The 71,525-nt window shown below is 36.9% G+C and overlaps 5 protein-coding genes and 1 non-coding gene across 9 annotated transcripts; 3 read left to right on the top strand and 3 right to left on the bottom strand.

Annotated features, from left to right (window-relative positions):
* The first annotated feature begins 2,230 nt into the window (after positions 1 to 2,230).
* On the top strand, positions 2,231 to 2,336 carry LOC133874413 (small nucleolar RNA R71). The gene has a single exon (XR_009901275.1). It is a non-coding gene; the product is annotated as a small nucleolar RNA R71 (small nucleolar RNA).
* A 14,997-nt stretch (positions 2,337 to 17,333) lies between these two features.
* LOC133873150 (PWWP domain-containing protein 5-like) lies at positions 17,334 to 20,839 on the top strand. Its single transcript, XM_062310879.1, has 2 exons — positions 17,334 to 17,551; positions 17,693 to 20,839. Exon 2 carries the CDS (start codon positions 17,702 to 17,704, stop codon positions 20,582 to 20,584), a length of 2,883 nt encoding a protein of 960 aa, XP_062166863.1. The 5' UTR covers positions 17,334 to 17,551; positions 17,693 to 17,701; the 3' UTR covers positions 20,585 to 20,839.
* A 3,803-nt stretch (positions 20,840 to 24,642) lies between these two features.
* LOC133872246 (uncharacterized) lies at positions 24,643 to 29,974 on the top strand. 2 transcript variants are annotated; one of them, XM_062309707.1, is made up of 9 exons: positions 24,643 to 24,894; positions 25,315 to 25,518; positions 25,599 to 25,865; positions 26,483 to 26,517; positions 26,601 to 26,696; positions 27,222 to 27,375; positions 27,476 to 28,149; positions 28,378 to 29,466; positions 29,724 to 29,974. In XM_062309707.1, exons 1-8 carry the CDS (start codon positions 24,780 to 24,782, stop codon positions 29,428 to 29,430), a joined length of 2,598 nt encoding a protein of 865 aa, XP_062165691.1. In that variant the 5' UTR covers positions 24,643 to 24,779; the 3' UTR covers positions 29,431 to 29,466; positions 29,724 to 29,974. The 2 variants fall into 2 exon arrangements, with proteins under 2 accessions (XP_062165691.1, XP_062165690.1); XM_062309706.1 differs by having other exon boundaries at positions 27,216 to 27,375.
* A 1,955-nt stretch (positions 29,975 to 31,929) lies between these two features.
* On the bottom strand, positions 31,930 to 34,168 carry LOC133874301 (small ribosomal subunit protein uS12). Its single transcript, XM_062312190.1, has 4 exons — positions 34,014 to 34,168; positions 32,784 to 32,939; positions 32,575 to 32,701; positions 31,930 to 32,204 (listed from the first exon to the last, which is right to left on the bottom strand). The coding sequence occupies exons 1-4, from the start codon at positions 34,016 to 34,018 to the stop codon at positions 32,064 to 32,066; spliced, it is 429 nt and encodes a 142-aa protein (XP_062168174.1). The 5' UTR covers positions 34,019 to 34,168; the 3' UTR covers positions 31,930 to 32,063.
* A 1,529-nt stretch (positions 34,169 to 35,697) lies between these two features.
* LOC133873503 (interactor of constitutive active ROPs 2, chloroplastic) lies at positions 35,698 to 41,693 on the bottom strand. Of its 3 annotated transcripts, XM_062311208.1 has the most exons (5): positions 41,436 to 41,693; positions 39,993 to 40,094; positions 38,047 to 38,230; positions 36,115 to 37,792; positions 35,698 to 36,032 (listed from the first exon to the last, which is right to left on the bottom strand). In XM_062311208.1, the coding sequence occupies exons 2-4, from the start codon at positions 40,010 to 40,012 to the stop codon at positions 36,134 to 36,136; spliced, it is 1,863 nt and encodes a 620-aa protein (XP_062167192.1). In that variant the 5' UTR covers positions 40,013 to 40,094; positions 41,436 to 41,693; the 3' UTR covers positions 35,698 to 36,032; positions 36,115 to 36,133. The 3 variants fall into 3 exon arrangements, with proteins under 3 accessions (XP_062167192.1, XP_062167191.1, XP_062167193.1); XM_062311207.1 differs by having other exon boundaries at positions 35,698 to 37,792; XM_062311209.1 differs by lacking the exon at positions 41,436 to 41,693 and adding an exon at positions 40,196 to 40,321 and having other exon boundaries at positions 35,698 to 37,792.
* Positions 41,694 to 58,780: 17,087 nt separating this feature from the next.
* Positions 58,781 to 60,914, bottom strand: LOC133873329 (uncharacterized). Its single transcript, XM_062311049.1, has 3 exons — positions 60,791 to 60,914; positions 59,010 to 59,711; positions 58,781 to 58,815 (listed from the first exon to the last, which is right to left on the bottom strand). The coding sequence occupies exons 1-3, from the start codon at positions 60,912 to 60,914 to the stop codon at positions 58,781 to 58,783; spliced, it is 861 nt and encodes a 286-aa protein (XP_062167033.1).
* Positions 60,915 to 71,525: the final 10,611 nt, after the last annotated feature.

Below are 71,525 nucleotides of genomic sequence, written 5' to 3'. Positions count from 1 at the left end.
CTAAATGACCTATGTACCAAGTGTTAGGCCAGTGACTCCCAAACCAGATGGCTTTAGGGCACTAGATGTAAAACATTCCTAAGGGCTTAATAACTCAAGTCAAAAAGAACTACGAAGTCAAACTAACCATTTTTTTATTTACTTGCATCTTTTGACATGAACACTCAATGCTTAATGAGGCAAGAGGTCCGGTTACTCAATGAAGTTTTTTTTTTTTTTTTTTTTTTTTTTTTTTTTTTTTTTTTTTTTTTTTTTTAATAACTATGCCCACGTCATCCATCTAACAAGTAATATTGGTTTTCCAAGACACTAAAAACCATATGCAAGGTATTAACTTAAGTACATACCCCACAAACAATATGCTAATGTATGTCATGATTTTTCAAATTTTTACATGTGAATCTCATAGCCAAAAGTAATTAAGCAAACTTAGACTCTCTAATTATGTGATCATGTGTTCAAAATTTTAAAATTGTCAATGAAAAGCAAACCACAATTATAAATCAACTAATCTCTACAAAACAACATAGATATTCACAAAGAAATTTGAAAATTTTTGTACAAAATTCAGACTAAGTGTAAAAGTGTACTTCTATACCCCCAAACTTAAAATAACACATTGTCCCTAATGTGCACAAAACGAAAGCATGGTTAAGGGATAAAGAAAACCTGAATGGGGAGGTATAGCATACCCCCAAACTTAGAGGTAGAAACACTTAACCTAAAAAACAAAACTAAAAACAAGAGTAATATACAAATAATATACAATAAAAAAAAACTTCACATTCCCAACGGCAGTATGAAAACAAAAATTCTGTCCGTTACATCAAAATGGCATGTTAAGAGTACATTGAGGAAAACAGAAAATAACCAAAAGAAAACACAATGTCTATCAAAGTACATGCTCAAAACAAAAGAGAGGAAATGTGAGGACATGAGGCACACATGTGTTTTAAAACTAGTCATGTGGCCTACTGGGTGATGTCGATCGATCGAAACAAAAATCGATCGATCTAATGTCGATCGATCGAAATAAAAATAGATCGATCGAAACCCCTTTAAGTATAAAAATAACAGCAAATCAATAAAAAACATAAAAATGAAATATAAACAATCAACAAAATGAATGGGGTGCCTCCCAGGAGCGCTAAGTTTAATGTCTTCAGCCAGACCCGTCAAAACTCACTGCTAATGAATGGATTTGTGTCTGGCAGTGGTTGGGCAAAATTTATCGTTTCGTGCCCATATGGATCCTTGAGACTTAGAGGATAAGGCACTTCAGGTTTAAAATGTGCCTCAAGGAATTGTGTGTTGGAGTGTGGTGTTTCGGTAAACACTCTTTTACCCTTGGAAAGTTTGGTCTTTTCTAATTGCCCTATTGGTTCAGTCTTTGTCTCTCCTACCTTTGGATTAATGACTACCCCTCCACTCCTAGGATTAATAATTGGTGGACTAGAACACTTCCCTATTTCTCTCTCGCTAAATGACTTAGCTAGTTGTCCAAGTTGGACTTCTAGCTTTGCTATAGACTGAGAATGGGAATTCAGAATTTGAGTTTGAGACTCAAATTTACTAAGACTAGTCAACACCTTTTCCTCAAATGTAGAATTTCTAGGAGGTGGAAGGGCTGATTGCTATTGTGGGTTGGGAGGATGACTATTAGGTGGCGACTGATAAAATTGATTGTTGGACTGCTGATATGCTTGGTTTTGCAGTCCATTGTACTGTGGAACATTCGGCCGCCACATACTACTATTGTTTCTCAAGACCGGGTTATAAGAATTATTAAACTGATCACTAACCGGTCTAGAGTAAACTGCGTTCATCTGCTCAAAAGGAGGCTCAGAAGACTGTCCAACATTATGACAATTTCCGGCCTGATGTGATGGATCGGAACAAAATGAACATGCATCATGTGGTGTGTGTATATGAGATGCAGTCGCATGAACAAAACCAGATGCTAACAATTGATCTAATTTTCTAGATAAGGCATCCACTTTGGCATTCAAGTCCAAAGGTTGGGATACCTCATAAAGAGTTTGGTTCCTAGTGTTTGTCCTACGCCCGGATGATGAATGGTGTAAAGAGTTTTCTGATAAATTTTCAAAAAAGTGTCCATGCATCATCCTCACTTTTCAACATAAAAGTACCCCCACATGAGGCATCTACCATCTGTCTATGTGGCTCAGTCAAGCCATCATAGACGCACTGTACAAGCTGCCACTTGGAAACAGCATGATGTGGACACTTTCGTAAAAGGTCCTTCATCCTCTCCCAAGTCTCATGAAATGGTTCTCCCTCTATCTGCGAAAAACCAGTTATGGCCTTTCGTATTTGGTTTGTTTTCCCTATGGTAAAGTACTTCTTAAGGAACTCGTGTTGCATCTGAGCCCAAGAAGTAATAGAGTTGGTCTCTAAGGAAGTCAACCAATACTTAGCTTTTTCTTTTAAGGAGAACGGAAACAAACGCATCCTTAAAGCATCCTCTGTAAAATTCTGCAACCTAATGGTGGAGCAGATTTCTATGAATTCATCTAAATGCTTATAAGGATCCTCAGTATTAAGTCCGTAAAATAATGGAAGCATTTGAATGAATCCGGACTTAATTTCAAAATGAGCTGCCGTAATGTTCGGCAACTGAAGGGTAGAAGTAGGTGTGTATGTCGAGGGAACATAGTGGTCCCTCAGTAGCATAGGCTTTGGTTCTTCAGCCATTGGTGAATCAGAATGGGCTCTTAGACGTGAGTTCCGTTTGGATCTACTTCGTCTAGAAATCCGCTCTAAGTTTGGGTCATATGGAAAAATAGGCAATGACAACGAACGACGACCAAACATCCACCAACAAAATTTAATCTATATATACAAGGTACAGAAAAGAAACAAAATGAAAAAGGAAGAAAACTAACCGATTCTGCAGTGAGGCAGTGCAGTAGCAGCTAGAGTGCTACTGTAGGAAAATTCGATCGATCCAATATTATGTCGATCGATCGAAATTATAGGTCAGAAAGTCGATCGATCGATTTTTCTGCAGAAACATAATTCTGCAGAAAACAGACAGAACCAACCTAAACACCCAAAATACTAAAAACAGTTTTTATACAGAACCAAAAACAGCTTATGGACAGAATTTACAATATGTACTAAATCAAACTAAATACAATCCTAAATATCCCATAAACAACCGTTAATCCCTGGCAACGGCGCCAAAAATTGGTAGTGCGCCAAGCGGCTACGTGGATTTTAAATTTATAAGTTTACCACTCGCAATAGTATGTATTGATTGTACTATAGTAAGGGTGATCGAACCACAGAGATTATTGGTTGTCTTGCGTAACAGGATATTTAAAGGAACGTATCTAACTTAACTTAAAGATGAAAATAAAAGCAAGAGTCGTAGAATTGAAGCTACAACAAGTAAGGCAAAGGAAAGCGGAAATTGAAAACAAACTAAGAGAAAACTTAGGGTGTTGATCTTATCCAATCTTCAACCAATGAAATGCTTAAAGTCTATATGGATCTTCCTAACATGCTTGATATGAGCGTGTAATGGGCGTCAACCATTACGACGACCTCGACACGAAAATACTTTCGTTAAGACGTAGTTATAAAGCACCTAGTTCTACATTAATCTACTCCACGTAAAGATTAAACTATAATTGAAAAACATTTACTCTACCAAAGGTGTGGAGTGACTAATGCTCCCTAGTTTACTACTCTAAAACACATCCCAATAAGCATACAAGATATACGAAAACCCTAACTAGGCCACAATGATAAGGTATCTAGTTTCACACCAATCTATTCCATGTAAAGATTAAACTACAATGAAAAGACATTCTATACTACCAAATGTATGAAATGATCGGTGTTCCCTAGCATAATCTATAAAGTGACTCTAATAGGTAGTCCTACATCAAGTCATATAGAACCATTGCAAAAGACATCATTCTTATTTCTAAGAATGTTGGTTTTACTCAAGAAATCTAAGAAAACTCATAGACAAGTTTAACTCTTTTTCATGAATAAATAGATTGGAATCTTGATACCAAAACCTTTTAGCATGGGTTTTGATATCCTCTAGCCCTTAACAATCATCAAACATCTAAAGAAAATCCTAAGAACCTCAAGAACACTACATAGGTTTTTGGATTGGATTTTTATCAAACCCTAATAACTAATTTAGCTAGACATGAATTGAATCTAATCTAAGCATGAATTTAAAGGAAAGTAGTAAAGAAACAAGAAAGAAATGAATCAAAAACAACTATATTAAAACTATGAAATTCGGATTACAAAAAGGGGGAAAAACCTAAGCTAGAACATGAAGAACAAAGAGGAAGAAGAAGAAATTGCTCTCTGGAATTAAGCCCAGAAAACGTGCATCAAAGTAAACTAAAACATGAGAAATTAAAGGGATACACCTGAGGAAATCCGAACAAACCCCAAAAGATGCATGTTTTAACCTAAATCCCTAATCTCATATATATAGAGAATTGGATTTACAAAAGACCATCAAGAGTTAATTCTAGCCGCACAAACAGAGCTGGTCGGCTTCCATTTCTGTCCACAAAATCCAACTTATGATTTGAATTGCATAAAGAATGCAAAGATCTGGAAATATCTAATTTTCTGGAAGACGGAGAATTCGATCGATCGACTTTTATTTCGATCGATCTAACTTTCGATCGATCCAATTTTATTTCGATCGATCGAACTGCCTTGGTCAATTCTTCAACTTGCAGGAAAATGACTAAAGTACTCTTGATGTATTTTCAGGTCTAATTCAAGTATTTTGAATTAGATTTCAACTAAGACCTGAAAATAAGACATAAAACAAACTACAACAAAACGTTATTTATACAATACGAACTAGGTCTAACAAATGCAATTTAAGAGGTCTTGAATCGAATAATTCAAGGCTTATCACTACCTTAGCCGCGGTGTAAGGGTGAGAAAGGGCTGTAAAGTGGCTATACTTAGACAACCGGTCCACCACTACCAGAACCACGAAGTGCCCTAGTGAGAGAGGAAGGCCTTCAACAAAGTCCATAGAGATGTCAGTCCAGACTCTGGTTGGGATGGGAAGGGGCTGAAGAAGCCCTGCCGGCCGAGTATTTTCATGCTTGTTTTGCTGGCAAATGTCACATTCCCTAATGAACCTCTTGATTTCCTTTCGCATGCCCTTCCAGTAGAAATCCCGCTTAGCCCTTTGAATGGTTTTGTCATACCCTGAATGCCCCGACATTGGATCACTGTGGACAAACTTGAGCACTTGGGCCTTGATCTCAGGGGACTGCGCTAAGACAATTTTCTGTTTATATAGTAAAATCCCATCTCGGGTTGAGTATTTCTTAATGTCCAGCTCATTTCTCAACCATTTTTCCCATAGTGGTTGTAGGTCTTTATCACTCTGATACTGCTGCTTGAGTTCCTCAATCCATTCTGCCGTGGGGATAGACAGCAAGAAAAGGGTTCCATCTTCTTCCCAACCCTCCTTCCTTGATAGGGCATCGGCCACCCTATTTTCCACTCCTTTCTTGTACTCTACTACAAAGTCGTACCCGAGCAGTTTGGTGATCCATTTCTGCTGAAATGGCGTGCCAACTTTCTGTTCTAGTAGGAATTTTAGACTCTGTTGGTCAGTTTTTACCACAAAGGGCTTGCCCAATAAGTATGGTCTCCACTTTTGGATTGTTGTCACCAAAGCGAACAGTTCCTTCTCATAGACTGACATGTATAGGGCCTTGCCCTTAAGAGCCTTACTCAAAAAAGCTATCGGCCGATTACTCTGCATTAACACTGCTCCTATGCCCACCCCGCTAGCATCACATTCAATTAGGAATGGCTGGGAGAAATTCGGGAGGGCTAGAACAGGGGTTTGTGAAACTGCGTTCTTAAGGGCTTGAAAGGCTTCTCGGCCCAAATCAGTCCAAGTAAAAGAATTGTGGCGCAACATGGCTGTTAAGGGTGCAGCTATGGATCCGTAGCCTTTTATAAACTTCCGGTAGTAACCGATAAGCCCTAGGAAACCCCTAAGTGCTTTGGTAGTTTTTGGGAGAGGCCAATCAATCATAGCTTGGATCTTTCCTGGATCAGCACAAACCCCCCCCCCCAGCCGAGATGATGTGGCCCAGATATTCCACCTCCGAACATCCGAACCTACACTTGGAGAGCTTGGCAAAAAGCTGGTGCTGTTTCAGCAAGGTCAAGGCCTTTGTGAGGTGTTCTAGGTGGGTGTCCATATCCTTACTGTAAATTAGGATATCATCAAAAAAACTAGCACAAATTTCCGTAGGAAGGGCTGAAAAATGTGATTCATTAGACTTTGGAATGTGGACGGTGCATTGGTTAGCCCGAAGGGCATAACCAGAAACTCATAGTGCCCGGAATGGGTTCTAAAGGCTGTTTTAGGTATATCGGATTCCACCACCCGAATTTGATGGTAGCCGGATCGAAGATCCAACTTAGAAAAAACCTTAGAGCCCCATAATTCGTCTAATAACTCATCAACCAAGGGAATTGGGAACTTATCTTTCACTGTCACCTTGTTGAGAGCCCGGTAGTCCATGCACATCCTCCATGTGCCGTCGGCCTTTCGCACAAGCAAGACCGATGATGAAAAGGGGCTGTGACTCGTCCGGATCACCCTGGAGTCCAACAGCTCCTGGACTATGCGCTCTATTTCCTCTTTCTGGAAATAAGGGTATCGATAGGGCCGAACCGAGACGGGCTGGGCTCCTGCCTCTAGCATAATGGAATGGTCATGGGCTCTCGAGGGAGGAAGTCACTTGGGCTCCTGAAAGATCCAAGCAAACTGTTCCAACACAATTGTTATTGGGCCCGGTATAGGTGGCTGCTTGTCTGGCCTTAAACTTAATGATTGACCTTGTATCTCTCGGGTTTCCTGGCTGCCCGTTACTGAGTGGCCCACTAGATGTAGCTGCAGCCCTTTTTTCTCCAGCCTAGGGAGCTTAAAAGAATCTCCACCTTCGAGGTTAACCCTAGGCCCCTGCCGTAGGCCTTGTAGGGTGCATGGTACTCCTCTCAAGGTGAACTGCATAGTGAGGGCTGAAAAACCCCAGAGAATGGGCCCTAGGGTTCGGAGCCACTGTATGCCTAAAATTGCGTCACACCCGGCCAGTGGTAGGATGAACAAATCTATCCGGAAAGTAACCCCTTGTAATTTAACCTCCACCTCCCTACTACACTCGGGACTAGCCACTTCTTGACCGTTAGCTATTTGGACAGTAATTCCGTCCTTGGGTTGATGCTGGATTCCCAACGAGGCTGCCAATTTTGCATCCACGAAATTGTGGGTACTCCCCGAGTCAATGAGGACAATAACCCTATGGAAGCGGATGACTCCGACGATCCGCATGGTTTTTGGGCTTGGGGTTCCGGTAATGGCACTCAGCGAGATCTCCAGAAATTCCTCTAAGAAAAATTCCCCGGGGTCCTCCTCGGTTGGGATAACCGGGTTACCTTCTTCCTCCTCATCCTTTGGCATGCCCTCGATGAGGAACAGCTTGGGTACGGTGCATACATGGCCGCGAGTCTATTTGGAGTCACACGAGTAACACAAGCCACGACTGCATCTCTCCTCCATTTGTGCATGGGTGATTTTCTACACCGGAACCAATGCCTGGTTCGGTTGTGGACCCCTATTCGGATTGAACCCGTGTCTCACAGGGGCTTGTGAATTAGGCTTGGGTTGCCCCATTGAGGTAGCCCGAGGAAACATCCCCTTACCATTACCTAGAGGAAGCTCCGAGCTCATGCTCCATGGGGAGTGGTTAAATGGGGTTGACCTCCACGGGGGTCTGACGCCACGTACCAGGCTAGACAGACACTCCTCCTGGATGCGAGCCAGGGAGTAAGCGTCTACTAAGGATTTTGGGTTGAACATCCAGACGGGTAGCCGGATTTCATCTTTTAACCCACTAAGAAAACAGCTGAGCTTATGCTCATCAGGTAGCCGGTGTACCTTAAGAGCAAGAATATCAAACTGGTTCTTGTAATCCTCTAAGGAACCCTCCTGGCTCAGCTTGGAAAGGGTTTCCATGGGATCGTCGTAGGGACCCTGGCCGAACCTGATCTGAATTGCCCGGGTGAAATCCGTCCAAGAGGAGATCGCATTGTTGGCTTTGAGCTCCTGGAACCACACCAGGGCTTTTCCATCCATGTGGAAGGCGTAAATAGAGAGACGTTGAGTGTTTGGTGTGCAATACATTTCAAAGAATTGCTCAGCCCGGCAACACCAAGTCTCAGGATCTTCCCCGTCGAACTGTGGGAATTCCAGCCTAACAGTCTTGGGTTTAAGACCTTCCCCGGAATAAGAACTTTCCGGGAAGGAATGGGACTCACCGCCCAAGTTGGTGGGGGGTGGGTTAGGAATATGTGGGTGGGTATGGTTGTTCGGGTCAGGATGGTGGTGGATATGGTTGTTTGGGGAGTCAGTGTCTGAGTGGGTTTCAGTGTTTAGGATGGGTTGTTTTTCTGGGTTTCTGGGACGGTCATCCATAAGGAGCTGTACCATCTGTGTTAGGCGGTCTACAGCCTCACGGGTGCTCTGAATTTCCACCCGGGTGGCCATCTCAGCCTGAAGACTAGTAACTTGTCCTTGAAGCTGAGCCAACTGTTGAGAATCTTCAGCCATTGCAGTAGAACGGGTTTTCATAGGTTGGGATCGGGGGCTCTGATACCAAATTGGAACAGAGTAGATATAATGCTGGAGTAATGGGGGAAAATTAATGAAGGAATGCTGGTAGTAGTAGTTGTATTAATGGTAGTAGAGCAAACAGTAATGGCAGAATTTGAGGTGCCACCCTTCATGAGACAAAAGCAGTAAATGCCAATAGAGATAACCCTAATAACCTAGAGGCCTTATATTTATAGCCCCTTACAATTAAGCCCATTAATTCCTAGACAAAATAACCCACCTAAGGCCCAACACACTGGTCCTTATTTACTAAGATCGGTGGCCCAGGTCTGCTGCCCAAAACGCACCGTTTGGACCCACTCCAACTGGAACGCAACTCAGCTACTGATAACCTTCTGAGCCACGTGTCCCCACCGCAACTCCATTTCTTCCCCGAACTTCTCCCAGTCTCTTCACTTCTCCAAGACTCCATCTTTACCCTTCTTCTTCTCTCAGCACTGTGACACACATGCATGCACACATGGGATTTCAATCATTTGCCAAACCCTACAGCCACATGTTCTTCTCCTCATGTCCACCACAAATTGTTTGCCAGTTGGACCACTCACTTCAAACATGTCATCACCAACATATAGGGCAACATAGTCCATTGATTCATACACTAATGCCTCTAACTTCTTTGCAATTTTAGGAGTTATCTTTTCAATCAGCTTTTGAATGCCCTCCCTCTTAGCTTGATATCTCTGCATCAAATTTCTCCTTATCATCTCTAGCATGGTCAAGATAGGCTTATCACGAGCCTTTAAAATGTAAGAGTTAAAACACTCACAAATGTTGTTCTGCAAAAGGTCAGACTTTGTATCCTCAGTGAACCATGCTCTGGGCCATGCACTTGGGTCAATTTTGTGCAAGTACTCAAAGGCATCGCTATTCATATTCTTCAGCTCATCCATTACACTTATAAAATCCCTTCAGTGTATGCAGAAGCTGCAGCCCATAACTTCTCCTTCAAGGCCACTCCTCGATGCCCCCCGATGTCCCTGAAGTTGGCATACAAGTGCCTGACACAAATCCTATGGTCTAAATTTGGAATGACCTCCTCAAATGCTGACATTAGCCCCTACAAAAATTATAACAATATATTACATTAAGATTGTACAACATTGTAAATAAAAAATGAATGAAGTGTAATCATGTACCATAACTTACCTTCTGTCGATCTGAAATAAATGTTGGCCTGCTATGCCGCTCATGGTGTCCAAGATCGGACACTAAGGTTTCCAGAAACCATATCCAGCTGTCCTTGGTCTCAGCTTTGACTACAACATAGGCAATTGGATACATATTATCATTGCCATCTCGTCCAACCGCAGCTAGGAGTTGCCCCTTAAATGGTCCTTTAAGGAAGCACCCATCCACCCCTATAACAGGTCTACATCCTTCCAGAAAGCCTTTCTTCATGGCAGCCAGGGAACAATACATTCTTAGAAACTTTGGATTGACTTTAGGCACTGGCTTATCCACTTTCATCATAACACAACTTCCCGGGTTGGTTGATCTCAATGTCTCACAATAGTCCCACAACTTCACTTATTGAAACTCATGCTTTCCAAAAATCTTTCTATTAGCCTTTGTTCTTGCCCTATACATCATGCTTGGATTTACATCCACCTTTCACCTTTCTTTCACTTCATTCTGAATTGCACCCAAAGGCATGTTGGGCTGAACTCTAAACTTGTCTATGAGCTTGTTAGCAATTCAGGTGGATGTCACAATTGAGTTCTTAAATTGCTTGCAACACAGATGTTCACTTTGCATAGACTTTACTTGAAATGTCTCTTCATCAAGCATCTTTCTAGCATATACTCCATAATTACAATTTGGTTCCTTACACACAACGATACATTTTCGTCTCTCATTCCTTTTAAATGTGATGTCCTTCCCCTTTTTAAGATTGAACATCCTAACAACCTCCCTGAATGTTCGTATATCTGAGAATTTCATCTCTAGTTCCAAAACTGGATCTCCCATGTCAACTGAATGGAATTCAGGCTCTGGAGTAGAGGTTATTTCACATTCTTCATCACTAGGTACTGGTGATACAAGAATGTCACTTCTACCCATATCAGAGTTATAGTCATCATCAACATCTTCATATGTCATTTGGCCAGCTTCAGTGTGGTCCCCATCATCTTCACTATCATTACTATCATTATCACTACCCTCTTTACTACTCTCTTCACTACTCTCAACCCTAGGATTAACAGGTTGTACAGTAGAGGGTCCAGCACCTGCACCAACATCAACATCAAATAAGTCTTCATCATCACTTAGCTTATCTGTCCACCAAGGATCATCAGAATTAACCCTCCCTCCTTATTCATCATCCTCTTCACTATCCTTTTCATCACCCCCTTCATTCCCAAAAGACACAATGTATAATTCCAACATTACATGCCCAGTATGACAAGCAGACAGTGAAAGCACATCATGATCTGAAGTAATTAAATACAAGCAATCAATAAGACTCTTCCTAGGATCTTTAAAATACATTAAATCCCTTGACCTATACTCGTATTTCTTACATATACCTTCAATTTCAAAATATGATAATTTATCAAGGTCAACCTTCTCGTGATGCACTTCAACTTCACCACTTACATACACATAACCAAACCTCCAGTCGAACCTACCCCCATAATGAACTTCAACCACCAGTTTACTGCTTCCCATCCTATGAGGTTAATGATATAAAACACAATAAATCACATATATAGTGGAATTAAATAAAAGGGAAGAGTCTTGATAACATCAATCAATATATATATGCATATCAAATCCTTTGGGGACCACCTACAGTTTTTATACCCACATGTTACCAATCAACAAAACACAAAGCATCATATTTTGAAGCAGCCAAAACAAAAGTCTAAAACATGAGTCTTGATAACATCAACCAATATATATATATATGCATATCAAATCATTTGGGGACCACCTACAGTTTTTACACCCACATGTCACCAACCAACAAAACACAAAGCACTTTAATTTTGAAGCAGCCAAAACAAAATTCTAAAACAGGAGCCTTGATAACATCAACCAATATATATGCATATAAAATCCTATGGGGACCACCTACGGTTTTTACACCCACATGTAACCAACCAAAGCAAAACACAAAGAAGTAGTGCATGTCTAACAAAAACCAAACACACAGACTCAGTAAAGGCAAAGCACATGGACCCAAAACCACAGAAATTAGTAATTGTATAAACCCTAAACAAAACACACGGACCCAATAAGTGAAACCAACTTTCGAGCTTGAAAAAGACACACCCAATCATTGAAAGCAAAATCTGTAGCTAAAAGAAAGGCATAATAAACTAACTTCAAAAGGAATTTGATATCCCATAACAAAATACAACGGAATCTCAAATTGCACAAAACCCTAATTTGAAAAGAGGAGTCTTTTAAAAAAACACCACTTCGATTTAATCACGAACTTTCACCAACAGTGTCGATTTTCGTTTTGCTAGTTGAAGAAAACCCACACAGGAAGGCGAAATCACGAAGGCTGAAAGGAACACGGATAGGGTGTGTATAAACCCTAAAGAAGACGATGAACGGGTCTGTGCTTTTCGGCTCTAACTTTTAAAAATGATGGTTTTTGTTCATCTTTTTTCATACAAGTGTAAAAGACACACGTGCACGGCTTTTCTTCATCAGTTGAGAAGTAAGGGCATTCTCGTCCGTTTACATCACTAACAGGCACATGAGGCAAATTTCGTTAATTCAGACGATCGATTTGGACAAATTCCCTAAATTGAAATTTTTTGAAACTTAATGGGGTGATATTAACAAAATTGAAACATTGGTGGTGGAATTGCAAATTGGTGACAACTTCATGGTGGTAAATTGAAGTTTTCCCTATATTCTATATAACTAAGTAATTATAATATAAATATAATAGATAACTACTGTTAACCATGTGTGATGTGATATATGTGTGTATATATATATATACTAACTATTAATAACTTAATATGTTAGTTTAACATACTAAATACTATTATCAAAGTATTATAATTAATATATAATACTATATTTACTTAGCTAGAATATTATATGCTTATCTAGCACATATATATATATAGTTAATTATATTTACTAAGTATATGTTAATTAACTAGATAATATGTTATTTATGAACTAACAAGTTAGTATGTTAATTAATACACACACATATAAATATTAAGTAACATATATAACATATATTACTTGATTACTAATATACATGCTTAAATTTATATAACTAATTTTTAGTAATACATATATATATATATGATCGAGTTAACAAGTCGGATTAATGAGATGGGCGAGTGATCTGATCGAACTTTAAAGAAGCTGAGCTCGTGAGCCCTTGTTGATTTTTGGCGAGCACGTCGGGCATGCATCACTTATTAATCTAGTGGGTTTTTATAGTAATGAGTGAGTTCCTATAGTATCGAGCTTGAGTCCCTGGTTCGTGATAAGTCTTGAATTATTCGATTCAAGACCCCTTAATTTGCATTTGTTAGACCTAGTTCTTGTTGTATATATAACGTGTTGTTGTAGTTTTTGTGTTTTGTCTTATTTTCAGGTCTTAATTGAAATCTAATTCAAAACACTTGAATTAGACTTGGAAATACATCAAGAGTATTTTAGTCATTTTCAGAATTTGAGATTGTTCCTAGGAGCTGAAGAATTGGTTAAGGCAATTGGATCGATCGACTTTAAAGTAGATCGATCGAAATAAAAGTAGATCGATCGACTTCGCGTCTTCCAGAAGGTCAAGATATTTCTAAATCTTTGTGCGATCCAAATTGAAAGTTGAGTTTAATGGACAGAAATGGACGCCGACCAGCTCTGTTTGTGCGGCTAGAATTAACTCTTGATGGTCTTTTGTAAATCCAATTCTCTATATATATGAGATGAGGGTTTTAGGTTAGAATATGCATCTTTTGGGGTTTATTCGGATTTGCTCAGGTGTATCACTTCAATTCCTTGTATTTCTAGCTTTCTTTAATACATGTTTTCTGGGCTTAGTTCCAGAGAGCTTGTCTCCTTTCTTTTTCTTCTTTGTTGTTCATGTTCTAGCTTAGGTTTTATTCTCTTTTGTAATCCGAATTTCTTTAAGTTTAATATAGTTGTTTTTAATTCATTTCTCCCTTGTTCCTTTACTGTTTTCATTCATATCCATGCCTAGATTAGTTTAAATTCATGTCTAGCTAATTTAGTTCTTAGGGTTTGATCCAAATCCTATCCAAAACCATGTAGTGTTCTTGATGTTCTTAGGATTTTCTTTAGATGTTTGATGATTGCTAAGGGCTAGAGAATATCAAAACTCATGCTAAAAGGTTTTGGTATCAATATTCCAATCCAATTATTCATGAAAAATAGATTAACTTGTCTATGAGTTTTTCTTGAAGTTTTGAGTAAAACCAACATTCTTGGAAACAAGAATGATGTCTTTTGCAATGATACTATTTGACATGATGTATGATTTCTCATTAGAGTCACCTTATAGGGTATGCTAGGGAACACCAATCATTTCACCCCTTTGGTAGTCTAATTGTTTTTCAATTGTAGTTTAACTTTATGTGGAATGATTTGGTGTAAAACTAGATACCTTATCATTGTGGCCTAGTTAGGGTTTTCGTATATCTTGTATGCTTATTGGGATGTGTTTTAGAGTAGTAAGCTAGGGAGCATTAGTCACTCCACACCTTTGGTAGAGTAAATGTTTTTCAATTATAGTTTAATCTTTACGTGGAGTAGATTAATGTAAAACTAGGTGCTTTATAACTACGTCTTAACGAAAGTATTTTCGTGTCGAGGTCGTCGTAATGGTTGACGCCCATTACGCGCTCATATCAAGCATGTTAGGAAGGTCCATATAGACTTTACGCATTGCATTGGTGGAGGATTGGATAAGATCAACACCCTAAGTTTTCTTTTAAGTTAATTTCATTTCTGCTTTCATTCTTTACTCACTTGTTGTAGCTTCAATTCTACAACCCTTTACTTTTATTTTTATCTTTAAGTTAAGTTAGATACGCTCTTTAGATATTCCATTACGCAAAACAACCAATAATCTCTGTGGTTCGATCACCCTTACTATAGTACAGTCGATACGTACTATTACGAGTGGTAAACTTATAAATTTAAAATCCACGTAGCCGCTTGGCGCGCTACCAGTTGGATAAGGCCGTTTAATGGTTTTCTAAGTTTGGATCTTTCACGTGCCAAGACCCTTCAACCCCCTTCGCTCCACTAGTTGTCGATGTTCTATTTTGTGTTTTTATTTATTGTTCCTTGTCTGCTTCGGGTTGTTAAAGCTATCTCCACCATAGATTTTGTTTTGTCCCTCATCAGTGTCTTTTTTATTATGGTAGTTCATCTTTGGGTGTGCCACTGCAGCTATTTCTTTATTGGGCTACGGATCGGATTATTGAACCTTTCGAGGTTTGTGATCCTTCTTGTACCTCTTGGTTGCATCATTCATGGTGCGCCTTGCCAAATCTCCTTAATTGGTGATCACCTTTATTGATCTTCGTACCAATAAAATATAAGGTTGCGTCATTGATTTGATGTATACCATTTTATTTTTTGTTTACATGCATTGATAAGGTTAATTTGGGGTTCTTTATTATGTTGTCCAGCCTTATATATATTTTTTGATGTAACTTATTTATTGATGTACTTATATATATAAAAAAAAAAAATGGTTTTGAAAAATTGGCAATTTATAACAATAGACGGTCCTACTTGTCTACACTTATTTCCCCATCTTAATATTGACTTTTAAAATCACCATTAGATTAAGATTCAATAAAAATTTAATGATGGTTTTAAAAGTCACCAAAGAGTATAGAAAAATGGGTATGAAAAAGTAAGAGTGTGTGTAGCATTACTTTATAAAATGGTGTTAGTTTTGACATGACTTTGTATTATGTGACAATATAAAAATCAGGGAAAATTCATGAGTCATTCTATGTACCAGAAAAACATCTTATAAATATCTTACAAAGTTGATATGATAGGGTATAATGGTCTTTGGATCAACCTTTATATATATATATATATATATATATATATATATATATATATATATATATATATATATATATATATAAATGACTACTATAATTTGTTATATCAGCTTTGTGTAATATTTGAATGGTATATAGTATTATTCTTATAAGAATCTAGAAATATAAGTAACGAATTGTAATAGACTAATGTAAGAACTAAAGTTATACATGCAGATGCGGTTATTAACATTAATATTATGTGGTTATCACTTTTATGTAATCTCATCCGCATCACGCGGGTACTAATTGCTGTTTGTGCGGTTATTAATCGTTATTTGCATAATCAAGTAACGACCCTTCTTTTGGACCTCAATTATGGCATATTTTAAATTTTGAAAATATTTTGTGCCTAAATTTAGTGTTTTGGGCATATTTTAGTATTTTTTTTTAATTTAATTTTTTTTAAGTCCTAGTATTTTAGATTAAATCCATATATATTATATCTAAGGATATGCAAGCCTAAAAACGTTATTCGCATCCACACATGCGATTAGTGATTTTTGCTAGCCGCAAATGAGAATAGTGGTTAAAAACTGTTAGTTAGCTACGGTTAATAATCGATCGCTTGTACAGTCATAGTCGAATTCACATTTTTATCCTACAATTATCTTACAATATTGATGTAACAATTCCAATCAACCATTGAATTAGTCATTACTAAAAACAAATCAATGGTTAGTTGATACTGTAATATCATCATTGTAAGATAGTAATATAATAAAAATGACAAATATTTCCTCCAAACTGAATTGGGGGAAGTTCGTTCAACCTAATCTATACAAATGATACGTGTCTATTTTTTCAATAGCATATGAGATGCATATGGTTTTCTTAATAAAATTCATTCCAACTTTATCCTTGTTATTAAAGAAGCATATAATTTTCACATGCTCAAATGGCACATATCATTTTTGTAAATGGGGATCGAAGAAATTTCCTTCAACTAAATTTGGAAGAAAGCTATGTCCACAAGGATAATTTTTTTTAAGTGAAATAGTGTTAAAAAATTGTCTATGTTAGGTATATCTAGATAATTAATAAAAGTGATTATGATATAATCAATGAGAAAGAGAGTGAATTCAATAAGACATAAGAGTGAGATATTTCTTTCGTTAAGAGTACCGAATATTTTATTAAGAGATTAATATTAAAATATTGTGAAATTTAATTATTGATACTTGTAGTATTTTTTTTTAATTAATTATTTTGATCATTCTTAATAAATAAACTGCACATCATTTTACCATCCATATTTGTATTGTAGTCCGAATTTCTATCTTGTCGTTGTTTGATCATCTTGTTTGTTATTTATTTATTTAATTTTTTTTTTGTTTTATGGGAAAAAATAAAAAATAACACTTCCACGACCACGAGTGTCGTTTCAAGCCTATCTGATTAGTGAATATCACTCGTCAGATTGGTTCCAGAATATTACCGCTTTAAAATCAAACGGCCGTTCTGCACCACGTGGCCACTCGAATTCCCGCTTTAAAATCAAACGGCCCGATCTGCACCACGTGGGCACTCGAATTCCTGTGTCCTGTCCCTGATTCGAAACGAGAAAACCATTCCTGGGTACTGCGCACCCCCCACCTCACCACGCCTCACCCCGTCCCCCCATTTCCCTGTTAACAGACTTTCACGCATACAAAGTCTCATCGAGCTCTCAAACTTTAGGCACGCCGTCTGTCTGCCCAACCTAAAGAACGAGAGGAAGAAAAATAAGGAACACAAAAAAGAGAAAAACGAACGAAAGGTACAATATATATTTTCCTTTCCCTCGCTTCGTTTGTGTTTTGTATATTGTAGGGACTTCACCATGATTAGGGCTTGTATTTTTTATTTTTTTTTTGGACTTCAACATTATTGGGGCTTGTTTTTTTTTTTTTTTTTTTAGGGTTTCCTAATGTCTGCAAATTCCGCCCATATCGACCTGAACTCCGACGTCGTTTCGTTTGACCTGGAAAACGAGGCTTCTGGGTTTAAGGGTTCTGGAGCTGAATCCCTAACCGAGTCTTCGACGGGTCTGGGTCAGGGTTCTTCAATGGGGCGAATAGTGGGCGAAGTCGGGAACCTCACCGGAGATAATGACTCTTTGGAGGGGTCGCGTGGGTCGGACATTGGTGGTTTGGATAGGAATGTTGTGCTTGATGCCAAGGAGGAGGGTGCTGGAATTGAGGGTGCAGAGTGTTCACTGGAAGGCAGAGTCGTTGTTGGGGAAGCGGACGATGATGAAGAGCGGGTTTTGGGGTCGAAATGTGGTGTTGGGAATGTTGGTGCTATATTTGGGGATTCAGGGCCTAATGAGAAGAATAGAGGGGAGGATGAGTCTTTGAAGGAAGGTTCTGACGGTAAAGTTATGGGTGTTACGGATGGAGATCCTTTGGTAACCTTCGGAGCAGAAGGGAATGTAGGGAGAGATGGAGGGGATAATCCAATGCTAAATGGAGAAGAAGAGGAGGTAACTCAAGTAGCTGGAGGCGATCGAAATGGGCAGCGGGTTCATGCTGAAGAGATTTCGGGTATCGGCCAATTGGAAGATGCTGATGCCTCAGGTTCGATGCAGCCTTATTCAGAGCCTGTTAGCCAATTACCGGCTGCCATTCCAGGTGTGCAAGTAAAAGTAGCTGATATCAATGACTCTTTGTATAATGAAAATTCTACTGTGGATAGTCATGTGTCCAAGTTGGTTACGTCTGAGGTTTTAACTTTGGAAGGATCAGAATATCAGACCACGGAAATGGATGCAGTTTTAGAGACCAATAAGCATCTAACCATAAGCACTCATGTTCCAGAACCTGGTTCTAGCTCGAATACTCGAGACGATGACAATCATTTTGATCTTGTTGTGGATTTAAATCCATATACGATGACAGATGGGAATGTATCAGGTGATGGTGATGGAAATGTCAAATCAGCTGTCTCAAAACCGGAATACCGTGTTTCTGATCTAGTATGGGGCAAAGTTAGGAGCCATCCCTGGTGGCCTGGGCAGATTTTTGATCCTTCGGCTTCATCCAATAAGGCAAAGAAGTACCTTAGAAAAGACGGTTTCCTGATAGCGTATTTTGGGGATCAAACATTTGCTTGGAATGAAGCATCACGAATAAAGCCCTTTGGGGCACATTTCTCGCAAATGGAGAAGCAGAGCACTACCGAAGAATTTCGCTATGCTGTTGACTGTGCTTTGGAAGAGGTTTCAAGACGGGTAGAGTTTGGGCTGACCTGTTCCTGCGTATCAGAAGAAGTATATACCAAACTCAAGATTCAGATAATAGTTAATGCTGGAATCAGGGAAGAATCAAGTAGAAGAGAGGGTGGGGACGGTTCTTCAAATGTAGATTCTTTAGAACCTGTGGAACTTCTTGAGTACGTTAAAGCATTAGCTCAATTGCCATATGGTGGAGCTGACAGACTAGAACTTGTAACTACACTGGCCAAATTGTCGGCCTTCTATCGTTGGAAGGGTTATTCTCGGATGCCTGAGTTCAATATGCTTGGTGCTTTGTTGGAGAGTGATGAGGAAATTCAACTAATTGGAGAGACGAAGAATCATGGAGAAGTGAACGATGGGTCATTGTCCTCTGGGAAAGGAAAGTCAAAGAGTCAAGCTAGCTCCTTCCGTAAGCGTAAGAGCACTTCTGGAGATAGTATGAAACCCAGCAAAAAAGAGAAAAGCTTGCCAGATTTGCATACCGAGAAGGGCTTGTTTACTCCAAATGGTGAAAATGTATCAGGAAGGGAAGCTGTTGGTAAGTCGATTTCACAATCTTCTGGTAAGAAACGTAAGGCAGCTGATGCCATGTCTGATGACTCAGCTGTCAAACATGGTAGAAGTCCTTTGTCAACAGGGGTTGCTGATGAGACTGTACAGACAAAGAAAACTTTTAGAGTTGGAGATAGAATTCGTCGGGCTGCAAACCAAATGAATGAGTCAAGTCCAATACTCAAGTATGGTGATGGAATGTCTCAAGAATCTGAGGTAAAGAATAAAAGCGAACAAAAACCTAGCTTGGAGTTTTCTCCTCCTCACGAGATGCTGTCCCAGCTCTGCTTGGCTGCCAGAGATCCCATGAAAGGATACAGCTTTTTATTTTCTGTAGTCAGCTTCTTCTTGGAATTCAGGAATTCTGTTAGCGTGGATGATCCTATGTTAAAGAGGCATGAACCGTCTTTGAAACAAGTGTTTGGTGGTAAGACTGGAAAAAAATCAACCAAGACCGGAAGAAAATCAACTAAGCCAGGAATCACTGAAATGTATATGCTGGAGCGCATGAACGACACTTACTGGACTGACAGGATTGTCCAAAGTATTCCTGAAAATCAGAATGAAACAAGTGATAAGGGTTTTCCCACTGTCGGACCACAAGCAGCTCTTGGAGCGTGTCTCAATCCGGATCCTAAGCAGCAAAGTTCTGGTGAAAATCTTGAATCCGAAGCAGTGAAGCCAGTGGAGCACTTGGAGGAGAATTGTGAGCAAGACCTCTCACCCACAGCTCTGATTCTAAACTTTACGGACTTGAATTCTGTTCCTTCAGAAACAAATCTCATTAAGATATTTAGCCGCTTTGGGCCTTTGAATGAATCAGAGACTGAAGTGCTGAAGAAGAGTAACCGAGCCAAGGTGGTTTTCGAGAGACGTTCTGATGCAGAAGCGGCTTTTAGTAGTGCTGGGAAATACAGCACTTTTGGACCTTCTCTTGTCAGTTACCGCCTCAAGTATTTGCCTTCTACACCGAGTAAAGCTTCTCCCGGTGCAACAAAGCAAGGCATAAAAGATACCCCCTGAGCAGAAGGCAAATCAACAAAGCGGTGTTCATTCAACTTTTGGTAATTTGTGATGAATCAAGTATGAACTCAGTGTTTTGAGGCTATCTATGGTCGCCATGAGTAGATTATGTTAGTGGTTTAACTCTAATGCGCTTAGCATGCAAATAGGTAGGATTGAGATTTGAGCAGTTGACTTTGTTATTATTGTGAATAAATGTAGGAAGCAGACTCAGTCGATAGTTTTGACCATGTTGTTTATTTTTCAACTGGCTAATCGAGTGCAATTTTACTCCTCTTTTTCTGTCTGAAAGTTTTGTTAGAGCAAGAGGTTGGGACGTGTCAAGACTTTGGAAATCATGTGTCTTATTGGTTGTTTAGATGTTGCAAACTGCAGTTTAAGGTTTTATACCAATCTAGTCCTAAGTTCATTATGTGCTGTGATCAATGTGACCTTGTCAATGGGTTATGTTTTGTTTGCTCAAATGGCGAGGGTTTATTTACGGTCAAGATTTTGTTCTATTGTATTTAATGTTGTATATGGATCACATGGTGTCACGTTATTTAAAATTATATACACTTTACCATGAAATGAATTTTTTCCATTTCACTTGAAATGGAGACCCTTTTTTTTTTTTTTTTTTTTTTTTTTTTTTCTTTCTGGATTAGTGTAGAGAGGATCTTGATCGGTTTATACATGTATATTTGCATTTGAAATGTAGAGAATCCTCATCGGTTTATTCATGCTGTCATGCATTTTCTTATTTTCTCTTTTTGTTTTCTTTTTTCAAAACAAAAACATCAACAAACAATTCAAAATACAAAATGCCTAAAATTAGTTTTACTTTATGTCACGTACGAAAAATAAAAAGCACTCCTCAAAACAAATCAACAAACACAACCTTTTAATTTTTGTCTTTGTAGACCATTGGGCCATGCAGGTTCAACTTCTCATCATGGCCACACCTTCTAAAAGGATTTGATAGTTTTTTTTCTTTCGATGAAGTTGATTTATGAAGTTATATATTAATATATGGTCATGTCTTACACATTCCAGAGGGCTTTGTGAGGAGGGAACAACTTTAATTCGAGATGTTATGCCTTGAAGTTCCTTTGACTATGGGAACTGTAATTTGAATATTCTTAATACCACAACAATTTTGGTTTCATTATGTACTTATTTATCTCTATTATAGTAAAATGTTGGGGAAAATTTAATCTGGGCCGATTACTTTTAGGTCCTTGCTAAGTTCATTCTAGTTAAACTATACGCTATGCCATCTCTGTTTATTTTAGATATTTGGTTTTGGATATGTCATTTTCCATAAAAATGATTAAGGGTGCGTTTGAGATTGCGATTTCATAGACAATAAGTGCGATTTTAAACCAAATTACAGAACATAAATTATTTGGGAACTGCATTTTTAAAAATTGCAATTTGAAAACGCTGAAAATTTGCTTTTTCAAATCTCATGTAAGATGGTGCTTTTTTGAAAACGCAGAATTTTAAAGGCTAATTTACGATTTTAAATGTTAAACTGCGATTTTGCCAGAAGCTTAACTGCGTTTTTAAAAATCATTTTTTTCAAATCTCATATTTTAAAATCGTGATTTTAAATCGCACTTTTTGAAATCGCAAATTCAAACGGACCCTAAATATACTATTTATCAAGTCTTTTTTATATTTCTCTTACAAGTGCCTATTCATTTCTAAAATGAAATTTGCATAACTATACCAATAAGTCTGGCTCTGTATATTAATGCCTTTTAGATGGTTTTTTTTTTAAAAAAAAAAAAAAAAAAAAATTAAAAAAGGGTTCCAATGTTATATTAAGATGAAATAGTTTTATATGTTATGTATTTTTGGTGGTTTGTTAATATTTTTATTTTAAAAAGAACAAATAATGAGGAAAAAAAAAAGTATTATCATAAAATAGGATTCTCTCAAATTATCTGTCCGAATTTGAGATAATTCGGACTTGTGATTGTGAGAAATCACTTATGAGACTCATCCGACCAAATAAAAATTGGGCTGTTCAACTACTTATCCAATCAAGTAAGTTTTATAAGTAGTCTCTTACAATGACATGTCCAAATTTTCTCAAATTGTTTCAAATAATTTAAAATGATTCTGATCCCGTCTTTTACTGTCATGATCTACTCAGCATCTTCGTTGCCACTTTGGCTGCAAAGGATCTTTCTCCATAATCATAGCAAAGAATGTTTTGAAACTCATTATTACCCGTCCTCCTCCTCGCATGTCAGATTTTCACATTTTTACCGGTGCGCGCACACAGTGGTAAAATTGTAGGCCATCCCCTGGCCAGGGTAAAATTTTGCAAGTATTCAAAAATTAAAAAAGAAGAAAGAAAAACACAAAGGCCCGTTTGTTATTTGTTTTTAGTTTAAAAAGGTGGTCTGGTATATTATAGAGGTCAAAATTATTTTCGTATTTTTAAGAGTGTTTTGTATTTGTGTCGTTCGTTAATATTTTTGTTTAAGAAGAAAAAAAAAAAGACAAAATATAAAATTTAACAAATGAAGAGTTTTCTTCAAATTGGATTTGATAAAATTTCTTTAATTCAATATATTAATTGATATGCGTAGTTTTTATTTAGTAGATTGTTATATAATTACCATATAACTTAATGATGTGACAACGAAAATCAGTTATTAGATCAGTACTTGTAAAAAAAAAAAAATCAATTGTTAATTTTTACTGCTACGTCATCCCAATGGTATGACAAACATAATAGCAGTCTATTATAACATGATGAATGCTAGAGCTCCTTCTAGTGTCTTTTTGGAATTCTTCTATACTGACATGACACTCTGTATTTTTTAATAAAAATATGAGAGAGAAATCAAGCTGTAATTGTTTTTTAGAAAAAATTACAATTTAACCTCCCAAACTGTCATTCGTTTTGTAAGTAGCCCCACAAACTGCCAACGTTTGAACTCTAACCCCTCAAACTACCAAAAAGTTTTAAAAAGACTTATTTTTTCAAAATATACCTACAATACCCATGTCACGTGTCATTTTTCAATTAAAAATAATATAAAAAAATTTAAAAACTAAAATTTTATTTTATTTTATTTATTTATTTTAAAAAATATAAAATGAGTGTTTGAGCCACCCCCTCCCCAAGGGGCACTCCCCAAACACACGATTTTTTATTTTTAATTTTTAATTTTAGTTTTTTTAATTCAAAAATGACACGTAGTAGTGATATTATAGGCATATTTCGACAAAATGGACATTTTTAAAACTTTTTGATAGTTTGGGAGTCAGAATCTAAGCGTTGGCAGTTCGTGAAATTACTTGCAAAATGGTTGACAGTTTGGGAGGCTAACTTGTAATTTTTTATTTTTTTTTATTAAAAACAGGGTGTCATATCATCATAAAAAAGTCCCATAAAAACACTAAAAAGAACTCTAACATATCTCATTATAACATTACTCAATTAATATTTGTCCTGAGCACAACTGCACAAGTAATGCATGTGAATCATGAATCTATTAATCCTATTAAAAATAGACAGAATTTTCTTAATTTTTTACTAACTATTTTGTAGAAAACTTATGTCTATTAGAAATATAGGTGAGAATTATATGTTAAAAGATTAAAAAGAACAAATGTTAATTTAATATATTGAATTAAAAAAAAAATTGCATATATATATTGGACCCGGCGTTTTAAATGGTAGTTCATACATCTCTTCCACCTTTGCTAAACGGCAATCTAGATCGTCCATTTCGTATACCACTATACCCAGCATTACATTTCGAACCAAAGGGTTCTTAGAAGAAAAAGAAAAAAAAAAAAAGAAAAAACCAACGTTCCAAATGTGGCAGATACCGTTGACTGGCACACCCTATCAGGGTAGACCACTAGACCATTATTATTATTATTTTTTTTTTTGACCAAACGCTATACCTTTTATTTTTATTTTTTTTTGATAGCTACTAGACCATTATTTGGGTCAGAGACGAGGACACGAAAGACGCTCTCACTCTTTTTTCTTATTATATTATATATATAATCTCATTTTTTTTTTATTTGTCCAAATTTTAAAACCGCCGCTTCTCCAAAGTTCAAAAACTCCCTCTACACAAAACCCACTCACTGGTCCTCCCTCTGATCTTCGAATTTCAAATCAACCAACGCCTGCGCCGTCTCAATTTCCGATTGGATCCGCTGCTTCGAATCTCTTCACATGGAAGAGGCCGTTAAGAGAAACGGCATTCAAGTCAGACGGCTCAGCCTCATCGACGTGTCGTCCGAGGACGATTCCCTCATCACCAGTGACTCCCTCGACCACCCATCTTCAGGTGCTTTTTGAAATCAAAATGAAAATGGTTTCTTAATTTGTTTTCAAAACCAGCAGTTTTTTCTTTTTCTTTTCTTCTTCTTCTTCCCCCCCCCCCCCCCCTTTTTTTTTGGGAATTAGTGATTACGATGTTCCTGTGATATCAAGTTGACTGATCTTGTTGATTGTGCGGTTCTGATAGCTACAACTGTGTACGAATTAGAGTATCTTTTTGTTGTAGTTTAGATGGTTTGGGTCCTTTGTCTAGGTTATTTGTTGTTACAGGTAATTTAGCAATTGGGTATTCATAGGTAGCTAGAAGAAGAACAATCTGGGGCAAATGGGTCTAGTAGGTCTCGAAGAATTGCTTTGATTTCAATTTATGTTTATTTCTTTCAGTGGTTGCTATTATAAATCTAATCTGATTTAATATGGTGCTCAGAAAATCAGGAACACAGAAATGTTGAGCTGTCGGAGGCTGTGGATTCTAACATATTAGAGGACGAGGACACAGCTGGGACTCTTGAACATAGGGAACATGTGCCTCAACCGTCTGAATCAGTGGAACCAGAAGTGACTAGAAAAAATGCCAAATATAACTTGCGCAAAAGTTTAGCATGGGATAGCGCTTTCTTCACAAGCGCAGGTATGCTTTTGAATACAGTATTTCAAGTTTGGGACCTTTGATTTGACATGGTGAGAGATATATCTTTTGGGTGTGTTCAGGCGTTCTCGAACCGGATGAGCTGTCTAGCATTATTGAGGGAGTCGAAAAGGGTGAAAAACATACGTTACCCGGGATTCAAGAGGAGGTTCACAGATCTGCTGATTCGATTTCTACGTTGGAAAGCGACTGCTTGACATTAGAAAGTCTTGAGGGCGATTTGTTTGGAGATGTAAGAGCTTCAATCCAGAAATCCAGTAAAGTGTCCAGTGCGGCAAATGCAAGAAGCAACACGGGATCAGGAGTGACAGAAACCCAAAGTGTTGTTTGTAAGTATTACTTTCTATATCTACACTTGTTATACGGCATAGACATAAATATTGTTCAGCTATCATTCCCTTGGCATTGCACATGTTGATGTGCGGAGCACATATTGACCGAGTAAATCTTGTTAAATCACTACTTATGTCAAAAGTTTAAGCTCTTAAAAAATGATAAATTTAATAAATGAATTAGTATTCTAACACTCTCTATCACGTGTGGGCTAAAACTCTCCCCCTTAATAAGTGAAACCCAATACGTGAATATTTAATTAAAATGAGAGGTGACTTAACTTAAGACCTTTAACTCTGATACCATGATAAATTATCACTTGTCTCAAAAAGCTTAAGCTAATAAGAAATGATAAATTTAATAATTTAATTAATATTCTAGCATGCCTCTGTCTAGTGGTTAAAATGTAGACCTTTTGGCTGGAGGATTTAATAAATCAATGCATCCTTGTATAGTAGGCACCCCCCCCCCGCGGTGGGACTTGTTTTTTCTTCATCTTTTTTCTGCTTGCAAGTCCTAGCCAAACGCAATCGAACCCCCTATAACTTGAGCTAAAGCCTAGAGCCATTGTAGGAAGACTTATTCTCATACTAATAGTGTCTTATGTTTTCAGCTTCAAAGAAGGTGGACCTTGCATCTCGAAGTAAGGTAAGTTTAGGTATGGCAGCTGGGAATTGTCATTCTTTTTTAACCGTTTAGGAATACCTGAAATAATATTGGCACAATTTCAGATTAAGCCCAAACCAGCTTCCATCAAGCCACATGTAGGCTTGCAAGGACCAGGGAGAATGACTAAGCAAGTTTCTGCTTGTCCGCAAGTATCTCAGGTGAGCAATCGTCTTTCAGACATTCTAGTAATTTGTTTTTCGATTTTCATTTATAATATAGTGAAAGGGTAGTAACCCCACGAGTAGCTCAATCGGCTGGGACTATGCCTCATAAACTGGAGGTCACTAGTTCGAATCTCTCATTCCTTCTTTCCTTGAGGCCAATTACTTTTATGTATATAGTGAAAGAGTAGTTAGCAATGAAAGCCGTGTTCATTATGCCCATGGTATGCAAATGACTCACTGGATTTTCCAGGATGATCCAACTGGAAGGGAGATGGCTACTTGATAACGATACTAGTCATTTCCTCAATTCATAAATTACTTGGCCTGTTTAGCCTGAAGTAATATATGTTACTTTTTTGTCTAATATATGTTACTTGAAATCAATACAATGAAGATATAAGTTGTGGCCCTTCAATTTGGCTATTTAATGTATAGGCAGAATAAAAATTATTAAACTTCATGGAAAGATCTGACCTTGTATATTGTTACTGACCCTTTCCTGCTCTGTCTAAGATGAAGTCATTTGCTACGAGAGGAGAGCCTACACCATCTCTTGCAAAGCGACCAAAGGTACTATTCAAGGACAGACCCAGCTCAACAACTTTAAGCAAGAGGGCTTCTATTAGTGACAAGCATGTCAAGATGGGAAAGGATAATGGATCAAATGCAAGTGGTAATAATGACTTATTTAGTCAGATCAATTTCTAACAGGCAGAGCAGTTTTCACTCTTATTTAAATTGAAGTACACGTCAACCCCATTTCATTCTTTCAGGTAAAGGGGCTCCATTGTCGAGAATACCTGCTTCAGGCGGTTCACGGAATATTGTTCCTAGGCCTGCAGCATCATCTAAATCCTCTTCTTTGGGTTCATCAGCTGCATCCAAGACACAACCAACAATTTCTTCCTCAATTGATAGTTCTGGCAGTGCTTCTTCTGACAATGTTAGTAAATCTCTGCTCAATTCCACGAAAAGAAAAATTGAGTCCAGAACTGGTCAACCACCTTCATTTGGTGCAACCTGCAAAACACCATCAAGAACTGCTTCAAGAAATAAAGCTGAGTCTGGCGGTTCTTATCTCTCGACTTATTTGATGTCTGTGTCCAAGCTCACCCCTAGTACATCACCTGCTAGCTCTATCAGTGAATGGTCCTCAGAATCATTATCATCAAGTTCTACTGTTAAACAAAGATCTAATAGTTCAAGAGCTAGCCTTGACACAACTTCTTGCCAAGGGGTCTCTGTAGACAGCGATGCACCTCATGTTTTGGATTCTCAGAAACATTGTAATGAGCAAGAATCAGTTAGGCATGAAACTCAGTTAACTGGATTGCTTGGTCAATGTGTAAAGAAAGCTTCAACAGGAACTGGTACACTTCCTCATCCAGCATCTATGAGACCTTCAGGCCTTCGGTTGCCATCACCTAAAATTGGCTTCTTTGATGGGGTCAGTTTTTGCTTTCCCTCTTATAATTGTTGTATTCTAGTTGGGAAAAGAGTTATTTTTCCATGGAAGTTTTTAAGATGCAGGTAAAAGATATAATTTCAAAATGTCTAGGCTATGTAACTAATAAAAGAAATTGTGATGAGTTCTGGAAATGTTTTTGGAAAAATTACCTCCCTTTATTCTCTTTCCTTATGTCAAAACCTGCATCAAATTTTGTATACTATGCAGGTGAAATCGGCAGGCCGCACTCCACCAGGAAGTATACTAACTCATCCTGTGGTACCCAGTGGCTTGCCTAAAATTGGAGCAGGAAACGTTACCCCAAGTGTAGGCAAGGCAAAAATTGGAAAGCTTCAACCTGCCAGAACTCCAATGGCAACCAGGAGTGTAAAACCTGATCCTCAGGAAACTTCCTTGAATATGAAACCTAGATCTCTTACACCTCTTCAAGAATCATCATTTTCTGCAATCAGAGGTTCTACTGCATCAAGGAGTGCCAAGAGATGCCCTGGCATATCTCCCAAAGTCCAAAACAGTTTGTGTCCAAAAACTGGTGGAGAAAGTCATTTGAAAACTGAGGAAATTGAAGCTGAAGAATGTGATATTGGTACTTGTGATTCAGATGTTGGCATTGCTGAAAAGAGTAGCATCTTTGATGTTTTGAAGGATAAAGTGAATTCAGAAGCTAAGGGCAGTACACATGTAACAGATATGAAGGTCACTCCTATTAATGGCGGGCTTAATTCTAGTGATTCAGGTTCCACTTTTTATGTTGAAAATGTAACTCTATGTCCAAAAGTGGGTGAAGATGCAATATATGTCCAACATAATATCGAGAATGATTTGAATTTAATTAATAGCACTATTGAGAAGGAAGAGTTCAAGTTTGAAGATCAAGTTAATGGTTTGAGCAGACAAGTTGGAGCAATGGATATAAATAAGGAGAGTCAGAACAAGCTCATTAGTGATTCTCTTTCTCTTTCTCAGTTAAATGTTAGCAGCGAAGATGATTCTGGTGCTCTGGAGTTATCCTGTCAAAAAAGGGAGCTTCATGATTGTTCTCAACAGGGTGGAAATTTCAAATGTTTCTCAAAACCTCCTCCCTCTCTTTCTCCAACCACCTTCGAAATGACGTCTAGCACGAGGACACCTTTTTCTGTCAAGGATTCCTTTTGTAATATGGATGGATCTTTTGATGTTTCAACAGGGTCGATGGTGGTAGAAGTAGAGAAGACAGCCACCTTGACTTCTCTAGAAAGCAGTCTGAAAGAGAACATCTGAGATAGTGTAACAGCATAGCAGTAAATTTTCTTCAAGGTAAGTGTTTCTTTAAATCTACTGATATGATATACTGGATTTGGTTGTGTCGTAAGAAATGCTGGAGTAGATTCTGTCCTATCCATGCTACATAAATAGTTGAATTTAAGCTCTTTTAAGCATCCTTTTTTTCTTGGTTGAATAAGCCTCTATTTTACAATCATTTAATGTAGGATTTAGAGGTGAACTCTTTCCATAAGGTTTCTGGGATTGTGTTGTCCATTTATCTCAGTATCTTGTGTTCTGATTACATGCAGGGATTGCCGTGCCTGAAGACAATATTGTTTCAGATTTAAAACTCTCTGGGTGGCTGAAATCAATATATGATGTCTTATAGGACCTTCCAATTGCATTGGCCCCTGTCAGCATTGTAAATTGTATGTCTAGTGCATATTCAGCCACGAGTTAAAAGATGGTGGTGCATGCTTTTGGGGGAAGAAATAAAGTGTTCATGCGTGTGTAATTTAAGCTTATGCCATGTTAATTTATTAATAGTTTATCTGTTGTACTTTGGAATGTTATTGATGAGGTACATTTGGATAGAGTGGTACTTAAAAAGCTCCTGTGTACTTTTATTTTGCCAGCCGTAATTTTTGTGCGAATGATTTAGTAGGCTGCCAGTTAAAGAAAATTGTTTCATTAAATGAGCTGATTTTTGGTCTCTGTCATGTTTAATTACATTTCAATGTGAAAACAAATCTAACAGCTCATCAAGTGCCGATGAAATTAAGAAAAGGTGTTTTGAGCTAATTGATGATCTCCATTCTTGTCTTGTCCACTTCAGTATATTTTTACATGAAAGTCGAAAAACAAAGCAGGACCTCATTGATAAACCTAATTACAAAATTATGTGCTATCCCCCTAAAATTTACTTGACAGGGTTTTCACTATACATGAAGAACTTGTATATTTCAAACATCGAAAATAATGAATTGGAATGTGTGCGAAGAAATTATTATTATTATTATTATTTTTTTAAAAAAGAAAAATTTTGATATATCTAGTAGCAATGTTATACTTGAATAAGAAACTGATCTAGCGACTGCCAACTTCAGGTTTTTGAAACATGGATATGATTACACAAGATTGAGTGATAGTTTATGAAGAAAAAAAATTATTATGACGTAAAATTGAGTCATAATAAAGTTATTATGACACAAAAGTAGGTGTCGAGAATCTAAGGAAATAAGGTTCCGAATGTTCTTGATGAGGTACATTTGGATAGAGTGGCGTGGTCTCCCAATAACATCTAATAGATGAAAATGAGTTTTTTTATTAAGGAACTGCGCTACATCAGCTTTTGGTGGATAGAAAGTAAATACTTATCCAATATATAGTATTACTCATCAAGTTAATCACACAGCCTTAACACAAATATGTAGTTCTCTACAGCTAGGGCTAGGTGCTGTTTGTAATACACTCCTACACGCGTCTGAAATTTGCAAGAACATCGAACTTCTCGAAATTCCTAAACCAAACAGGTAAAGTAGGGATGCAATACCTTTTTTTTTTTTTTTTTTTTTCTTGGAATAAACAGTTGAGATCATCATAGCCATGCCAAAAAATAAGAAAAAATTGCTTTTGGGTGGCTCGGCCATCCTAAGAGAGACCCAAAAGTCGCACCTTTTTTTTTTTTGTTGCACTGTTGTCATAATTTGGATCATTCAATATAAATGAACGGTCCAAAAAAAAAAGGTACCACACCGAATATTGTACTAAGATGTGTTATTTGCATATCACCTTAGAGTACATGCATAAGTTTCACACCCAATGTTTCTTAATGTATGCTTGATGTACATCAAAACGATGTACAAGAATCATTAGCCTTGCACCAATCCGGAGCCATATCCGAAAAGTAGTACTACTGTTGTAACTAGCCTGTAAGCCCTAAAACACACGGACAAAGATCTATTTTGGTATTGGGGATCCTTCCTCTAACCTTTGTCTCCTCCTGGGGGTATATGAGAGGAACTTCCCTCAAACAATCCTTGGGGAATAAACTGATACTGTGTGTTTGGTTCGAATAAAAAGTTGAATAAAGTTGAATAATATATATATATATATATATATATATATATATTTTAAAAATAAATCATATTTTATTTAATTTTTTCAAATTTAATTTTACAAAGTTAAACTTTATAATTAATGCAATAAATTAAAATAATATTCAAATTCAACACCCAAACGGACTTAAGAATCCTGTGTTTTTTTTGTGCTTTTTTGTCTTCCATGTTTTGTAAGCCACTTTAGCTCTTGCCTGAATGCGTTTTGAAATTAAGACTGCTGCATCGAAGAATCGCATCTTCGTAAAATTTTCCTATAATCTTAGGGTTTTGCTGCAAAAGACGATCATTAAATGATTTCTCTTTTTCTTTACCAAGCTTCTGAAGTTTTGAACCTTTGATCTTGGGATGGCAAAACACACGCCAAAGAAGTGATTTTCTCAATAACAAAAAACGATAGTCCAAAACTCGATGTAAGAACTAGAAATTAATAAAGATAGTTCACAAAATTCGAAAGATAAAAGGAAGTAAAATCCCAATTCTTTAACAAAGCCACCTAATACAGAAAATAACCTCTCCCCACAAACTTACTTACGACCTAGGCTTCTCCTTTTTCTCCTTGAAGAGAGCCAGGAGGGAGACACCAGAAACCTTCACGACCTTGAATCTAACACCAGGAATATCACCGACGGCATGACCCTTCCGTCCAAATCCAGCAATCAAAACCTCGTCCTGCATTCAAATATTTACATATAAAGGGGGAAATGGTCAACAATAACTAGAGTGTTCGGAATTGTGATTTTGTAAATGCGATTTTAAACCAAATTGTAAAAAATGAAATTTGAGAATTCTACTTTTAAATAATTGCGATTTGAAAAAGCAATAATAGGTAAATGGTTGTTTTTTTGAAAATGCAAAATTTTAAAGGCTAATCTATGCGATTTTGCCAAACATTTATCTACGTTTCAAAAATCATTTTTTTCAAATCGCACATTTTAAAATCACTATTTCTAAATCGCATTTTTTGAAATTGCAAACCCAAACAAACCCCATGTAACCACTAGCATAGACCACAATAGACTTTCAAACTAAAATTACATACATTTTCTTCTATGTAGTTCAAGCAACCATCATTGGGAACAAATGCGGCAATCTTCTTCCCATTTTTGATTAGTTGAACTCTAGCACATTTCCTGATAGCAGAGTTTGGCTGCTTAGCTTCAATGCCTCTGTACATTTTAGAAAACCATTAATCAAATGCTCAATAAATTACGGACGTCTGAAAGAGAAACATGAAACAAGTAATCTTACATCTTCTCAAGGACAATGCCCTTTGCATGGGAAGACCCAGCAAATGGCTTCTTCCATTCATTTCCAAGGTGGGACTTTTTGTACGACTTATCAGCCCACCTTTGCCTCCTACGGTGGGACTTCAGCTTGCGACCAGCTCCCATACCACGTGTCTTACTGTAAGACAAATTTACATCAAATCATGCTCGCATTCATCTTAATAAAGCAATGTTATTACATCAAATCCAAAAAATAATTTCTGCTCTAATTGATTGCTAGTGTGCCAGAAATAAAATTTGGAAAACTCAAACCATATCCTGAAACCAAATTCCAGGTTCTAATTTGCTGCTCATAGTTTCCAGCAAATACATGGGGAACATGTCAATGAAAGAAATAAGCCAACCTGTTTACTAGGTTACAAGAATGGTCACCTATGTAATTCAAACAATTGTCAACCATTAACAGACTACAAGAACGCAGATTTTTACAGCGAGAACAACTCAGAACACTCACTAATTTCTTTACCCAATTAGAATTGAGCCACCATATTATTTATTGACTGGAAGATGACCAGTAAATTTAATTGAAACAATATTCATATATTTTCAATGCAATTTTGATTTACTTCCCAGAATTAAATTCAAGCGAATTAATCTAAATAGAATATTTCTACACCAAAAAATGCTCCTAAAAAGAAGTAAATCAAGCCATGGCTTCTGAAAAGCTTTTATCACAAACAATTAACATCCATTACCCCAAAAAGATGCTTACTACTGCGAAAACAAAAAACAAAGTCCTTTTCTTTTGCTTTAGACAGAATATATTGATTTCATTTGAGCTTAAGCCTCAGTCCTACAAGCCCTAACAAAACGATTCAAATGGGTTGATGCGAATTTCTAATTTTTCTCGAAAATCCCACCAACCAAAACGACATAGATCATATGCCAAGATTTTATTCCCATCGATATTCCTAACTTCCTCCGCAGCCGACAGACAGTGGGAGAACAGCAAAATAAACATAAGATGTAAGCATGGCATTTCGCATTTACACAAACAGAGTATCAAGAATCCATAGATTTCGATGCTAAAATTTCACACGACACATCCTATTTCAGATCATCAGAAACTACATTCGAAGTAAATAAAACTAAAGCGAATATATATATAAATATCATTTGAGATTGAGAATAGTGACAAATTCGAAATAGTATAACGAAGGTGAGCGAGAGTCAAAGAGTGGCGGCCTCGTACCCCATGGTGACTGCGAGAAGTTCTTCGACGAAGACGAGGGTATGAGAGCTTGGGGATGAAGAGGAGGTTAAAGCTGCCGCAACGGAAAACCCTAACCCTAAAAATGTTATATATAGAGGGAGTAATTTGGGCGTAGCTGGACTAGTCCAAAGAGAGACCAGTTTGGGGCTTTTCTTTAGCGCGAGCATGGTGAGCTTCGTCTTGGGCCCATTACGAACCCAAGAAAATCCCTTTTATTATGTTTACTGGTTGGAGGCCCAAAAGGAGGACTATAGGACACGCTACTGCATCCACGAGTAATGCCAAACGTCACCTCATGTCTCCCTTTTATCCTATCAAAATTAACGTGATTTTTAAAATTAATTATTGAATCAAAATCTAATTTATCTATCATAAATTCAATAGTAATTTTAAAAGACATCAGTATATAAAAAATAGTTTTTTTCCCCCCCCAATTATTTGATATATTCAAATCAGTATTAATGACCACACTTTTAATAGCTTGTCTTAGGAGGTATCTATCACACCTTTAGTCCATAAGCAAAATTATAATCAATTCGAGTTGAGTCGAGTTTAGCAAAAGATTAAAAGTTTTATCTTGATTTGTAAGTTTTAGCTTATTATTGAATTAGATTATATGCTCGTGTTTGATTTATTTATTTATGGAACGAGCTTGAACTTGTTTGGGAGTTGTTGGAGTAACTAATTCTTTTTTTCATGTAAAGTAGATATTATCCATAAAATTTTATAAACTTTTTGAAGATTCATAATAATCATTAGTTATTTAATTGTTGTGAAGATGGTTATATTATTTTCAACTTAACTAGATAAAATAATTGTTATTTATGAACTTATAAAAATTAAGTTCACCAACCTTATGCTGGTAACAAATTATATTTTATTATTAAATAGACTATTTATATTATATCCTATGATCTTATATACAAAATACTTCAAATATTGCATTTTTTTTTTCTTCTTCTTTTTAGTGTGGGAGTGTTTAGAACATGTACAAAGGAAAGGTTCTTTGTGACTAATAAAGTTCAAGTTGCTGCATTATTATTTTCGTTTTAGGCATGTTATTGGGTAGACCACCTTTGTTTTTTTAGTTTTTTGATTCATTGTAACCCTTTTCCAATTTGATTAGAAAAAATAAAAATAAAAAATAAAGTCCAAGTTGGCATTATGGTAAAGACAGGATGCACCTATTGTTAAATCACACTTATCTCAAATGTAAGTTTAATTATTTAATTAATATTTTAATATTTTCTTTCACATTTACGTAGAATATTTAATTAAAATAAGAAGTGAATGACGAAAACAAAGTTTGAATTCAAAAACTTTGCTCTAATAACATTAAATCACTGCATATCCAAAAACTTAAGAAAATTGTATATTTAATTAACATTAATACACCTATTGAAAATACATCTACAAGTCTGTTTACTTGCAAATCTATTGAAATTCTCTATTTATTCTAATAAACTATTTTCGTCCATTTTCTTCTAAGTATCACGTGTGTACAGGGTTTGCTATTTGCGGCTGAATTTTGGCAGTCATCAATATTAGTTGAATGAATTCCACTAAGTTTTCTTTTTTCTCTTCTCTTTTGTCAATTTGATTTATAGGTACATCCTCAAAATTCTGCTCAAATCAACAGCTTTTTCAGCCATGCAATCCACACTAAACAGATCTTCAAGATTAGCAACAATAATGAAGCCAATGCTGATGGGATGACGAACATCTTCTTATACAAAGATAAAGCAATTCAATAACCAAGTGATACTCCAAAGGAGTTGACATCATGGCTCAAATGACAAATAGGACTCCGCTAGTTTCAGAAGACCAACTGCTTCAAAACATAAACAGAAAGATGTCCAAACGAAGAGAACATAGAATACATATATATTGCGTCGACCCAGAGCCGCCACATTACTATACACATTCTGCAAAAGAGCCGACTTTTTACCACATTCTCTACAAACACTGAAAATCAGCAGCTCCCACCCACCAAAATACCTGTGAGGATGAAATAGAGAGAAAATCACGGAAAATGGAATATACCAATAGCAGTAAAACAATATCTGGACTCATATGCTACCTGCCACATAATCCCCCATCTATTTCTGGCCTTTCTTCCATAGCACCCCAATCTTCTTCAACATGTTCCCATTTTTCTTCTTGGGTGAGTCGTCATCCATGTCTTCTGAATAAGGTGAAGCCAAAGGATTGTAGTTGCTGTCAAGAGAACTTGTTCTCTCCACAAATTTCCCATTGTTCCCCGATGAAATCATAGCAGCAGCTGCCTCGGCCGCCTTTCTCCACTGGTCTGACTGCACCTTCAACCTCCTCAACTCAGCCTCCATTTCTGAATTTGCAGCCTGGGCTGCATCCAGCTGCTCGGTAACCCGAGCTGCTCTTCTGCTACTTTTATCTGCTTCCTCTGTTAAACAGCCAAGTTTCATCAGAGCCTCTCGCTCCGCAGCCCTTGCTGCTTCTGCTGAAGCAACAGCCTCATCATTAACTTGATTCCTCTCCATGTCCCTCTTCTTAACTTCCATCTTAAGCACTTCATTTTCCTTGGCAATATTCTGCAACTCTGTCTCCTTATCCAACAAACTCGCCTTCAACTCTTCTAAATATGCCTCTGACTTCTGTAGCTCCATTGCAAGTTCGGATTCTTTTTCACTTGATATATTTTTACCAATCTTTAAATTCAGCCCCTGATTTTCATCTGAAATACTCTGCAATTCAGTTTCCTTATCCATCAAGTGAGCCCTCAACTCTTCGATATGAGCCTTAGATTTCTCTAATTCTGTCTCCAATTCAGCCTCTCTTTTGCATGACTCTGATTTTGTTCGTTCAACTTGTTCATAAGCACTTCTAATCTGCAATGTGCTCTGAATATATTCTTCCTGGTACCTGATCTCAGCTGCATCTAAAGCAGCTTTCAATTGACCCACCTCAAGTTTCAGAAAGTTTAGCTCTGCTTTCAGCTGGTTAGTATCCTCATTTTCTCCATTTTCCTGAACAGTTTTACATTTGTCTGTAGAATCCACCAACTTGTTGCTGCTGCTATCAACCAGATCCGCCTGGAGTTTGCTCACAAGTCCTTCCAATGATTTCACTTGAACATTTGATTGCTCCAACTCTGATGACAAGGAGTTGTAAGCCCCCATGGCATTGATGCCATCTGACCGGAGCATTTCTGCAGTTGCATTCGCTTCTTCCAATTCCCTCTGAGTTTTACTAACAACTTCTAAAGCCTGAGCTTCAGATTCTTTGCAATCATTGAGCTCAGTTTTCAACTTTTCAACAAGGGACAGAGTTCTGGAAAGTTCCATTCTCAAGCCTCCAATCTCAGCACGTGCCAACTCTGCGTTCTTAGCTTGGTTAGCTTCTGATTCAGCCACCATCTCCAGCTGAACTTTGAGTTTCTGAATTTCATTCATGGCAGAAGCCAAGGCGGCAGAATCCATTGAGTGCTGCCTCTGGACAGCCTCAAGTTCAGATTGCCATGCTCGATCACGATCCTGGGAGATTTTGCGGAGCTCTTGAAGCCGAGCTTCTTCAGAAGCAGAAAGCTCCAGCAGCTGCTGCTGGGATTCCTCAAGATTTGCTGACATGGCTAAGAGATCCTTCTTGGCCTCTTCAGCCTCCTGGTGGGCTCTCCTCTTCCATGACTCCGATGAGTTCAGTTGGTCCTTTGCCTTTTTCAGATCCTCTTGGAGTTGCGCAAGCTGCGACTCCAATTCAGACACTCTGCTTGGGCGCTTCTTCTAGAGCTCACAAAATAAAGGGAGAGGATATTAAGAAAGATTAAAAAGAATAACTAAACACATTCAGCATTAGTATGTAAAGAGGAAATTCAAAATTTGTGGAATGAAAGAAAGGATGACTAACGAACTCAAATGATGCATTTTGCATGTAATAAGCAGTGTCCATGTGAATTTTTATGAAATGCAGTATGAGCTTCCTTAGGTAACACTCCATCAAAACCAGCTGATTTTAGTTACGAGTTATTATGAAATACCTCAGACATTGGGCTTCGTGGTGATCTGCGTTCCACAACTTTAGGACTTCTGTCTTTTGGTGTCTTACTGGCTGGGTGTGGAGAGGAGGAAAATGCATCAGAATCTGACCCTGGCGTCTTGAGTTGGCGAGCAGTCTGAGGTGTTGTGGGAGATTTCCTCCGCGGCACTTCCAAAGAGCCAGTTCTGCTTTCAAACTCGGTGGAGTGACAATCAAAATGAGAACACAGGCATAAAAATCAACAAAAAATCCATTTACTGCAATTGATGCAAAAAAAAAAAAAAAAAAAAACAAAAAAAAAAGACATTGGCAGCTCAGAATCAAAAAGTATACATCCAGCATCACTCAGTTTCAACAGTTGAAGTAAAAGGGCAATTGATGTATTGGTAGGTGATAATATACATTGTGTTGAGTGCATTTTTAGCCTGTCCATATGTTAATTCATACAATGCAGTAAGGTGATCCATTTCTTGAAGAGAATGGAAACCAGGAATGGAACTAGTAATTTAATTTGAAGAGTCGATTGCACTGAATTTTTTTGAGGGGCCCATAATTAATAAAGTAATTTTTTAAAACAAATTGTGGAAAAACCCACCCTAAAAAATCCACCATGCAGATATTGATGCTAAACCATTATTTCAAAACCTATATGGCATAGTGGAGACAGTATTTTCTTTAACTTTCAAATACTAATCAAGATGTGCATATTGACTGGTTGAGAAACGGAATACAAGGTTTAACAAAATAAATAAGTTAGTACTTCCAATTTGGCGGATAAACATGCATATCATTGCATGTCGGTCCTCAAATTTCCAATATGTACTCACATTGTGATACATATTTCATATAAAAATGCACTTCAGATGAGTTTGTTAGAACCTCATGCCAAAACTTAATCTCGCATTTCCATTAAAACTTATTTATCACTTTCAGACACTTTCTGGGACAGCAATGGTGGTCCAACAGGATAATAACTTATCCAAAATACCAAAAAAAAAAAAAAGAAAAAAAAAAGGAAAAGAAAAAAGAAAGAATAACATTCAAATCTGCTACAAGCTTTTGGATCATATTGTGCCAAGTTAACCATTCAATTTAACCAAAGAGTCTATTTGATAATTTTTTACCATGTTACACTACGCATTCTTTATTAATATCAAACCAAAATTCAATCACTGCCGCAATTGAATAATGCCGAAATCCACCTTAAATCATAAAGGAAAAGAATCCAACGTGCACAAATGTAAACATTGAAGCCAATAAACATGCAAGAAAATGCTCAATAGGTAGATGGGCAGCTTGTATGGTTAGAGGAAGCCATAGATTTACTGAAGTCTCTTTCAAATCTGGATCATTCATCTTATGACTATTTCTATTGCTTTTCCAGTAAAAAGAGGCCCAAAAATCTGCTTGAATCAGAAAAACAATGACAAGAAAAGACTAAGAATAATATCTAAGTGATTAAATTCACTTTTTCCGATCAACTTAGACTTTTGGGACAAGTAATAATTTATCAGAGCATTAAAATGGATTGCCAAAGCTCAAACTTTATCCTCTTCAACCTTCCATTTAAAATTAAAATTTTACATGTTGGATCATACTCATTAAGGGGAAGTCTAGACTCCTCTGTGAGGGGCAGGGGGAGTTTGAGAATAGTGGTTGTGTTAAATTTAGTCTAAGTTCACATGGGGGAGAATTGTTGTTAAGTTCACCATATTTATTATCAGTTTAGGCTTTTGAGTTTTGGGACAAGTAACAAATTGTCAAAAGATTGGCTCAACCCTATTCCTAAATCCAAAACGATGAGGATTCTACTCGTTAAATTATAGAACCTATTATTATAGAAAACAAAAAGCCACAAAATTCATGCAGTAGATGGCACAAAAATCATCATCCAAATGCTAAGATTAATCACAATGCTAAAAAGGCCTTCCAAGAAAACAATCTTACCTTGCTTTTGGCGTCTGCATATTCTTTTACCTCCTCGAGTAAAAGCGGTAACAGGGCAAAAAGCAAATGCACTCTCCTTCAAAGCCCCCCTGACCCACACCTCTGCAGTAGTTCAGAGAAATCTTTAACTGAGAGCAAACACAAAAGAGAATCTAATATACATGTAAAAAAAAACAAGTAAATGGTTTATAAAAGACAGACACCTCCTATCAGTATTCAGCACAAAGCTAACAAACAAACAGCACACAATCGCTTCAAAGAAACTCCACAGGAACTACCCCCACTACCACCAACTAAAGCCACAAGTCAAAAAATAAAAATAAAATAAAAAATGAAAATAGAGAAAAAAAAGGTAGCAATACAACGATTTCATTACATATCATTATGCAGACAATCTTTCAACTTTTTTAATCTTCTTTTTTCATTTCCTTTCTTTTCACTCCAGTACTTTAAGTCTTATACTATGGTCCAAACACAAAGTTGAAGCAACTGTGGGCCAGAAGGAAATAAATTACAATAATAACCCATGTAGGATCACGCTGTTTTAATTACAATTCACATTAGTGCTCGTGACAAAAATCAGAATCATACTATTTTTCGAGAATATTTGTGTGCGTATGCCCAATAGAGCACATACAGGCAACATTTCTTTATTCATATTTTGTTGAAAATCATGACCAAGAACTAGAAAAAATGCTTGGAAATTAGAGAAAATAATGGAGCTCTTCAATGTTAGTCAACTTCAAAAACCACCCGTGTCTACACGAAAATATTTATCAAGAGAAAACTAACAAGTGAAATAATCACTGCAAGCTTAAATCAGGGGAATCCGGAGAAATTCACAAAAATTCAACTACCATTAGTAAAAATAAATAAATATTGAAGAAAACAAACAAAAATTAAAAAAGAGCAGCTAAAGGAGACTTTCTGGGCTTTCAAACTAGTTCTATATTTGGAGTGTGAAACGCTTTAGATCTAACCGAAAGCTGGGTCTAACTCACGATCGGAAAAAAACAATCACATGAACAACAAAAACAGAGAGAGCAGAAACAGAGCTTTGAGCTTAGCAAACAAATGAAAAATCTATCTTTTGAAATACCAAAGTACTTCCAAAAGTAAGCAAAACAAAAAGAATCAAACTTTAGCTCTTCTTCGAAAGCCGTCTAAACGCCAAGGCTTTCAACATTCAAGACGTCCAGCTCGACCACAAACCCACATTTTCATTCCAAACCAGAAGCAAAAAAAAACTTGGAAAAAGAAGAAGAAGAAAAAAATAACTAAAAGCAATTCTTTGTGCCTGAAACAAATAACTCTAGACAAAAAAAAGATCCTCGGCGTTAATTACCACGCAAACACAAAGAAAATCAAGAAAAAAAAGAAAGGGTCATTGTTGAACAACAAAGAAACAGAAATATGAGATATTCCAACAAGGTTTAGTCTTACTGGCAGGTCTACTCTGAAGCAGGTTGTTCCACTGATTGTTGTTGGTGTTTGAATGGTTTTTCTGGTGGGATAAAAAGGGAGTCTGAAACCCCAGAAAACCCTAGTTTTTGAAAAGCTTTTGGGCGTTTGTCTGGTCTAGCTTTCGCAGGCTGGTAGTAGCTTCTTCAAGCTTTGCTTCTGAACTCAGTTCCCGAGTATTTCCCTATCTATTTGCCTTTTGTTTTTTTGCCAGTGGAGGGAGTGAGCAGGAATTCGTACTATGCGGTTCTATACAGAGGAATACTCATGACGCGCTCCTCCTCCACGCGCTAACCCACGCTCCCTAATCACATCACAAGTGGTTTGGTGCCTGGTGGGTAAACGACCTACTACAGTGTAGTACTGCAGCTCTGGGAACGGGAGCCGGGCATCCAATGAAGAAGCTTCCCTTCTTTTGGGTTAACCGAAGCTTCACAAATGATCGCAAAAAATTTTGTGCAAATACTGTTCATTTTCAGAGAATTTGTGCTGAATAAGTATAGAATTTATTGAAAATTCAAGAAGAGCAAAAATGGTTTACAAGCAAACCTCAAAAAACAAGATGTCGGGGATAATCCATTTCAGACCGGCTCACCCGGATAATCATGGGCATTAAGGTAAGTATCGACTCAAGGAGAATCTGCAACCATAAAGCCAAGACAATAGGATTCCTGAGTAGTCTTATCCTAAGAAATAGACACCGAGTTATAATCATCGCGAAAGCTATTCTCAAGATTACGGGACACGAGGTACATCCTAATTGAGTCTAAAAAATGTAGACATCTAGGGACCAATATTCTATTTAGTCAGCTAAGGCCCGGGATAAGCATGTCTCGAAAACTCAGGTATCAACTGCATCCCAAGAAATTCAAATTAGAATCCTACTTCAAATCGAATTAAAATATGAGTCACGATCAGAATCTCGAGATTGCGCCAGTTCTTGAAAATCCAGGATTGAAGCCAATCCTAGATTCGTTGCTGAAGATCTTGTTTGGAGATTAATAAGGAAAGAATCCCAAGATTAGAGGATAGAAGAGTCCGAGTCTAAGTGAGACTTTGGCGGCGCTCCTAAGCCAAAGAATACGAAACTCTAGCAATAAGGGTGCTCATCATTCAGCTTATAAATAGACCCATGCACTATGTATAAAGACGAACTGAATTTTTGATTACTAAGGAGATTTTGTATTTCTAGAAGCTAATTTAGGCATCAAAGTGAAATCTTCGGAAGGGCTTTTAATTTTATTTGTTTTGCAGAATTTTTGGGAAACATGAAGAACTTTGAAGGGCGTGTTGTGTCTACACCGTATCGAAAACTGTAACAACATAAGATGACCTACGCTCCGTCTATATTTGCGATTTTAAAACGTATGATTTGAAAGATGAAGGTTTTAAAAATATATTTAGCTTCCACTTGTCTGCGATTTTGAAAACATAAATGCTTTTACGTTTTTAAATTACAAATTTTTAAAACGCACTTCCAAACATGCATTTTATACGATTAGTTTTGTTGGGAATTGAGCCGACCAGATGGGCCCACTATTTTAAACAAGCTTAATGCAGCTCCGAAAGGGCTCGTAAGGCCCATAATTTAAGCCCAAAACCCTGGAATCAATTCTGGTATATTTTCCCCTGAATTTAAGGGGTTTCGGATGAGCTTCCAATAGTTGACTTTTACTAAGAAAGATCCATAAAATAAAGGAAAAATTGCACCATTGATCCATGTGGTTGACCTAAATTACAATCGCTCTCACTGGTATCAAAATTAATTTAGAGATCTTTGTGGTTGGCTTAATTTACAAATCGCTCGCTAGAGTCAAATTCTGTTAAAAAATTTGACAGATTCTGTTAGGCGTCATGTCAGTGCCAATAAGATGGCGACACATGTCGATCATAAAAAATATAAATAAATAAAACTTAAAAAATTATTATTATTTTAAATAAAAATTGAAAAATAAAAGAAGGGGTGTTTTGGCCACCCCAAGGGGCCGCACGCCACCCCCAAAGGCATCGAAGGCCACCCCGAAATGTATCTAGGGTTGGCTAGGGTGGCGCGCGGCCACCCCAAGGGCCGATGGGTAGCCCTTTTTTTTCTTTTCAATTTTTTTTTTTTAAATAAATTTTTAAGTTTTATTTATTTATATTTTTTTTATTGTGATCGATATGTGTCGCAATTTTATTGACGTTGACGTGGCACCTAACGGAATATGTCAAAATTTTTAATGGAATCTGATTCCAACGTGCGATTTGTAAATTAAGCCAACGGTAAGGATCTTTGAATTAATTTTGATACCAAAGGAATCGATTTGTAATTTAGGTCAACCAAATAGACTAACAGTACAATTTTTCCTAAAATGAAGTAAAATCCCAAAGATATGCCCCTATCCCAAAAATCTCGAGATCACATTTATCTCAGAGATATTGAAATCAGATCAACGATAACTACCAACTCTCCTATAAAAGGAGGGTTGGACTCATGTAAAAGGAGTGACACTCTTTATTAAATATGTTCATTCAATCAATTTTCTGCAAGATAAAAGATAAAATTAGGCATTCGATCGAGTTATTCTCTGCCGGCACATCCCCAATAAGCTCATTTGTCTGTTTCCATTTTCTTAACAGATGTTCGTTATTTGATCTAGTTGGTTCAGAAAACGGTACCAAGTTTAAAGTCGTATTTTGTTATTTGCAAAATTACAGTGGCAAACGCACTCTTAAAAAATTACAAACAAGCATAAATATGAACAAACAAAACTAAAATATTATATAAAAAAAACTCAAAAGCCCAACTAAAAAGTGATTAACAGAAAAATCTCTAATTCTTGAGAACTCTATTTACAATTTTATAACTCTCTTTTAGGTTTTGCTTGGGCAAGAAGCCTTGTTGGTCTCCACTGAGTTCTACATTGTGTTTGACATATGATTTGGAGTAAGTTATGAATTTTCTTCACGGCAAGTAGTGTACCAAAATAAAACTGAGTACATGAGTATAATCCTTTCAAAATAAAATTCAAAGAATGAAGAAATAAATATGTATTAAATTTAATGTGACAAAAAAATGAATGGGATGGGAGCACATATAATGAAACGGATCGGGATGATTTATAATTATTTGTTCGATTTTAATAGAATTTGGACAAGTAATTGTGAGAGATTACATATACCACTTATGAGACTTATCTGACCAAATAAAAATTACGATGTCAAATTACTTATTCAGTCAGATAGGTTTCATAAATTATCTCTTATAATTACCTGCTTAAATTTTATTAAATTCAAATAAATAATTATAAAGCATTCAAATTCAAATAAAACAGGATGTTCCTATGCTGGTCGTTCGTCAATTAAATTCATTTTGCAGCTCCGAAACAATAAACATGATCGGACCCACGTCACCAAGGCCAAAAATCATAAATTGTGGTTCCCATGTTGGAAAAGGTATTTATCGAATTTAATTGGATTCTGTTCTGCACAAGTTTAAATGCACAAATGGGCATTCTTTTAATGCTTTCAGCTTTTGCATCCTATTTCTCTAGGTTTTCTTTAAGATTTTGTTTGGTATTGCAATTTTGTGAATCAAAACGTAATTTTAAAGAAAAAAGAGGTATATATATATATATATATATATGCTTTCTTTAAATTATCATTTAAGTGTTAATGTGCTTCTAAATTATTAATTGTGTCAATATTTTTCCTAAACTATCAAACAATGTCAATGTTCTACAAATGACAAAAGAAACAATTCATAAAATTATAAAAAACAAAAGAAATAAAAAAAAATTAAAAATAATTTTCTTTTTAAAAAAACACCAAGGTTTTTCATTTTTTTTTTTGTTTTTCTTAGATTTTGTTTTATATAATTTTCAGTTTGAGCCATCCCGTTGGATTTTTATTTTTCTCGTTTTTTTTTTTAAAAAAAAAATTCTGCTTTTCCAAAAAAATAGTTTTTTTTTTTTTTTCAATCTTTCAAAAAAAAAAATTCATTTTTAAAATTTTATTTTATTTTATTTAGTTTTTTTTTTTTTCAAATTTATTAAGATATATTTGCCTTATTGAAACTTTTTTAACGTTATTTTTATCTTTTTGTTAGCTTTATGAGCACATTAACATTTTTTTGATAGTTTTAGAGGGTGATATTGACACAATTAATAGTTTGAGAGACACATTGACAATGAAGTGCATGATAGATTGAGGGGGTCAGGGTATATGTACTTTTTATAATTTTAAACTAAATTACAAAGAATTATCAGTCCGAAGTGTTTTTTTTTTTAAAAAAAAATTGAAAACTTTAAAAATTTGTGTTTTCAAATCGTGGCTAAGACAACGCGTTTTTAAAAACGTATAATTTTAAAAATTAGATTTCAATTTTACCAAATACTTAACTATATTTTAAAAATTATATTTTTAAATCATACATCTAAAAATATTATTTTTAAATCTCATTTTTTAAAAATCACAAACTTAAAAAGACTCTAGGATCACAATTGTAGATCCCAATTCCGCCCCCCAACCCCAAGTTTCCTTCATTGTCTCATCACTCAGATTAGTCAATGCAAGTACCACCTAACTAAGGGAAATGAAGTCAAACGTGAGTTATCTTCTTTCTTTTCAACCATGCGATTGCACGTGCTCCGCCCACCTATTAGGGGCATTGCCGCGGTGGCCAGTGGGAAACTAGTCCGGATAGCGCGATGAGCTGAGTTCTTGTTTATTAGGACCACCCAAATTGCACCAACGGACCATTTCAAACTAATACATTTGTTAAGTGTTGTTGACATAACACAAACTATTTCTTACGATCGTAAGGGTTTTTGAGCACTCTTTTTTTAGAAATGTTAGGGGTACCAAATTTTTTACCAAGAGATAGGTACCAAGATGATGTGGAGCTTACTCATTGGAGATAATCAAAACAATTAATAAAAACAAATGCAACAGATACCAATTAATAAGCTCCACATCATTTTGATACTCATCTCTTGGTAAAAAATTTGGTACTTCTAGCATTTCTCCTCTTTTTTTACGAGTCGCTTTTCAAGGGTGGGTTGTATTCGGTGGCGGATCCAGGCTTGTAAAAATGGAGGGGCCAAATCGGAAAAAAAAAAATTTGAGGAGGCAAAACTAAAAAATTTAAAAAATTAGGGGGTAAAATTTTAATTTTATTTGTTTATTTTTTTTTTTGTGAAAAAAAAAAAAATTTTAGGGGAAAATTTTGGAGCTGGCCCCCCTAGCCCCAATGTAGGACCGCCCCTAGTTGTATTTGGTATTTGTATCATTTGGTACTAATATTTAACATTATGTTATGAGTTTGAGTCACAGAAGAGGCGGCCTATTAGATATAGCGGACAACTGTGAACATTGGATTCGAAAGGTAAGGGGATATATGTTACGATCTTAGGGGTGCGTTTGAGATCACGATTTAATAGTTAAAATGTGCGATTTTAAACCAAATCGAAGAAAATAAATCGTTTGAGAATTACGTTTTTTAAAAATTTCGATTTGAAAACAACGTAGAAAACTGTTTTTCAAATCGCAGTCAAGGGGTGATTTTTGAAAACGCAAAATTTTAAAGACCAAACTGCGATTTTGTCGAACACTTAACTGCGTTTTTAAAAATTATTTTTTCAAGTCGCACATTTTAAAATCGCTATATTTAAATCACACTTTTTAAAATCACAAATCCAAACGGACTAAGTGCCCTACTAGAAGAATTTCAAGCTAGATGTTTTTACTTAAAAAAAAGTTAGGGAAAACCATACTTGCTTCCCTCTAACTTATACCTAATTTGTAATTACCACACCGAACCCCGAAAATTATAGACCGTGTCAAATTATCAAACACTTTCAATTTGACTCCTTGGTTAGCGTTTTTCTGTTAACTTGAACAAAAAAACACATCAAGTGAGTCATTGAGAAGTAGTGTTATATGCACTACATAATAATGCAACCTTTTTTTTTAATCTACTTTTTGAGGAAATATATATATATATCCAAGAATTAAAGCGTAAAGAAGAGGATGTTTTGGTCTGCTTAAGGCCTTCGCTTTGTTTACAAAGAAAGCAACAAAGCAATAATTCTATAGCTTTGCGATTTTGATATTTTCCCTTGAACAGCAAACCAACAGATACAAGCGAAATGACAAGTCTTTCAAATTGGATAAAAAGAAAAGATGGTTCAACAGTGGACCCTGGTCCCCCGATTAGAACTGTCGTAGCCATCTGATTTATGCTCATCAAAATTAAACAGACGGATCGGAGGAGTGCAAGGGGTTTTTATTCAGATCGACAGCTCATTCTCAATTGCCCAGTAGTTTCGTACTATGATCATATCCACTCGTTGTTCGATCGCCATGGAAATTGTTCTTCGTTTAAACAAATGCGCAGAACCCATGAATATGTTTTGGATAATATTAATATATGACGCACACAACACTTAGTTATAGTTTTTGGAAATTGTTATCCTCAAAATTAACTACTAAAACAATTGGTTTAACGGGTTTTGTTTCAGGAAGAGGGACGGGGATCCCGCACAATGAAGTTGTAACACTTGGGATTAAATAATTTTGGTTTTTTTTTTTAAAAAAAAAAATTTAAGACTTTAAAATAAATTGGGGATAGAAAAACTTAGAATGCGTTGGAATGAGTTAACCACAGTGAGGCCCAGAACCACATGGGCTCGATCGACCAAGTTATTAGGGTTACGTGTCATTAGGATTTGGGCGGGAAAAATCAGCGGCCAATATTAAAATTTAACGATATCAATCAACCGTGAGAGCGCATCTCCACGTGCGAAAGCTTTGTGGGTTAGGTGGGACGTGATGGGTTTCCGGGACCCTTTTTCTATTTTACGTGGTGATGTTTGCCATAGGCCTGTACAGGCCAAGATAGTACTCGTCACTATCTATATTACCTTTTTTCTTTTTTCTTTTTTTACTTTTTTTTCTTTTTTTTTTTAATAATAAACAATATCAAACTATTTTTATTTTTTATATTAAATCAATAATTTTTTATTATTATTCAAATAAAAAAATTCACTACAATACAAATTTTTTTATATTTTATTATACAAATTATTTTTACTTTATATCACATCATTACATTTTACAAATTTTAAAATTAACAACTCACTATTCTATTATATACAAGCATTTGCCAAACACCACCACTATTTCCAACTGAAAATTTTGGCATCTTGATATCATTTTGGCATGCCAGAGCATCATCTCATTTTCTCTTTTCTCAATCCTACTTTGGCAGTTTTTCTTTTTCGTATCCTAAGGCTGAGACGGAACTAGACAGTCTAGACTTCAGCTTGGGGGTTCAAATTTTTGGAAATTCCTTTAAAATATATTTTTTGGGTTAAATACTCATTTAGTCCATGAGTTTTTAAAACTTTATTTTTTAGTCATTGAGTTTAAATTTGCATCACAGATGATACATCAATTTTGGGAAATGACCAAATTAGTACCTCGGTTAACTTCTCCGTCCAAAAACTAACGGTCCGCCACGTGTCAACCTCAAAAGTTGACACGTGGCACTATATAAAAAAAATTAAAAATTAAAATATTTTAAAATAAATTAAAAAAATTAAAAAAAAAGGGGGTGGCCGAGCCACCATGGGGGTGGCCGGCCACCCCCATTTTGGCCAGGGAGGTGACCGGTCGGTGGGATGGTTCGGGCACCCCCTGGACAGAAAAAAAAAAAAAAAATTCCCGAAAGATCGGTTTTGCCCTTGGGGGTGGCCGAACCACCCCCAAGGGCCACGGGGGTGGTTCATCGGCCGGTCTGGGGGTGGCCGAACCACCCCCGTGGCCCTTGGGGGTGGTTCGACCACCCCAAGGGCAAAACAGGAAAAATAAACCCTAAAATTTGGAGGGTTTGGCCCTTGGGGGTGGCCGAACCACCCCCAAAGGCCACGGGGGTGGTTCGGCCACCCCCAAGGGCAAAACCGATCTTCCCGATTTTTTTTTTTTTTTTTTTTTTTTTTTTCTTTTTTCTGTCCAGGGGGTGGCTGAATCACCCCATGGGGTGGTTCGGCCACCCCAGACCGGCCGGCCACCTCCTTGGCCAAAATGGGGGTGGTCGGCCACCCCATGGTGGTCAAGGGGGTGGCTTCCTTTTCTTTTATTTATTTATTTTTATTTTTTCAATTTTTTTAAAATTTTTTAATTAATTTTTAAAGATTTTTTATTTTTTATTTTTTTATATAGTGCCACGTGTCAATTTCTGAGGTTGACACGTGGCGGACCATTAGTTTTTGGACGGAGAAGTTAACCGAGGTACTAATTTGGTCATTTCCAAAAACTGATGTATCTTCTGTGATGCAAATTGAAACTTAAGGACTAAAAAATAAAGTCTTCAAAACTCAGGGACTAAAGGAGTATTTAACCCTAAAATTTATAAGATGGTCTTAAAAGTTAAAACTCTCTCACTGAAACAGTCTTTTTTATTGTTTTATCTTTTATATCAAATTTTTTGGTTTCGCCAGGTGTAGCAACACGCCCTAAAATGCAAGGGAAAAGGCGGGAATTATTATAGTTACCGCGAGACGCTATTACTGTATCATTAAACAATTAATGTGGCAGAAAATTGGTAATAAATTTTTATTTTTAAAGCTATCTTATAGACATATCAATAAAACTAACCATAGCTTTTATATCATTAATTAACAACAATATAACATAAATACAATCATCATGTACAAAGTCACTACAACACGCCGCGCTAGGCATCAATACAACACAAGGACAAATTGACTTAGTTTAAGTCAGTACCTCACCAACTAGCCACTTGAAGTACTCCATTCGGTGACATCCAAATTCGCATTCGATCTATGACATCACATGATAAATATTACTTGCAATCAAAAGCAGTGTCTATGTGATTGTGATGTCACCACAATAACATAAACGAATGTATATATATGAGTCTACACTTAATAATATAAGTGTGTACTGATTTAAGAAATGAGCTATCTTTCTAAGTTTCTACTAAGAGTTTACCATATGTTAGTTTGTAATTGGCTTTATTCTGTTGGACAAAATCATTTTTTTGTAATGATACTTTTAAACAGGGATTTCTCTATTCAGAGTGCTTCCAAAAGATTATGCACAGTCTACAAGTCAAAAAAATCGGATCCCTTGCAGCCGTCCAGACGACGTGATATACCGTCCAGACACCCAACTGTCCAAAGCATCATCCGTCCGGACGATGAGAACTTTCCATCCGGACCTTCCTCTGTGTCGAGAAGCTTCGAACTGCTCCAGCTTGCATAAGTTTGGACGTTTCAGCAGCACGTCCGAACGACACTCAGTGTTTGACCAGCTATGAGATTTCCTTCAAAAACACAGATATGGGAAGATCGCTGCAACCATCCGGACGATGTGGATTTTCGTCCGGACGCGCTCATCCATAAGGCAAGTATCGCATTCAAAATCCAGACGTCCAGATGTCAGTCTTCATGGTCTGGACGCACGAGCTACTGATATGGAAATTGCGTGCATCTGATCAACTGTCCGGACGACCATTCCCTTGGTCCGAACTTGTGAAGCCTTAATATGGAAATTGCGTGCAGTTGGTATGCCATAATTATTTTTCACTCCCTATGGTTTAAAAAGTTCATGGGAGGTCCTCGTGGTATGTAATAGTTACAAATCGATCCCTGATATCAAATTCTGTTAAAATTTTTAACAGATTCCGTCAAATGCCACGTCAGCGACACGTGTCGCCATTTTCTGACGCCAGGGATCGATTTGTAATTATTGCATACCACGAGGACCTCCCATGAACTTTTTAAACCATAGAGAGTAAAAAATAATTATGGCATACCACAAGGACTAACGGTGCAATTTTTTTTTTTTTTTTTTTTGAGATTATAAAATGCATATTTGTGATATCTGCTGTGTTGAGATTATCTATTTCTATATTTTTGTGGACTTTATTGTGATATTTTCTGTTTGTAATTATTGAAAAAGTCTATTTTACTGCTGTTATAATGCCGGATTTTCTATGTGAACTAACAAGAATATTTCTTTTGGTTTATTATTGGTAAATCTTGTTGGTTAATTTTACAGAATCATGTTTGCCGGCAGTCCACAACGTAGAGTCCGACAAAGGACAAAGGGAGATAGGGCAACCCTTCGAGCAAAAATTATGGACAGACCAGTCATTGCCGAAAGAAATGTGCTCCGATCAGACATCATGGTGGCTCCTCTTGACAGTATCCACAACACTATCTAGACCTACCACTGGGGGTATCTGCACAACTGTGCCTGTGTTGTGTACATCAAGCTGTTCAGATTATTCTATGCCTTCCTCGAGGTGGTTCAGGATGATGACCGCGGGGTGGTGCTTCAGTCCACTGTGGATGGGCATACTATCACTATTGATCTCAGATCATCAGTCAGTTCATAGGAGTGCCTGTTCTCTAGATCTCTGGCAGCTCGTATAATGAAATGGTCATACCTCATTCTTCTGGATGATCTTAGAGAATTTTTTCATGCTGTTCCCCAAGGAGAGGAGCGCGCCGCCACCATCAGGATTGGTGCCTTATCTGCCCCACACCGCATGCTAGCCAAGATTGTCTAGCACAACCTTTGGCCCGTTGTTAGGCGCAGTGACTTGATATTGAAGAGGGCCCAATTTGTCTATGCCATCAATCTTCGCTTGCCTTTATGTTTGTGCAAGCATATTTTAGGCGTTATTCTAGAGGCCCGTGATGGGGGCAATACCGGTCTTCCGTTTGGCTGCCTGCTCAAGCAGATCATTCTACGAATAGGCATCAGTATTGCTGGCGAGCTGAGGATGAAGATCCAAGACCTTATCAGCAAGCAAACCCTGATGAAGTCCAATGCTCAGCTGCGGCGAGATGATTAGGATGATGATGTGCCCATGTCTCCTCATATTTCTGTAGGAGTACCAGATGTGGCGTCCTCTTCACAGACTGCTCCACGACCTCAACATGATGCCAATTATTCCCAGATTTTAGAGGCATTGGCAGCTATACAAGGGGGTATGAGTTCCATGCAGCTATCCATGTCATCTATGCAGTAGTCCATTTCTGCCATGCAACATGAGGTTCACTCAATTAACCTCCGTATAGAGCAAAACCAGCTGGATCTCGAGGAGTGCCTCAAGCACCATCATCCGTCCAGTAGTGATGATGAGAACGATGCCTTGATGGCAGATGCATCCTGATTTTTTTTGTTTCTCTTCGTTGTTGTTGTTGTTGTTGTTTTTTTTTTTTTTTTTTTTTTTAATGTATCTTGTTTTGGATATTTTGTTAAACTTGTTTAAAACCTCCTGGATTATATTACTCTGTTTACCCTGGTCTTTCTGAGACCTTTAGGTGGAGTAATTTTTGGTGTGTTTGCTTCTTATTACTTTATTTTACCCTTTGTCCTTTTGTGACAAAAAGGGGGAGTAATTATTATTTGGACCGAAATTGTATTTTTAACCGGTCAAGTGATTTTTGTCCCAGAATGGCCAAAAGGAGAGTTTGTTAGTTTGTAATTAGCTTCATTCTGTTGGAAAAAATTACTTCTTTGTAATGATGCTTTTAAACAGGAATTCCGCTATTCAAAGTGCTTCCAGAAAATTCTACACAGTCTACAAGTCAGAAAAATTGGATCCCTTGTAGCCGTCCGGACGCCCAACTATCCAAAGCATCATCCGTTCGGACGACGAGAACTTTCCGTCCGGACCTTCCTTTGTGTCGAGAAGCTTCGAACTGCTTCAGCTTGCATCCGTCCGGACGTTTCAGCAGTATGTCTAGACGACACTCAGTGTTCGATCAGCTATGGGATATCCTTCCAAAACACAGATATGAGAAGATCGCTGTAACCGTCCGGATGATGTGGATTCCCGTCCGGACGCGCTCATCCATAAGGCAAGTATTGCATTCAAAATCCAGACGTCCGGACGCGTGAGCTATTGATATGGAAATTGTGTGCATCTGATCAACCGTCAGGACGCGCGAAGCCTTAATATGAAAATTACGTGCAGCTGAAGTGCGACTGTCCGGACGACAGGGCACCGCCGTTCGGACGTGGCTCAAATCAGGAAAGAATTTCAGCGAAATTTTGGAAAGCCAATTGCACAGTTGTCCGTCTGAATGCCCTTTTTCTACTGTCTGGACGGCGCCTAGATTTTATCAAGCCAGACGCTCATTTGAACCTGCAACCTATAAATAGAGGTCCTTAGGCTTGAGAACTGCAAGAATTCGGTATTGAATTCCTTAGTGCTTAGAGAGTTAAATTGTGAGGTTATTGTGCTGAGTAAGTCTCTCTAAAGTCATTGATGTGTGTGCTATTGTTGCGCTGATCTGAAGTCTATCTTAGGATTGACCCTAAGGTAAATGATTCTATTGAAGACCCTTTCAGGTAGGAGATCTGGTTGTAAGACGTTTGTGTTAAGTTACACGTTAGAGTACAAGGTACGACCATTGCATCAGGGGTATGTGAGTGCTACTATTTTGTAACTAGTCTTGTTTTCTGAATAGTGGATATTTTGGATTTGGCTGCCCGGAGTGGTTTTTCTCATATTGAGTTTCCACTTTGTTAACAAAATTCTTGTGTCTTTTATATTCCACATTGATATTATTTTGTTAACACTTTGTGCACACACACACCAGCTTTATATTAGATGTCATTTTAATTTTTCACCATATAACAGTTACCTTTGATTTTACAAGACCTTTAAACCATTTCCTTTTTATCTTTTTACCTAAGGTGGTAAAGCTCGGAGGAAGGGGCGGACCCACGTCTTGGGTGGGGGGGACGAATGTCCCCCCAAAATTTTGAAAAATATCCTTAAATATACCAAAAAAATAATTTTGTTCTTTCAAAATGATATTTTTGTCCCCCCAAAATAATATTTGTGTCCCCTTTTAACTTATTTTTTTTAGTTTTGCCCCATCTTTTAACACAAAAAATCTAAAATACCCCATTCATTTAATTTCCTTCCATATTCTAGTTGGCTTCTAACTAGAAACTCAATTTGATTTAGGACTCTGAAAATGAAAAAGAAAAAAGTTTAATGGTTTGGGTTCTTTGAGTAGTTATTCTAAGTGAAGTCTCTAACCAACAATCAATTTTTTGAGTAGTAATTTTGTAGTCATTTGGGTGCACAATATTTTTTTTGGCATCACAAGTTAAATGGTTTAATCATTTATGATTTCACCATTGTTTGGCTCGACTCATAGCATTGTTATTTGGAGCTTTAAGGGATTGTTAGGAAAAAGAGTTTACGATCATAATTATCATTTTTATTGGACCCTATAGATTATGTTTAGTTTTTATTTTTATTTTTTATTTTTTTTTAAGCTATTATGCTAGTTGTTTATACCACTATGTATTTGTAATGCCATGAGATTAATGTTAGAAATAATTTAAACACAAATTATTTTAACCTAACATGCGCAGCGGAAAAATAAAACATAGAAGAGTTTTTAGGCATACCTCCGGCCATTGTTGCTCAAGCACTTCTTCAGAACTTCTAGGAATAAAATATGAGGGATCTTCTAACCTATGCCTATTGCTTGATGGCTGTACTGATGGTGTACACAGGCACTCTATTTATAGGCTAGGTTAGGGACCCTCAAAATGGTAAACACCGTATTTGTTTCCTTCCATCAAGGAAACAATATCGTTAATTGATTTTAAAATCAATTAACCGATTCCATATTTACGGTAATCTAAATTAATAGAAATAACCATAATACCGATTCCATATTTACGGTAATCTAAATTAATAGAAATATCCATAATGCCGTATATGTTTATTATTAAAATAATAAACATAGTAAACACCGTAAATGTGATATAAAGGCCACAACCAAAAAGGAATAATATATATACTACATTCTCCCACTTGGACTTTATAACACATGACCATATGGTATTAGGTTCTTTAGTTTTGGCCAATCTTTTATGGAATCCTCCAACTCAGTTAAGAAGTGTTTCACACGAATCATGGCGGTAAAACCATTATAAAAGTAGGTCGTCCCTTCCATGTATCACAATGTAAACCACTCCTTACATGAGTACCTTATGGATAATCAAGCTTTATGAATGAACTTTCTATAAGTCATTCGGGTCCAACTTTATTTATCCTCATGGATAAAAATAATAAATGTGCACAATAAACTTTATTACATTAACTTTATGTCTATAGATCAAAAAGAGTACAAAGTGAATCAACAAGTCCCATATGGTCCACATGACCTTTAAACTGTTTTACCGGTAAACCTTTTGTCATGGGGTCCGCAACCATTGATTCTGTACTAATATGCTCAATAGAAACTTCATGTCTCTTAATGTTATCCCTAACACTAAGATACTTGATGTCGATGTGCTTACTTCTGCTTCCACTTTTGTTATTCTTAGAGAAGAAAACTGCAGCAGAATTATCGCAAAAGATCTTAATGGGTCTTGCTATTGAATCGACAACCTTTAGTCCACCAATGAAGTTTCTCAACCACAGTGCCTGTGTAGTGGCTTCATAGCATGCAATGAACTCTGCCTCCATGGTAGATGTAGCAACTATAGTCTGCTTGCTGCTTTTCCAAGATATAGCCCCTCCAGCTAGAAGAAAGATATATCCTGAAGTAGACTTTCTGCTATCTACACATCCAGCAAAGTCTGAATCTGTATACCCAAAGACCTCCAAACTATCAGTGTGCTTGAAAGTCAAACTGTAACCCTTGGTTCCTTGCAAGTATCTCATGACCCTCTTGGCAGCTTTCCAATGTTCTAATCCTGGATTACTTTGGTACCGTCCCAGTATTCCAACCGCTAATGCAATATCAGGTCTGGTGCAGACTTGAGCATACATCAGGCTTCCCACCGCAGATGCATATGGGATACTTTTCATCTGCTGTTGTTCCAACTCATTTTTGGGACACTGGTCTTTACTGAATCTTTCTCCTTTAGAAATAGGTGCCACACTAGACTTACAGTCACTCATCTTGAATCTCTCTAAAACCTTTTCAATGTAGGCCCTCTGAGACAGTCTTAATACTTTCTGTTGTCTGTCTCTGTGAATCTCTATGCCAATGACATAAGAGGCTTCACCCAAATCCTTCATTTCAAAGCTTTGAGAGAGTAACTGCTTAGTTTCATGTAGCAAACCTAAATCATTGCTTGCAAGTAAAATATCATCTACATATAGGACTAGAAATATCACTTTGCTCTCACTGACCTTAAGGTATATACATTGATCAACAAGGTTCTCAATAAATCCAAATGAGGTAATAACCTTGTGAAATTTAATATACCATTGACGGGAGGCCTATTTTAGTCCATATATAGATTTCTTCAACTTGCAAGCTCTCTTGCTATCATCATCAAAGCCTTCAGGTTGTTTCATATAAACCTCTTCATCAAGATCCCCATTCAGGAATGCTGTTTTCACATCCATCTGGTGTAACTCTAAGTCAAAATGAGCTACTAATGCCATGATTATCCTAAATGAATCCTTCTTTGATACTGGAGAGAAGGTTTCATGGTAATCAATGCCTTCCTTTTGAGTGAAACCCTTGGCCACAAGTCTAGCCTTATATCGTTCAACATTACCAGAAGCATCCCTTTTGGTTTTGTAAACCCATTTGCAGCCTATGGCTTTAGCTCCTTTTGGTAAGTCAACGAGATCCCAGACTTGGTTTTTAGCCATGGATTCCATCTCTTCCTTCATGGCATCGTACCATAGTGTGGAGTTATCCCCACTCATGGCTTGTGAAAACATACTTGGATCATCCTTAGGTCCAACATCAAAGTCAGACTCTTGGAGGTATACAACATAATCTGTAGAGATTGCTGGTCTCCTTATTCTAGAGGACTTTCTTAATTCTACTTCCTCTGTATTTTGCAATGGGAGAGTAGACTCATTCTGAACCTGTTCTGTATGAGTTGGTTGTTCTAGAATTGGTTGTGGCTCAGGAGGATCAAATTGATCTCCCTGTTCTTCATGAGCCGGTTGTTCTAGAACTGATTGTAGCTCAGGATAATCAATCTGATTTTCCCTGAATACAATCAATCTTCCTCTGTGAGGAGGAGATTTGGCCAACTCTCGTGCTTCCACTAATTCTATCCTTTGTGGATGAGCACTCCCACTAGGTTCAGCATCCTCTAGAAACTTTGCATTTATAGACTCAACAATCCTAGTACTGTGAGAAGGACAGTAAAACCTGAATCCCTTTGAGTTTACCGCATAGCCAATAAAATAACCGCTGGTTGTCCTTGGGTCAAGTTTCTTCATGTTCGGATTGTAAATCCTCACTTCAGCAGGACAACCCCATATGTGTATGTAACTTGGTTTCCATCCCTTCCATAATTCAAAAGGTGTCTTGGGGACAGCCTTAGATGGAACCCGGTTTAATACATACACAGCAGTTTTCAAGGCTTCACTCCACAAAAACAAAGGTAATTTAGAATTACTAAGCATGCTCCTGACCATGTCCATAAGTGTGCGATTCCTTCTTTCTGCTACACCATTTTGTTGTGGCGTGCCAGGCATTGTGTATTGAGCAACAATACCTTCTTCTTGAAGGAATTGCGCAAATGGACCGATCATTTGTCCCTTTTCTGTGTACCTGCCGTAGTACTCTCCGCCTCTATCAGATCTCACGATCTTGATTTTCTTTTCCTTTTGCTTCTCCACTTCCACCTTATAGGTTTTGAAGGCATTGAGCGCTTCAGCCTTGTCAGTTAGGAAGTAGAGATACATATATCATGTATGGCCATCAATAAAAGATATGAAATATCTTTGACCATTGAGGCAGGGAGTAGAAAAAGGTCCACAGATGTCTGTGTGTATGATTTCTAGAATCTCAGAACTCCTTCTGGCACCTTTAGTGGTCTTGTTGGTTTGCTTTCCCTTTATGCAATCCACACAAGTACCAAAATTAGTAAAGTCAAGAGTTTGTAAAACTCCATCACTTACTAATCTTTTGATTCTCTCGATGGAGATATGTCCTAATCTCCTGTGCCATAGCCAAGCGGAGTTTTCATCTACAAGGCTTCTCTTTATGCCAATATCAGTATGCAACGATAAATAACTGTTCTCAAAGTTGGGATCTAAAGAAAGTTTGTATAGACCATCAATTTTTATTCCACCACCAACAAAATTATTATTTCTAAAAATACTAAAAATTGAGTTAATAAACCAAAAACCGTATCCAAATACATCAAGTTTTGAAATAGAAATTAAATTTCTAGAAAATGATGGAATATAAAAAACATTCTCAAGGTCTAGTACATAACCAGTTTTCAAAATAAGTCTATAAGTCCCAACTGCTACGACCGGTGAGAACAATTTATTTCCTGAGTAAACACGTTGCTCACTTCTTATCGGCTTCCTTGTTTTGAGAAATCCCTGCAATGTATTCACAATGTGGATTGTAGAACCAGAATCAATCCACCATGTATTGCAAGGAGCCTCAACAAAAAAAGATTCATGACATACAAAAGAGATGAGATTACCTTTCTTTTCCAGCCATTTAATGTATTTCTGGCATTCTTTCTTCATGTGCCCCTCCTTCTTGCAAAAGAAACAAGCATCCTTATTGCCTTTGAATGACACCTTGTTTCCTTTTTTGGAGTGGTGGGCAGCCTTGCCTTTCTTAGTCTTTGCTTTAGCACGAGCAACCAAGTGAACACTTTCTGGTTTCTCATGTTTCAATCTCTCTTCCTCTTGAACACACATGGTCAAGAGTTCATTAATTGACCAGTTATCCTTATGTGTGTTGTATGAAATCTTAAAGGGACCATACTGAGGAGGAAGAGAGTTGAGAACCAAATGGACCAAGAAGGATTCAGAAATCTCAACCTCAAGGGACTTTAATTGAGCTGCTATATCCCTCATTTCCATGATGTGCTCACGCACACCTTTGGAACTATCGAAGGCTTGACTTGATAGTCTCTTCATTAGAGTGCTGGCCGTGGCTTTAGTTGAACTCACAAACTGTGCTTCAACGGCTTTCAAAAAGTCCTTAGCCTTAGAACATTCAGGGATAGAACCTCTAATGCCTTTGGCAATGTGAGATTTCATAAACATTAAGCTGAGGCGATTGGATTGCTCCCACCTTTCATGTTTAGCTATCTCTAATGCTGTACTGGTAGCCGTTAAAGCGGGTGGTTCATCTGTCCGGAATGCCAAGTCTAATTCCAAACACCCTAATGTAAAGAGTAAGTTCTCTTTCCATTCAGCAAAATTATTGCCATTGAGTTTCGGAACATGAAAAGTACCGTCAAATAATCCAGCAGGTATAGCTGCAAGAACCAAGGAAAAAACAAAACTACTTAATTGCTATGAAGTGACTTTAATTTAAATCAGCCAATGCTAATTTAAATAGTAAATTTCAACCTACCTGTGGGCAAAGGTTGCATCACGCATGAAATTTACTCTTTATTAATAAGACTAAACCAAATTTGAATATTAGTAAGCAAAATCCTCCGTACCTGTGGGCCTAAGAGAAATTTTTCTTCTAATATTAAATTTGTTATCTTATTCTAATTAAGTCATAAAAATAAAAAACCTTCCCTGTGGGGATAAGTAATTAAATTTATGAATTAATTACAACACGATGTTAATATTTCTATATGAAGTTCATATGAATGGTCTTGATGCAATTATTATTCAAAATTTTGGACGCTGTGGCTCTCCAAAATTATCATAATAATTGCGACTTCATTAACATCTAATGACTTTATAGATGCCCACAAATGACCCTAGGAATAAGACAAACTAACACGTAAATGAGGTAAATAGCATTCTCCAAGGTGCAAGCAGATGAGCTCCCAGGAAAGTGAGGGGGGTCACACCGGACACACTTAAATCCCAAGACTTTCCTTGCCAGAACTTTCCCCGACATTGCATTCTTAGATAGCGCCATAAACCCACACTAACATATTAGGTTTTGCTAATTATCCCTTAGGTCTAGGCATCAACCAATTTATATAATTATACAATCTTGTATCAAATAAACAAATTATTTCAATACACAATAATTTAAACCTTAAGGTAAATAAAATTGCATTAACGAGAGACAATAAACATATAGCCCAATAGTTCATCATGTAGCCTTAAGCCCCTTTACACTTAGTGAACCAAAACCCCATAAGGCCCCAGCCCTTTTTTTTTTTTTTTTTTTTTGTTGAACAGGCCCAGTTCTGGATTGGGCTGACCCACGGGTCAGCCCACTTAATGTCAGGTTGGGTTCTGGATTGGGCTGACCCGAATGGGTCAGCCCACTTGATGTGGGGTTGGGTTTTAAACCCTACCCATATAATAACCCGACCCGACCCGACATGTTCTTTTGGGTTGAAACCCTAGAAACCCTAGCCACCACCCTTGCCGCCGCCAAGCCTGCCGCCGCCACCCTTCACTCCTGATGCGGCGGCCAAGATAGGCCGCCACTGTGATGAGTCCGGCGACCCATATGGGTCGCCGTTTGCTGGAGAAGCAGCGGCCATAAGGCCGCTGCCTGGAGCACTGTCGGCGACCCATGGGTCGCCGACTTCTGGAGAAGCAGCGGCCTAAAGGCCGCTGCTTGCAGCGCTGTCGGCGACCCTTGGGTCGCCGATTGCTGGAGAAGCAGCGGCCGAAGGGCCGCTGCTTTAGCGCTGTCGGCGACCCTGATGGGTCACCGATTGCTAGAGAAGCAGCGGCTTGTAGTGCTCTTCGGCGACCCAAAGGTTGCCGATTACTGGAGGTGCAGCGGCCTTTCGGCCGTTACTCGCGGCGTTGTCGGCAACCCTTGGGTCGCCGACTACTGGTAATGCTCGTTGACAGGGGGGAAATTTTCGGGGTTTTTCCAACAAGGGCAAAGGGCAATGTTCCAATGAACAGTAAATACATAGCATAAACGATGCGTTTCATCACAGTATGTAGACAAAAGGGCAATACTCAATATTGCAATTCAGAACCAAAATATTGCAATAGTGTGTAAACAAAAAATGATGAACAATAACAAATAAAATAAACTTGATTCAATATTGACAACAGAAAATATTTGATTCAATATTGATAACGCATAGTAAAATTATATGCTAAGCAAAATAGCACAGAGGCTGGCTCTGATACCACATGTTAGAAATAATTTAAACACAAATTATTTTAACCTAACATGCGCAGCGGAAAAATAAAACATAGAAGAGTTTTTAGGCATACCTCCGGCCATTGTTGCTCAAGCACTTCTTCAGAACTTCTAGGAATAAAATATGAGGGATCTTCTAACTTATGCCTATTGCTTGATGGCTGTACTGATGGTGTACACATGCACTCTATTTATAGGCTAGGTTAGGGACCCTCAAAATGGTAAACACCGTATTTGTTTCATTCCATCAAGGAAACAATATCGTTAATTGATTTTAAAATCAATTAACCGATTCCATATTTACGGTAATCTAAATTAATAGAAATAACCATAATACCGATTCCATATTTACGGTAATCTAAATTAATAGAAATATCCATAATGCCGTATATGTTTATTATTAAAATAATAAACATAGTAAACACCGTAAATGTGATATAAAGGCCACAACCAAAAAGGAATAATATATATACTACAATTAAATGTAAGACTTCAATGCTTTTATTTAATATCAATATGTACAAACACAAATATATAAAGATTTTAAATATTTATATGCTTTTGTATTTATGCAAGTCTGTCTCCCAAAAAAAAAAAAAAATTCGTCCCCCTTCACCATAAATCCTGGTTCCGCCCCTGCTTGGAGGCAATGACACTAACTGCACTTAAGTTCTACTAAAACTTTTTTATTCAAGAAAAAAAGTTTAAAATTACGGTTTGAAAAAAATTTACAAATAGTTTTTAATAATAATATAAAAAAGCTCTTTTAAGTTTTTTCTAGACAATAAAACTCCAATTTTTTAACGTAATCTCGAACCAGCTATTACCCTTACAAAAACTAATTAACTTTTATATTTGCAATTGGAAGCATGATGATTGATGAGCCACTTTTTATTAAGAAGCCCCATGTAATGTAGTGATGATAAATTATATATGTAGCTATTGCATTAACAAGCCATGACGATTGTCCTCCAAAGCACGTGATCGATCACCTCGTCCTTGATAACTTGCATGGCCTTTTCGCAGTTCGCATGCAATGTTTTAGACTTTTTAGTTGATTTGCCAAAACGATGACGGACGAACCATGTGGGCCTCTGGTGGTAATTTCGCTCACATGTAGTGTTGAGTTAGATCATGGCCATTAAATTTCACTATTTATAACCACCCCTTCTGCCATTGCACTCATCAATCATACACTTGTAAACATGGCGCCCTCCATTTCCATTTCCATTCTGGTGATAGCATGGGCTACCTCTATCTTGATCTATGGAACCCATTTGGATACCGCAGCTCAGTTTGTGGCAGCATCAGAAGTAGAAGCAAAGGCTTTGCTGGAGAGTGGATGGTGGAGTGGCCACACCCACAATACCTCGAGTCCTTGCGAATGGTATGGTATTACTTGCAATGCTCGTGGAAGCGTTACAGAGATCGCCATCCACTTAGCTGCAGGTTTCTATTTGGGAAAGATGTCAAAACTCAACTTCTCTTTCTTGCCAAATTTAGTCCGCCTTGATCTATCATATAATAATCTTCACGGGAGCATTTCACCTGAGATAGGTTCTTTATCCAAACTCACCTATCTTGATCTATCCAACAACAATCTCACCGGTAAGTTGCCTCTTTCACTTGCAAAGCTAACCCAATTGGAACGGTTTGACATTTCTTCTAATCAAATCATTGGACCGATCCCTTCATCTCTTTGGCTTTTAACCAACCTCACCCACTTGAAGATGCATGAAAATCAAATCAGTGGTTTCATAGCACCAGAAATAGGGATGTTGAAGAGTTTGACCAATTTGGATCTAGGTTATAACATGTTCATCGGTCCAATCCCTTCCACTTTGTGTCATTTAACTAATTTGAAATATTTGTTTCTTGATTCCAATCAAATCAATGGTTCCATTCCCCCAAAAATATACAAGATGAAGGATTTGAATTTTTTGTCTCTGAGGAATAACAACCTTAGTGGTCAAATCCCCTCCACTATAGGTCATTTAACTAATTTACAAATTTTGGAATTGAGTCGAAATCAAATTAATGGTGCGATCCCCGTAGAAATAGGAAACTTGAATAGTTTGTTGGCTTTGTATCTCTATCATAACAATCTCATTGGGCATATCCCCACTCAGATCGGCAAACTTCATTCATTGGTTAGTGTTAACCTTAGTCATAACTTTCTAAGTGGAGTAGCACCAATTGAACTTGGGACTGTGGACACATTATGGCTCTTGGATCTCAGCTACAATAATCTCACAGGCCACATTCCCCATACTTACGTTTCTATTAAAAAACTCAACTTGTCATACAATTCTTTAGAAGGTCCAATTCCATATGGTTATGATCAGTATCATACATTCGACACATTAATTGGCAATAAGAATTTGTGCGTTATTTTTGTGTATTTCCCTCATTGCCTTCCAGTTCCAGCAAAAAACAAATCAATTGCAACCTGAGTGAATTTTTTTGTTCCCATCACCATTTCCATTGGATTCTTAGTTCTTTGTGGCTTTTTGATCATCAAAAACATTATCTTGTTGAAGCAGTTGGATTACGTTTATCTCTTTTAGAGTCTTGTTGACAGCAAATAATTAAGTTGTTGAGTCATAAGTTAGATGGAGGTTCAGGTTTCCTCGAAAATCCTATCAATTTATTTTTCATGTTTTAGTTTTTTATCCCATGTTACGCAGGCACCTAACATGTATTATCTTATATTCCTGTCTCTAATGCAAATCTTTTGGAAGTATTCATGTGTGTAATCGATCTCTCTCTCCCTCTCCTTTTTTTTTTCTTCTAATTCTCACATATATCCCGTGAGTTATACAAAAATTTAAAGGATAAATAAGTATTGACATGAATGATGATAAACTATTGCAGTCGAATGTTAATTAATAGATATCGAATCAATAAAAAACATACAACTTAAAACAGAGTGCCCAAGTTGTCAAACGGCCTCCGTCTAAATGCCAACTTTATCAAAGAACGACCTATCGTTTTATACTGCCTGGTTTGTCTAAAAATGCCATGTCATGGTGTTATTCTGCAATTCGTCACAACTTCATGTCGTTCACTACAGATCGTCAGAAGCATCATCTCGTTGAAGCAGCTGGACATAATTTTTTATTTATTTATTTTTAAAAAAAGGGACAGTAATTTATACTGCCCGCAGGTTTAACAAAAACCACACTGTACACAATATGATTAGCAAATTGGTTCAGAAGACAGGTAAAGCTTTAGCCAAATGGGGTTCAATTTTTTTTTGAAATTCCTTTAAAATATATAATTTTTATAAGATAGCTTTGCGGCAGCATCACAATTATCTTAATTCTATCCCTAATTGTAATTAACTTTATTTAGTGTGCGATAATCGACACTCTCATCAATCATCATGTTTTCTTACCAAGAGAACCGGTGAAGAATACGAGCTTGGATTGCTCTAAGTAAATTTGGCGACCATTTTAGTATGAGTAAACCTTTGGGTGTGCTATTTTTTTTTTTTTTTTTTTTAAAAAACTATCATCTTTAAAATTGTGAATACAAAAAAGAAAATAAAAAAAAAAGATTTTTGAAATTATATTTAGACGATTTTAAAGAATAGAAAAAAAATTGAAAAAACATGTTTGGAAAGATGAGTTAAATTGAATAAAATTAACAGTTCATGTTTGGTGGGTGATAATGTATTCTTTGTATACAAACAGAAGATCCCACGCGACCACATCTTCCATCTGACCCAACAGCCAAGCAAAGCCTCGATTGCTGCCACCCAAGACCCATGCCCACCTCGTGTCGTAGCCAACAATCGAGACAGAACCAATCACACGGTCTGCACCACCAAAACATCAAGCATCCCAGACTCGTCGCTGAGCACAGAACCATCACGCCTTTAGCCCAAAGCCCAAACAGCCCCATGAAAGTCGACCCATTTTACTCGAAACCCACAATGCACGAAGGAGAGAGACCACGTCAACCATGAGTCGTCATCTCTCCACGACCACAGCTTCATCTATTGTCTCTCATATCACACCCAAATCAACGACATATAGCAGCACTTCGACCACCACACAGGTTGAATGAGACCGAATAAAAATAAGGAAAAATTATATCATTAGTCTACGTGGTTGGTCTAAATTACAAATCAATTTAGTATTAAAATTAATTCAGAAATCCTTGTGGTTGACTTAATTTACAAATCGCTCTATGGAGTCAAATTTTGTTAAATTTTTTGACAGATTTCGTTAAGCGCCTCGCCAATACCAATAAAATAACGACACATGTCGATCATAATAAAAAAAAATAAATCTATTAAAAATATAAATAAATAAAAATACACTAGTGGATTATATGTTTTTGGGCGCCCATCGGTTGGAAAGCCTAGCTGTTACCTTTAGTAATGTTTTACACTGAATGGCATGTAACCATTGATCGGTTACATGCTAAATAGCGTGTATAAAACACAATGCGCCAGGATATCAAATTAGAGACAAAAAATGTGTGGGTGGAAAACCATGGCAATAGTTTTGTGTGCAACAGAAACCTTTCTCTCTCTTCTTGAATCTCTGGGTAATTAAGGTGAGGCTCTTAGACTGGAAAATGTGTGATTTGCTCTTGTAGCAAACACCACCAGGAGTAGAAATTATTTGAATTTGAAGGCATGGTGAAAATGGAAACCAACGTGATGCTATACAACCAGTAACAATTTCGTTCGATTTCGAAGGAGAGTGGAACAATAACACAGACGCCCAAAAATCGAAGGTGAGAGTGCGTATGGGAAAAGGAGTTCATAAGGGGATTTATTTGAAAGACTGAGAGTAGGAATGCGGTTAATGATATGAGTTGCGGTAAGAGCACAATCTCTCCTAAACATTAAGGGAAGATTAGCTTGAAAACTCAGAATATTCAATAAATGTTGGTGTTTGTGTTCAACGATAGAATTTTGTTGAAGTGATTCAACACTTCTTTGTTTGTGGATGACTCCTTTTGAAGAGTAAAAATTAGTCATGTTAAATAGAGCCCCGTTATCTCATATGAAACATTTGATTTTGAGATTAACTTGTGTTTCAACCAATGAAAAAAATATTGACCAATTAAAGAACGAGTTTGAGATTTGGACTTGATCAAGTATACCCAAGTAATTAAAACGGCTATGATCATCAATAATAGTGAGAAAAATAACTAATGCCACTTGTAGAGTGTTGAAGAATTATTAACCCATATGACAGGTGGACCTAGTATGTGCACTTGGGACCTACCCCCGGTATGTGCGCCTGGTACCTACCCCCGGGTTGGTTGGGCACAAGCTAGATAAATGGGGAATGCCTTGGAATTGTACAAGGTGGAAATGACTAAGATTCTCTGCATTTATCAGAATCTTTAACACTTATCAATCTAGTTAAATCAAGTCAGAAATCATATCAAATGTCAACATAGAGTCCCGTGCCTCACATGGCATTAGAAGAACATGAACAATCATTATTAAAACAAGACTCCTCCGTACCCCAACCACTAAAAGGGGCTTATATATATATATACACACACACGCGCATGTGTATGTGTGATATCAATAAATGGGGTATTTATTCTATATCAGATTATTTGCTCTATCCCTTTCTTCATCCTCTTAGGACTCTTTACTAACTTGAGCGTCGGAGGAAGCTTCTCCGGCCAACTCCCGGTGGGCCTTTGCTATCTTACAAGTTGCCAACCAAAGGGACGACTCCGATGCTGTCACGTCATTGGACTGAAAACTGCATCAACATAGAGCGAGTGGAAAGGGACCCAAATGTCACATGTACCATGTCAAAAACAGAATGAGAAAATTACTTATAGCAAAAGAGAGTTGACGTTGTTGAGCCAAATGACATATATTACAATGATTATGTGACTCACATGAAATAGAAGGAAGTAGATAATGTAACAATTTTATTCGAGATTGAGACAAATGTCCTAATTGAAAATTACATGTATCGGCCGAAACAGTTTTGAAAAATCCAGTAAACAAAGTATTAACAGAAGGAAAAATTGTAGCATGTGACTGAGGATTGCGTTTCTCTGGTAGCAGCTCATTTTCTGGAGTATGCAGCATCAACTAGAACAAGCCACCATTTGAGATTGAGAAATTCAAATTCCAAAAATGCTTTACGATTTTAAAAAGGAGAAATTATTTTACAAAAGTTAAAGAAATTTTTTCGGTCAAACCAAATTTTTTCGTTGACTAATATTTTTTGTCACCAAATACCGAAAAATACGAAATTGTTACCCTGTACAAAATGAATACTCTGTAAAAAATTTGATAATTTTTGCAACAGAGTATTTTTAAAATTATGATTTTATCCTCGATTAAAAAATTATTAAAACAAAAATAATATTAAAAAAGGAAAAAAGATTGGTTTGGGGGTGGCCGACGTGGGTGTTATTTTGAATAAGGTTTGTGATTTTGATTCGGAGCTTATTATGGGTGTTGTGTTTGCGTTATTGAGGTAAGTGGAGTTGTTCGATCATGTTGTTTTTGTTGTTGCTTGAAAAGAATGAGAAAAATGTAAAATTAGCGTTTTGGATAAAGTGGGGATTTTGATATTATAAAGGATGTTTTCATGTTATGTGTTGGAGTATATTATGGAATACAAGAATTAAAGCTAGAGATGAAAATTTGTGAAAAGTTGAGTTTGATCCTTTTTTCTTTTTGTTGGAGATCGTAGCGGTTGGCGATTGAGACCTGAGATGGTGGCCAAAAACTCGCTGGAATCGGTGGCAGCCGGTGGCACTGACTGGAGTTGATGGCGGTCAGAAATGGTGAACAGAGATAGGCCTTTAACAATAAGCCAAAAAAGTTGGGCAAACAATGGGCTAAAATGGGAGAGAGCTAACAGAGGGTTCAAATGAGGCCAACAATGAGCCTTAAATAGGCATGGGTCTTCAAAGAATATCACAAATGCCAAATAAACTGGGCCAACAAAGGGCCAAAAATAGGTCTGAGGCAACAACATGACCAACAATACACAAATAACTTGGCCAACAAAAAGCCGAAGTATGAGCAACTTTCGCCTCATTTTGATATATATATATATATATATATATATATATATATATATATATATATATATTTTTTTTTTTGAAATATCCAACAACAAAGCAACGAAGTTGCTAGAATCAAACCAAACAAAAGCAAAAAATTCTCACCTAACATGAAATAGAGTCATACAGATCGATTTTTTCTCTAACATCATTTGAAAATTAGAGACAAAATAGTAGAAGATAAAAAATTGAAATTGAAATTGAAATCAGATCTGATGTAGTTTTTAAGTAGAGAATTTCATGAAGTGCTGCTATCTTGTTCAAATAAGACTGTCTTATAATGCCTCAATGGCAACCGCGATCAAAGCCCGTTCGAACAAAATTGTCCTAGTATGCTTCGATTGCAACTTGTTTAAACAAGACTGGTACAGAATGCCCTGTTCAAACCTGCATTCAAACGAGACAATCTGAATTGAAAAACAAAGAGAGAGAAATTCAAATAGGCTGGAGAAAATTAAATAGTCTTTTAATCCATTATGAAAGGTGGGATTGATAAGTTGGGGATTTAACGGATTAGGTTCAAACTAAATCAGGCGCAAGTTATTTTAAGGTCGAAGGAGACTAAGTAAAGCTATAAGGGTACTTTTCAAAATATAGCCCTTGTTTTAGAATAAGTGAGATATGCGACATGAGGACGGAAATGAGAATGGTAGATTGGAAGAGTTAATTAGTTAAAGGAACTAAAGGATTAGAATGTATTTGAAGACTAAGGTTGTAGATGGGGTCTCTCAAACTAAAGAAAATCATGTAACGTGGTTATAGATTGAGAAATAAGAACTCCAAGAGGGGCATATATTTGAAGCGAAAGGATCACCAATATGCTGCAGTTGTTAGAATAATTATTCTTCATATCGTTATATTTCTTATTAGGTTTTTTTACCTTTATAGGATTATTTCATTCCTAATGTATTCTAGGGTTAGTCTATGGTTTCTTGACCACTACTCACAGTCTCTCTATAAATAGAGGTCTGTTGTAATACAATATTATTAAGACTCAATACAATGTAGTCCATTATTCTCTTCTGCTTTTTCTCTTTCGCCCCTTCTCTCTTTCAATATATTCTCCAATATATTTAACAGCAGTGAAGCTAGCTAGGTATAAAGGAGAATTATGTAACAGTACAAGGGTTTGGTCGACGTTTATGATTTCATGCATAAAATAATTTCACAATTTCTCATCATACATAATGCTAAGAATCACCTTGGCTTTTTTGTGAAAAACATTACATAGTTTCCTACGTACATATATAAAATGTCCCTGCAGGTCGTCGTTCATAAAAATACTTCCACAAATATAAACATGCTTACCCCAGTTACATAATTCTCCTTTATACCTTCACCGCAGCGTATTCTACCATTTTTGGTGATCCTTTCGCTTCAAATATATGCCCCTCTTGGAGTTCTTATTTCAAAATCTATAACTACGTTACATGATTTTCTTCAGTTAGAGAGACCCCCCCATCTAAAACCTTAGTCTTCAAATACATTCTAATTCTTTAGTTCCTTTATCCAACTCTTACCAATCTACGTACCATTCTCATTTCTGTCCTCATGTAGCATATCTCACTTATTCTACAACAAGGGCTATACTTAAAAAATAACTCTTATAGCTTTACTTAGTCTCCTTCGACCTTAAAATAACTTGCGCCTAATTTAGTTTGAACCTAATCCCCTTAAATCCCCAACTTATCAATCCCACATTTCAAATATAATGGATTAAAAGACTATTTAATTTTCTCTATATCCCTATTACAAAACTTATCTCACTTAAAACCTTAAAGGGGAATCTCATGGGCCCATGGCAGCAATTTCTGTAATACTTCAAGTAGTATTTGTTCACTTGATCCAATTATTACACCCAAGGGAACATTTTGACAGTCAAACTTTCTAGTTTCTACCAAAGATTTATTTATTTATTTTTTTTGGGTTTATTATCACAATTGTGTTTTAAGGTGTGGAACAATTTTGGTCGAGAAATGCTATATGTTTCTCAAGAAAATGAACATGATTCGGATACAAGACCCCCAATTCATATACCGAGCTTTGGGTTTAACAGCTAGCTCCATCCTCTGGGACCCCAAGCGAAGGGGTGGCTGTTAAAAAAGACTACCAGGTATGCAATCAATAATTTTTTTTTTTTTTTTTTAATGTAAAAAAAAAGTGAATAATGCTATATATTATATGTTCATCCCACTCGGTTGATGTGGTGGACAGTATCCATCGGTCTTTGTTAAAAATATTTAAAATCAATGAATACTATTGCATTAATCCAATAAAATAAAAATGTAATAGAGGCGTGGTATCTAATATTACTCTTGAAAAAAATTGTCTGCACAAATATTATATATATGTGTTACATCAATTCTTTGTAAGAATAAGGTCTCAAAAGTTTAATATTCGATCTTCATCCTCGATAACACATCATGCAAACTTGTTCAACAAGAGTAATTTTTAAATTTCCTTTTAGACTTTAAATAAAGAAAATATATACTTAGTCCTCTTGAACTAACAAGGCATCTTAATATGGTTGACAAAACTATAATTTGTGATGCTGATGCTTAACCCCCTCAAAGTACCATTTTCTTTTGATCGGTACTCTTTGTTAGTGTTTGGTTTTAAAATTGACAAGAATTTGTGCATGCGACTTGGACATGAATTATTATTTTTTATTTGAAATGTCAAAATTATCCTTCATTCAAAAAAAAAAAAAAAGAGTTGGAGCGGCTGACCATCCCCTTAGAGATAGTCGGAACACCCAAAGGTTGCAAGGATGGTTTGGCCACTTATAAATTCAATTTTTGAGGTGGCCATACCACCCCAAGGTTGCGGGGAGTGGTTCAGCTGCCACCAAATTTGTATTTTTCTACAGCTAAACCACCACTCTCAACCTTAGGGGGTGCCATCAATTACAGTTAGAGTT

Source organism: Alnus glutinosa, chromosome 7, assembly GCF_958979055.1.
Source record: "Alnus glutinosa chromosome 7, dhAlnGlut1.1, whole genome shotgun sequence".
NCBI lineage: Eukaryota > Viridiplantae > Streptophyta > Magnoliopsida > Fagales > Betulaceae > Alnus > Alnus glutinosa.
Note: the sequence above shows the minus strand (reverse complement) of the source record. Positions and strands in the feature narration are given on the sequence as shown.

Coding starts and splice junctions, on each gene's coding strand:
- LOC133873150 (XM_062310879.1), top strand. CDS start 17,702: ATGTCTGCAAATTCCGCCCATATCGACCTGAACTCCGACGTCGTTTCG.
- LOC133872246 (XM_062309706.1), top strand. CDS start 24,780: ATGGAAGAGGCCGTTAAGAGAAACGGCATTCAAGTCAGACGGCTCAGC. Junction 24,895..25,314: donor CCTCGACCACCCATCTTCAG/GTGCTTTTTGAA, acceptor TATGGTGCTCAG/AAAATCAGGAACACAGAAAT. Junction 28,150..28,377: donor AAATTGGCTTCTTTGATGGG/GTCAGTTTTTGC, acceptor TATACTATGCAG/GTGAAATCGGCAGGCCGCAC.
- LOC133873503 (XM_062311207.1), bottom strand. CDS start 40,012: ATGCAGACGCCAAAAGCAAG. Junction 38,231..39,992: donor ATGCAGACGCCAAAAGCAAG/GTAAGATTGTTT, acceptor GTTTGAAAGCAG/AACTGGCTCTTTGGAAGTGC. Junction 37,793..38,046: donor CACGAAGCCCAATGTCTGAG/GTATTTCATAAT, acceptor TGTGAGCTCTAG/AAGAAGCGCCCAAGCAGAGT.
- LOC133873329 (XM_062311049.1), bottom strand. CDS start 60,914: ATGGCCGCTGCTTCTCCAGCAAACGGCGACCCATATGGGTCGCCGGAC. Junction 59,712..60,790: donor CAGGCTTGGCGGCGGCAAGG/GTGGTGGCTAGG, acceptor TGGTTCTTGCAG/CTATACCTGCTGGATTATTT. Junction 58,816..59,009: donor AAACAAGGTGTCATTCAAAG/GCAATAAGGATG, acceptor AATACATTGCAG/GGATTTCTCAAAACAAGGAA.
- LOC133874301 (XM_062312190.1), bottom strand. Junction 32,702..32,783: donor GGCATTGTCCTTGAGAAGAT/GTAAGATTACTT, acceptor TAAAATGTACAG/AGGCATTGAAGCTAAGCAGC. Junction 32,205..32,574: donor TGAACTACATAGAAGAAAAT/GTATGTAATTTT, acceptor ATTTGAATGCAG/GACGAGGTTTTGATTGCTGG.